The sequence below is a fragment of the Phoenix dactylifera genome, unplaced genomic scaffold (assembly GCF_009389715.1).
Source record: "Phoenix dactylifera cultivar Barhee BC4 unplaced genomic scaffold, palm_55x_up_171113_PBpolish2nd_filt_p 001043F, whole genome shotgun sequence".
NCBI lineage: Eukaryota > Viridiplantae > Streptophyta > Magnoliopsida > Arecales > Arecaceae > Phoenix > Phoenix dactylifera.
In genome coordinates, this window is record NW_024068395.1 from 97,967 (window position 1) to 160,361 (window position 62,395).

Here is a 62,395-nt window from a genome sequence, read left to right on the forward strand (position 1 = left end):
TTCATTGCACAGAGAAGACACACACATGCTTCAAGTTCCTCTTCATCTTCTTCATCTTTAAGTAGTGAACTAGAATTTTATTTACGAAATGATCTTCATTCTGCATATGATGAAAATCAAATAGAGAATCTAGATGTATTATCTTGGTGGAAGAGTGTTAGAAATCAATATCCTGTTATGTCTGCAATTGCACGCGATATTTTAGCTGTGCCGACGTCCACGGTAGCATCGGAATCCGCTTTTAGTGCAGGTCGGCGTGTTCTTGACGAAAAGAGAAGTAGGATGACGGGCGAAACGGTGGAGATGCTTCTCTGCTTCAAGGATTGGCTGGATGCTGAGGCAAGACTTCAAGATAAAGGTGGACATAATACAACATCCTCTGATGATGATGATACAAACACTACTGAAAACTGAAGACTGAAGACTGAAGAGTGAATACTGATTTACTGAATCACTGATGATTAGTAAGATTTCTTAATTTTTTATAATTGTACATTTTTATTGTATTCTGGAGGTCAGACCAAGGTCCAAACCTCGGCCCTTTCTTAGTTTCTTATTGTATTCTAGAGGTCAGACCAAGGTCCAAACCTCCCTTCATGTACCATTTTGATTTAAATTAATAAACTGGTAGGGGTCTATGCCAAACCTCCCACCATTAAGGTGGCTTTATATTCATAAATCATAAATTCTTAGTGTTCAATATTTATTAATTTATTAAAAAAATTTATGAAGCATTAATTTTTATCGGGCCGAGCCGGGCCCAGGCCCGGACCGTGCCAGGCCCGCGTGCCAGCCCGGCCCAGGCCCTTATGGGCTGTGCCGTGCTGGCCCGCGGGCCGTGCCGTGCTTGGCCCGCAGGCCTAGACCGGGCCGTGCCGGCCCAGGCCCAGGCACGGCCCGCTAGCCAGGACCCTCTAGCCCAGCACGGCCCTCTCAAAGGGGCCGTGCCAGGCACGGCCCGGCACTGTAGCTGGCGGGCCGTGCCAGGCACGGCCCGCTTCGTGCCGTGCCGTGCCGGGCCGTGGGCGGCCCGGCCCAGTGCCCATCTCTACAGTTGCAAGCATGAAGGATGGTGTGAGACCCTGGAACTGGGCCTGGTCCATTTGACCGGCCCAGCCCAAGCTTTCGGCCTCACGTGCGATGCACGTGAGGGCGCGGGATGAAGGGAGAAATTCATCCTGAAAGCCAGGGATGCCTGTTTTTTTTAGGGCTCCTTCCTCCTCCTTGAAGCCATCCAAAGCAGAGTAGCCACACCCAATTCCCCTCCTGGTTGGGGGTTCTTCTTCCTTGGGCTGTCGGGCAAGAGAGAGGAGGGAGAGAGAGAGAGAGAGAGTTGAGAAGCCACGGCATGGGTCTTCCTCTTTCTCCATTGCCACCGGAAAGAAGCCGCTGGATCTTCGCCGAGGCTGAGGTAAGGGTTTCTACCCTTCATTTCTTTGTTATACCATTTGAAAAAAAAAAGAGAAAGAAAGAAAGAAAGAAGAAGAGAGGGAAGAAGGAGTAAGCCGACCGTTGCAGGCTCTTCTTCTTCTCCCGTCCGCATGCCTTCTCTGCGGGAAGAAGGAGAGAGCCGACCGTTGCGGGCGCCGTCGGCCTCAACTTGGCCTCTTCCGAGCTCGCCGACCTTCCTTCGCGGGAGAAGAAAGAAGAAAGAAAGTGGGGGGGGGAGGAGAAGAAGTCGGGAGAAGAGGAGGAGGAGAAAGAAAAAGAAAGAAGAAAGAAAGGGGGGAAGAAAGAAAGAAGCCGGGAGAAGATTTTAGAGAAGAAGAGAAGAAAAGAAAAGAAAAGAAAAAAAAAAAAAGGGAAGGGAAGGAAAGAAAAGAAAAGAAAAAAAAAGAAAGAAAGAAAATAATAATAATAATAATAATAATAATAATAATAATAAAATAAAGGGAGGAGGGTGGTTTACGGGTATGAACCCGAATCCGAACCCCAACCCGAGGTGCTAGACACTTCTGCAGGATCGGTCATGGAAGGATGTTAAGATTTAAGTTTTATATATATATATATATATATATATATATATATTGTGATGAATTTTTAAAAAAAAATATGATTTTTGATATTAGGTTCTGCGAGGAATTTGTGAGATTAATTGGATTTGTTGTGGATCGTGTTCGAAGTAAGTAATGAACTACCTTCTCTAGACTCTTCATTTATATAATATTATTTTTGCATCGAATAAATTGTTAATGAATTTATATGTGATTTATGAATTTTACGAGATGATGATTTGAATGAAAAATAGATATGTGAATTAGAATAATATTTTTGGATATATTTATTGTTTTTACATCGTATATGCATATTTAGATCGGAATATGATATATCTATTATGTTACAAAAGAATTTTGATGTGCATCAAATTTGGAACTCTCAGCCTGACTATATTTTGGACCCTACCAATTGGGGGTTATGCATTGGCAATTCTGGCCTCACCACAGGGTATAAGTATGGTATCTGGCCCACTCTGCAGGGTATAAGTGCAGTATTCTTGCTCACTCCGCAGGGTATAAGTGTGGTTCTGTTTCTGGCCTAGCCACAGGGTATAAGTGTAGTCGTAGTTAAATACTTTTGAGTTGAATGTGATTTGTTTTGAATCAGATTTATAATTATGTATATGGATATTTGAAAGATACGGATTTCAATAAATTTGTGTTTGAAAAGAAATTGATTATGTTATTATGTTGACACATCGTAATTTGTATTTATATTTTATGTTATTATATGAATTGTCTAGTTAAGGTATGTAGTGCGTACTGGGTTGTCTAGCTCATTATATAATTTCTTGTTATTTTACAGCTTTCGAGAACTAACCTATCAGGGTTGCAAAATGGGAGAGTAAATAGAAAACTGTGGTACAAGTTATCTTAGATTAGGATTTATTTAAATTGATGTTTTATCTTTATTGTTCCGCTGCGTATTTAGAACTGTGAGACTTTATGACTCGAGTTAGTTAATGAAATAAGATTGCATTTATTTAGTTGAATTATTTGATATATTGAGAATTTGGTTAAGATGCCTTGCATACTTGTGGGAAGAGTTTCCTACGGATGTGCGGCGGTTGGCGCGGACCCCCGGCTCACGATCTCGAGTCGGAGCCGTGACAGATGGCATCAAAGCTAGGTCTAACATACGTCACAATCCTTATCATTCATGCAGTCCCTTTTCTAAGAGATTCCAAGATCGAGGAGAACCTGATGAGGTTGTATAGGACGCAGGCCATCGATGGACTCCCCTCTCAAGTACGAGCTGATTCATAACAAAGGGGTCACGATGTTGCATAAGGGAGATTGTAATAGTTCCACATCAACTAATAAAAAAAGTGGTGTAGCGGTCTATGCATCCCACATTTATCCAGAGGGTAATGAGGTGGCCGATCTGCTGGCCAACTTGGTATCTAACATCTCCCTAATTGGACTGATGCCTTCCAACCACAAGTTTTTAAGTCTGCTTCATGTTTTTGGTGTTCTTTTTATGAGATTGTAATGGTGACTTTGCCCTCCTTACTACAATATGTATTATATATAGACCTTCAGATAAGTGTAATCAAGTGTTCTCTAGTGTATTGTTCAAAGTCCGCCATGTACAGCAAGATGTCACACGCATAGCTCATAAATTTTAAGCTGTTGGATGGAGAACTAGCAAGATGTCACACGGCATCCCCTTATCAATCGATGTGTGAATACAATCTTTTACACTAACTCGAGACGGGAGGCCCACCAATGACCCGGTCCTTAGTATTTGGATTGAGAAACTGGACTTGGTTCTAGTATCCCTTGTTGTGGATTCACGACCCCAAAAGCTTAAGGTATTTGTGGAGAACTGGCCCGGGCTTGTAATTTGATATTGTGCTCTTTCGTCAATTAATGCGAGACTATGACAAGGTGCTCCCTATGGTGGCAATGAGTTAGTCGGATAACATTTGAGTCTGGTAAAGGAAGGACAATAACATACAAAACATTGATGCCTACCTAATCTGATTTGACATCAGATTCGGACCTTTTGACTTATACCCATCCACGGATCATTTCAAGTCACATTTTTTTGACCTCAATCCTAAATTAACTTAAATTAGCCTGTCAAATCCAATATTAACAGTTTTTACGGGCTAGATTTCAAAATGATTTAAATAATCAGCATCGAGGAAAAGAACAATCATCAAAAAATTCTTATCTAAGATTATAACTCAATTCTACGTAAATTATTTTGATCTGAACAGAGCTCTATCGGTCCAAACACATGCCCAACTGATTTAAAATTTTGGATCTATAAGTCTAACCCTTTGCGATCCTAACTAAAAGTTTCTTAATCAAAATCTGATCCAAATAGGATAAGATAGCAAGCTTTCTAGATTGGGTGAATTTGTGCTACCTTGGCTGCCCAAAAGAACAAACCTCATTTCCATTCTGTACAAGACTTAAACACCATCCAAACTTTTGAACAGAGGCTCACCGAAGAATTTGGCCTCCCCTTTTCATGGCACACTAAACTGCTCTCCATCAATAATTTTATTTATTTTATTTATTTTTATGCTTATATTTTTATTTTTACTAAAAATTAATTTAGAAACATTGGATAAGTTTGGCAGCATGAATTGTGCTACAAAGGCGGGAAGCAAACCAAGGTACCGTACGCCACTGCGAGTGATTCAAACTACTGATTGGTACGAACCAGTTGGCGGCCTCAGCTGCACCAACCGTTTTTCCTTACCGTCGCCAGCTTTTGGGTGCAACTTTTAACGGGGACTGACTTTTTTCAGTTTACATGAGTAAACGCCGCAACTTTATTATTATTATTATTATTTATTTTTATTTTTTAACAACTGCAGCTTACAACGTGAATGGGGTTAATAAAATTAGAAAAAAAAAAAAAAAAAAAAAAAGGCTAAAGCCTATCCATTCAGACAAATTCTTTCGCATGATGAGCCGTAAAAAAAGCAACCCAATAGACAGCATGATTTGCTTTTCTGTAAACATAGCCTGATGAAAGCTGCACCAGTATCAGCTTTTCAGTTTACATGGGTAACACAGCTTCGGTACCCATGTAAACTGAAAAGGGAAAAAGTTGGATATAGATCAATTTGGTGGCGTTGAGGGCATCGAATTGCCATCTAGGAAATAAATTAATAGATAACAGACACTTCGGTACCGTGATAAGGTGGTAATATATGCTGCAGCTTCAATTTATCATGGAGATGCCGTAATTAGATGGTACCTGCAGAAGAAGTAGCGTAGAACTCACTGATAAGTGGAATAGGAAGGCCTGCAAGAGAGAACCGCTACTCCGGCAACCAAACCGATCATTACTAAATAATCATGGTTGGTCTGAAGGATTTTTTTAAGCAAAAAAAAAAAAAAAAAAACTAGGTCAACCAACATCCCGATAATTGGGCCAAAATCTAAAGAGAACTCCACGATATTCAGAAAGTAGACATACCAAGGGTAAAAGAAGGGCGAAATTCCCTACAGCACAGATGTTGATGAAGGGAAAAACCCACATACATTAACATAGCACACACAAAACAGGGAAACGACCTGACACTCACAATTTACTACAGCACAAACTGAGAGACTATCCACACCCGAACATGCCTTCAGCTACACCAGGATTTTATTCTCATTCAAAGGAGACGACACGAGCAAGCTCCTCAAGCTTCCAGCCCTAGCAGTGCAAGAAGCATTGCCTCGTAATCTCCAGAAGTGTCGCCTTTAATTGCACGCTCAAGTGGCATGCTGTTTCTCTTCTGGTAAACCTCGGCGATCACTTTCAAGTCCACCTCAGCACGAATAGTTATGACTCGAGTAAGAGCATTCTCATCTGTTCCCAGCCCATTTATGGCCAACCTAATGACCTTCTCAAAGTATCTTTCAGGACAGCAAATGCAACGAATGGTGGCCCGCAGAGCAGCCAGGAAGTCATCCTTGGGATCAGATTTTAAATCCTGTGAAAACCAAGCTAAAACCCAGTTAGAAAGTTCAACAAAAAAAGTTGGGATGTAGATTTTTGGTCATTAAATGCGCTGGGAGCAACAGTTTAGATTTCATTTGTTTATTTTTCAGGCTTGTTATGGGGATATAAACAATACAAAGCCGACCGGCAGACGAGTTACATGTGTACAGTGTGCTCAACTCCAGTGTTAAGCGGAAAATTTTCCATAACTAGTAAAATATGAATTCATCAGATGACGTGGAGATATGCTGTCAGACTAATAAAAAATGACATTTTAATGTATTTCATTGAGCGAGGAACGCAACAAAAGATAGGTAATTCAATCACATACACATTAAAGAACCTGAATCAAGAGTACATTCCAGCAGACTCAGGTGCAGGAGTGGGGAAGTGGAGAACTCAAGGAGAGAGAAAAAAAAAAGGGAAAAAAAGAGGCTACAGCATCTAGGTAGAAGATTTTGTCCACTAACTGGGAAGGTAAAGATTTAAAGTTGGATATTTTTTTGTCAAATTTGAAGAATATCATCCAATAAGGAGTTACACAGATTGACGTGAAAGTGACAAACAAGACAATTAAGATGTGATGACTATTAGCAAGAAGAGCATAATAGTGTCTCAAATTATTTTACTGAAATTTAAAGCAAGGGAGGATCTGATATGCCTAGGTGAAAGTCATTAGTAGCAAAGCATATGGCACTAGGTAGGAATGAATGAATAATTATGAGACATATATCAAACCAGAATAATATATGCAAGAAAATTTTAAAGAATAAGAGTGTAGGCATTTATTGCAAAAAAAGGGCACTAATGATTAGCATAATTTTTTAAAGGGGAAAATCAGGTGCAATTTAGAAATAAAACAGCCCCCCCCCCCCCCAAAAAAAAAAAAAAAAACAGAGGAACACCAAATAAATTCCGGCACAAATATAAGCACCAACACTGGTTGTGAAGGGAAGAGCTTAATTAAAAGAAGCGGGTATACCTTGTTCACTGGCTTACCAAACTCATCATTGTAGTGGTTAAATGTTTTAATCAGTTGTGCTTTGCTCCTTGTAGTAAGGATCCTGATAAGCTCTTCATGGTTGTAGGCCTTATCAGAGATCTTCTCATGCAGCATCCTAGCCTCTGATTTCGCCAATGTTAAGTTGATCTCTTCTCCTTCATAGCGATAGGCACTTACAAGTGGCACCAAAAGCTGAAACACAGAACAACCATTCGTGAATAACGCACAAAAGAAAAACTCTTTGCTCTTTGTAGTTGCTCTATATTTTGTCTTTCTTTTGTTTAATTACACAGCACTAGTTTACCGCCTCCCAAATGTGTTGTGAGATTGGGAGACACAGGACGACCCTAATGTTTTGAGCAGACGATTAACTAAGTTCTGAAATTGAATACCTCATTCTGACCCTAAACTTAAGCTTCTCAACAGAAACATCTTCCAATGCAGGCTAGGTACTCCATGTAATGCTGCTATAAGCACCTTCATAACACCCCACTCCCAAAGTCACCACTGCAGCTCTATCTATTCTTATTCTGTGGATCATTCTATATAGGCATGACTTTGGTACTTCTCATACCATTAATCATTGATCAAAAGTCTAATCCCCAGGACCTAGAGTACAACTACCATGGTCCAAGGCCAGCGTTTTGAAATTCAAGCGACCAAGCAGCACCTCAGTATAACAGACTAACATACCTACACTTTTAGTGGAAGCACCTACAAATTAACAGCGAAGAATAAGAAAGAGGTGGAAGGTAGTTATGGACAATCCCACTCTCCCGGTTTAGTTTTCAAGAATAGTTCTACTAAACAAATTCTCCACACTTCAACCAAAAAAGAGGGGAAGAAATTTATACACTACACTCAATTCCAGAAGGCCAAAGTCCAATGACATTGCATTTGATGACCACCTAGCCTTAACGCAGAGATAAAATCCAAAGACTAAAACAAGCATCAAGGCAAAAATCAATTGAATAATCTTGCACTGAATCCCTGATACCAAAACCTGATTACCTCGAAGGCACATTAAACAGTAACCGAAGTTCAAGTTTGATGAATACCAAGCAAAAAAAACCTTCAAGCAGAGCAGCAACATTGAAACCACATACTAAACAATCTTTTTATACAAAACAAACAAACAAAAATAAATAATATTCTCTCAAAGTCCTATGGCGTTGAAGGCACCCTAAATAGCAATCAGATTTCAAATTTGACAACCATCACGTGAAAAATCTTCATTCAGAGATCAAACACAAGTCAGAAAAGAAGCATAAAAAATGCAGATCAAATAAATAAAACAAAAATATGACTTATAAACTACTGCCCAAAAATGCCAACTTAATCGTTTTAAACAGAAAGTTATATCAAAAAAAAAAGGTCAAGATCAAAATTTAACTATTATTAAACAAAAATCTCCATCCAGAGACCAAACCCAGATCACAGATCAAGCATCAAAACCGAAGATCAAAACAGATCCACTACTAACCCTTTGCGATTACCTTACGGAAATCCCCAGTGGTGTGGGCCGCCACATCCTCCTCAAGTGATCTCTTAAATCGCGCATGGTACGCCTGCCTCACTGCAAACAGCTCTCCGGAACTCCTCGCACAGGCTATCTCGATCAACACCCGGTTCTCGGGGCGCCACTTCCTCACCGCCTCGTTCGCCAGCCACGCGTCCCTCTCCGCCGGATCCAGCGTCCACAGAAGCACTGCCCTCTGCCCTCAAATCCTTCAAATCTCAGCCCAAACCAACACCCGGAAAACAGCAAACAATGAAGAAAGTTTAGGGACCGAAGAGGAGGATCAAACCTCGAAGTCGCCGGAGATCTCGCCGTCGAGGGCCTTGAGGAGTTCCTCATTGTAGGACTGGCGGTACGCCTGCCGGATGGCGCGGCGCTGGGCGGCGCTGCGGTGGCCGAGGATGGAGATGATGAGCCCCTCATTGGTGCCCCAACCTACCATAAAAACGAAAAATCGATCAAAATGGAGCAACCCGAGTGAGACTAAGCTTTCTAGGGTTTCTGAGACGAGATCGGAAGTCCTAACCCGAGGATCCCGAGTGAAGACGAAGGGACAAAGGAAATAGGAGGCAATAGTACCTTCAAAGGCCTTGCGGAGCTGCTCAGCGTCCTCCGATGGAGAAGGGACGGTAGCCGGAACCTTGAGAGATGCCATCGCTAGCTCGAGAGACGAAGCGATCCCGAGAGAGGAAGAGACGAAGGGAGTGGAGAGGAGGAGACGAGGCTTTGAAGAGGGAAGAAGAACTGTTTAGGGTATCCTTCTCCCCGGAATAAGATAACTAATCCTGATTCTCCTACGTAGAACCTGCTGTCGGGTAGTTTGCTAAATTATATGTCTAATGACGGTGAATTGAATAATAGGCGGGTCACCTCCGCGGCTCCGCCGCGTAGCAAACTGGGTAGTTCTAAATACACCCCCCCCGATTGCTCAGGACACCCCCCAAAAACCAAAAAAAAAATACCCAAACTAACCTTTAGTGTAATTACCATATTGCCCTTGAAATTTTCTCAGTACACCCCCCTTCCTCCTCCGTTTCGTTTTGAAAAGGAAAAAAAAAACCACCCCTCAAACCCCCCTTAAACCCCTCGATCCATTTACATCGTTTAGGCGATCTTTGAAGGAGATTTAAGCCCCATTCGAAGCATGGACAAGCAACTAGTGATTTGGGACGAAGAATCGGCCGCAAAGGTACGTGTTCCACCTTGTTTCGAAAGTTTTTTTTTTTCACGGTTCGTGCTCCGTTCGGCACTGGATCGCCGAACAAAAGGCTTCTGTTCGGCTGCATAGTGCCGAACAGAAGCCTTCTGTTCGGCAACGCTCTACCGAACAGAAGGCTTCTGTTCGGCTGCACAGTGCCGAACATAAGGCTTCTGTCCGGCACACTGAAGCCGAACAGAAGGCTTCTGTTCAGCACTCTGCAGCCGAACAGAAGCCTTCTCGTGCCAAATCGCGTGCCGTGCTGAATTTTGTGCCGAACAGATCCTCTGATTCATTAATTCTTGGTGATAAATTATTTTATATGTAGGGCTATGCTACAACCGAATCGAGTATAATTGGATCAGAATTTGTACTGGATTACACAAGCGAATTTACAACTTACGAGGTATTATAATATATTGTGCAATTTTGTATTAGTTTAGCGAGCTATTTTTACAACTGTGTACTTACATAAATTGTTTAATGTATAGATCTTCAAGAGTAGAGAGGACTTGTGTAATTGGTGTCGTGAAGCTGGGAGGCGAAATGGTTTTGTTGTTGTAATCAAATCATCCGATGCAGGTACCATTTCTAAGAAACCCAGAATTACGTTAGGTTGTGAGAGGGGTGGGACGTACCGAACCACAAAAGAAAAGCGAATAAAGACTGCCTGTGGGACAAAGAAGTGTGGATGCCCTTTTGCATTAAGAGGAAAGAAATTGGATACTGCGGATGATTGGATATTACTGGTCGTATGTGGAGTGCACAATCATCCCGCTGCAGAGAATCTGGAGGGGCACTCATATGCAGGGAGATTATCTGAGCAGGAGACGGAATTGTTAGTGGATATGTCGAAGAGTTTGGTTCGTCCAAAGGACATATTATCCACATTGAAGGAAAGAGATGCCCTCAATGTTACGACTATCAAGACTATCTACAATGTACGTCAACGGTTTAAGGTTGCAGAGAAAGCCGGGAGATCTGAAATGCAACATCTATTAGGTAAATTATCAGAGGCTAAATATATTGAGTGGCATAGGAATTGTACTAATACGGATGTTGTGCATGACTTATTTTGGGCACACCCTGGCAGCATTGATTTGTTCCGTGCATTTCCCCGTGTGTTGATAATGGATTGCACGTACAAGACGAATAGGTATCGTCTTCCGCTCTTAGAGATTGTGGGGGTGACATCTACTGACATGACATTTTCAGTTGCTTTTGTATACTTAAATTCTGAGGGGGAAGAAAGCTATACTTGGGCATTAGAGAGATTGCGCAGTGTCATAGCTGATGATGTTTTGCCTGAGTTGATTGTTACAGATAGAGACTTGGCTTTGATGAATGCAATTCATAGAGTATTTCCTACTGCTAGACATTTATTATGTAGATGGCATATTAGTAGGAATGTTTTGGCCAAGTGCAAAAAATTTTTCGAATTGAAGGAGAAATGGGATAAATTTATTATGAGTTGGAATGTACTAGTGCTGTCCTCCACGGAAGACGAGTATAATGATCGCTGGAGTGCACTGCAGAGAGAGTTCGGTACCTATCCAGATGCACTACAGTATGTGTCAGATACTTGGCTGAGCAAATACAAGGAAAGATTTGTTGCGGCGTGGACTGATACATGCAGGCACTACGGAAATGTGACGACAAATAGGTATCACAAATAAAGACTCATTTAATTTTAATTTGCCTCAATTCTTATATCTAACTTTCATTTGTTTACTAGGGTCGAGAGTGCACATGCAAAGCTCAAAAAGCAGCTTGGATCAAGCCAAGGAAGTTTCGAGTCATCTTGGACTAGAATACATGGATTGATTGAGTTGCAGCACAGCTCCGTTAAAGCCTCATTGGAGAAGAGTTTATTGGTAGTGCAGCACAACTTCAAGCCAGCTGAATTCAAAGAGTTGCGAGGTTTCATATCTATAAGTGCGTTAAATCATGTCCTCGCCCAATCGAAACGAGCCAATTCAGTTGGATTTGATGATTCAAATTGTGGGTGCGCTATTCGACGCACACATGGTATACCATGTGCTCACCAGATTGCGCGGTACAGGGTGGAAGGTCGGCCCATTCCTCTCGACTGCATAGATCCTCATTGGAGGAAACTTGATATTCTGCCTACCCCCCCCGTGCAGCCAATTCAGTTGAGTTGTGATGCAGAGTTAGATTTGATTGCGCTACGATTCAAGAAGTTAGATGGGGCTTCTCAATTGCAGATGATCAAGAAGTTACGAGAGATTGCAAGTCCAGATAGTACACCTCTTTTAGAGCCTGCAAAACGGAAGACCGGTTCACGTGGGCGCGCTTCACTGAAGGTTGATACGTCTACTCGACGTGACCCGTCTGCGTTTGAGTTGGTTCTATCTGGACAGGATAGTTATTCACCTGGTGTTGAGAAAGTTACCATCCGCAATCCATCTACTCAGATTCAAAAGAGACGGCCCAAGCAAAAGGTAAGTACCAAATATTTATTTCCTTACAATAGGTATCACAACGTCTACGGGACGGTCCGTGCCGTGCCGGTATGTCATGTGCCGATACGGGACATGTCGGGACGTGCCGTGCCGAGATGTGCCGATACGGGACATGTCGGGACGTGCCGTGCCGAGATGTGCCGATACGGGATGTGCCGTGCCGAGATGTGCCGATACGGGATGTGCCGTGCCGAGATGTGCCGATACGGGACATGTTCTGCCATTGTTACATATTTTCTATCATTTGATATTATTTGCAGGTTTTTCGTACTAGAGCCCAGTCACATACGCCCATTATCTATATTGATGCTATTCCTTCTGCCTTGAGACCATACATCCAGCATATCAAGGATGTAAAAGCTGATGGGAATTGCGGATTTAGGGCAATAGCTGACTTACTGGGATTTGGAGAAGATGACTGGGTGCGTGTTAGGAAGGATTTATTGCAAGAGTTGCAATGTCATTCGGACCACTATCGCACATTATATGGTGTGGAAGGGACGATTGCTGAGATCACTCATGCATTATCATATTATGATGATTGTCCACCATATGACAGATGGATGACTATGCCGGACATGGGTCATCTTATAGCATCCTGCTATAATGTTGTCCTATACCATCTCTCGTTGCAACAATGTCTGACCTTCCTACCTCTCCGTTCTGTGCCAGTACCTCTTCTATCCCGCAAAGATATCGCTATCGGATTCGTAAATGGAAATCATTTTGTTGAGGTACTACGTTCACAACACTTGCGAATATTTAATTTTGCTTATTTAATTTTGCTTATTTATAATTTTGTAGCTATTAATATTTTCTTATTTCTAATTTTGAAGGTGTTCTTGTTGCCGGGACATCCCGTTCCGCCAGTAGCGACCAACTGGCGAAAATATCATCTTCCTTGTGCTACCGGATGGGAAAATTCATATGAAGCACGGATTCAACAGTTCAAAGAGAGCATCTCACCTAATGTTATAATTAGCGAGACAGTAGAGTTAGATTGATTATTTATATATGTACAATTTTTGAAAGTTGTAAATTTTTTTGGCCTCTTAGAGTCATGTACTGTGAAACTCCATCATCAATATAAATCAAAAAATATCTGTCTTCGCATTGTTAGATTGATTGTTATGTGCACTGTTATATTTGTGTAAAATAGAACGGGCCAGGCTTTACAAAGATTACACGTAAATGTACCAAAAATATATATTTTTCATTAATATCAAAGGCTTTACAAAGATTACAAAGGCTCCATCATCAATCCCTATGACGCCATCGTCGACGCGTGTACTGCTGTACGTCCGAATGAGAGGGTCCTGGATCCGAATGAGAGGGTGCTGTACTCGGGCCAGGCTCATCACCCAGAAGTACCTGATGCATCTGAGAAATAGCATCATATAGGTGCCCGGCACCTAGTGACGTAGCCTCTGAGGGACCCATCCGTACAATGTCGGTACTGATACCGAGTGCAGCTGCATTACGCCGCCGGTGCATGTCAGCATCATCATGACCTCCCCTAGCTCCAGAATGAGTACTCGAGCGCAGATGAGGAGGCTGAACTGCAACGTGCGTGATACGGAGATACCACTCCATGTATCCCGGTACGCTGTCTGATGGCCGGGTAACTGGGTGGCTCCTGCTCGCCTGGCTCAGCACGTGGTCCTCCCACCGCTCCCAAAGCTGATCCATATAGGAGTAATGTATCCGGTACGAGCCTGCTGTGGAACCTCTGTTGGCTCGCGTAGGGGCTAGTGGCGCTCGAGGGATGGTCTGAATACGACCAAACTGTCTAAGAACCCTTTCTGGATGATAGGGTTCTACGATATCAAGGCACTTGATGGAGCCACTAAAAAATGCGACGGGTATATATGGGCGATCTCCCCGAAGCCGATGATGGGGATCCCAAATAACCTGTAAAACAAAAGGTCCATTTCAGTTTAATACTATATCGCATATTAAAAGTACTGACAAACACAAGCAAATGGTAATATGATACGTACCTCATCGATGCTCAAAAGGTCCAATGACTCACGTAGAACCACTAAATGGTCCATCGTGGTACGGGATGGAGTACCGGGCATCCAGCGGTGCACGCGGGGACTGGCATCAGTATACTCGAGCGACGGGTGAGGACTGAGTGCTGGAAAATGCTCATAAATCCATGCCTGCAGAAGCGTCATATAACCACTGATCTGTCTCACTGATGACCTCGACGCAATCCCCAACTGCCGATACAAATATGCTAAGGCAGCTGTACCCCAGGCATATGTGCTCACCCTATCCAGATCCCGCAGTAAACACAGATACGCTATAGGCACCCTGGTCCCACTCTTATCAGCAAAGAGTGTGCAGCCTAACAAAAATAACAAATAGGCTCGTGCTGCACACTCTATCCTCTGCTGCCTGTCTCTATCAGATACAGAGTGAAACTGAGTCCTCAGCCACTCCATCCTCACAGACTGACCGCGCGATGACAGTACCTCCTGACGCGCGTCTCCAGCTGACACCCCCAACAACTCCACAAGTAGCTCCTCAGCATCCCGATCACTCATCCTCTCAGGAGAAACTGATACTGAGGAACCTGCGACAGGAATCCCTAAAATGGCGGATACATCATCCAACGTGATAGTGATCTCGCCAAATGGTATATGGAAGGTGTTCGTCTCGGGCTGCCATCTCTCTACGAAGCCCGAAATCAGAATCTTATCGATGAATCGATAAGAGCACTGTACTAACTCTACGAGGCCCGACTGCCTCAATAGTGCTCTGAACCTGGTATTTGGTTGGTTTGAAGACCACCACTTCCATTCACCAACCTTGGCAGTATGGTTCATGCACTTTAGTGGAGCTCGTTCCTGTAATATAAATGTATAATTACTACTACTTTATAAAACATCAATAAACAAAATATAATGCTATAACAAATAAACAATACCTGTTGCCTCCAGATGGAAGCTGCTATATGTGTCCTGAAACTGATCAGGACGGACTCATCCTCTGGACCTCCTGGACATGGTCCAACGGACTCATCGTCTTCGCCCCTAGCGGGCATATCATCATGCTCTGACTCAGGAGAGTCCGATGGCATATGAGCAGGCTCGGGAGAAGCAATCCTAGCACGACGTCTCCTAGCTGACGCCGTAGGTCTAACTCTGGCGGGACGGGGATCCATGTCTGAAAATATAGAAATTCAATGTTAGGCTATATCATAGAAAATAATTCAATTGCATACATAAATGTTCGGCACAAAATTCAGCACGGCACGCGATTTGGCACCAGAAGCCTTCTGTTCGGCTGCACAGTGCCGAACAGAAGGCTTCTGTTCGGCTGCACAGAGCCGAACAGAAGGCTTCTGTTCGGCTGCTCAGAGCCGGACAGAACCATTCTGTTCGGCACTGTGCAGCCGAACAGAAGGCTTCTGTTCGGCACCGTGCAGCCGAACAGAAGGCTTCTGTTCGGTTGAGTGTTGCCGAACAGAGGGCTTCTGTTCGGCACTGTTCAGCCGAACAGAAGGGTTCTGTTCGGCGATCCAGTGCCGAACGGAGCACTGGAGGCGGGGGGGCGGGGAGCTACCTCGACGTGGTCGTGGAGGCGCCGGCGAGGTGCTCGTTGCTCGGGAGATGGCCGGGGAGGTGGTTCCGGGAGAATGCCGGCGACGAGAGGGAGAAGGGGAGAATGCCGGCGACGAGAGGGAGAAGGGGGAACGGGGGGGTTTTGGGCGAGGGAGAAGGGGGAGACGGAGGGGGTTTGGCCGCCGGCGAGGTGCTTGAGGTGCTTGAGGCGAAGTTTTTTGGGCGGAAGGGAGAAGCCGGCTGGAGTGGAGTTTTGGAGGGGAAGAGCGGGGTTTTGGGGGGGGGGTTTGGGGGTGTAGAGAGCAATTTAGGTGAGGGGGTGGGGAGGGTGAAGGGTAATTTAGGATTTTTTAATTTTTTAGGGGTGTCCTTAGCAAATGGGGGGGTGTAGGGAGTATTTAATTTTTTTTTAATTTTTGGGGGGTGTCCTGAGCAATCGGGGGGGGGGTGTATTTAGAACTACCCAAACTGATATCATGCTGTGGGAGCCAACTATGAGCACTCGTACTTTAAGAGTCGTGTTAGACTTTATATTGTAAATTAATTTATAGTCGATATGAACGAAGGCATACTTTTTGTCGTGCTTGCTTGGCCTGTTCTTTTGCGGCCGTTGGATGGGTAAAAGGCAGCACCATCCGACGGTAATGGGAGATTAGGAGCGACATGGTGTTGTGCAGCACGTGGAGGGGTGGATTACAGCGTGAACGCGTGTGCGGCGACCCGGTGAGGTGGCGCGGATGGCGGGGCGCCGAGAAGTGACAAAAACGTTCGTAAAATAATGCACTTAATAGGTTAATATAATCCGCCGGCGACTCCACTGGGGATCGAACCCAGAATCTCTGGTTCCGTAGACCAGCGCCTTATCCATTGGGCCATGGAGTCCTTTCTTTCGCTGGCTGGAAGTCTAGTAATATTACTTAATATTCTTCTATGGTCCACAACCATTCCCCTACGCCCGTTCAGTTTGCCAGTGCCAACGATGACAGGATCAGGACTACTGTGAAATGGTCCCTGTGATTGGGGGAGAGAGAATCCTATCCTAGTTATATTTGGGAACAAATGAATGCTAGAATTGCTTGTTCTTTCTTTCTTTCTTTTTGGTACAATAATTGTTTGTTCTTTATTTATTTTTTCTCTTTTGATGATAAAGGGAGGCTAAAAGGACCCACCCAACTTTTATTACTAAAGATAAAAAAATTTACAACTTGGAAGAGAGAACAAGATCAATTAGAGAGGTAAGGGATAAATAACCAACTCAACAAAAACCAAGCAGTAGAAAGAGAGTAAGAAATATTCTTGATTTTGTTACAAATTCTCCTGAAAGCTGGTAGCTTTTTTGATTGCATAGAATAGACCACTGATTAAAATTTTGAAGGCCAGCACGAGCAATAGAAATGATGGAGGATTGCTTGTTAAGACAAATCTGAGTATTTCTCTTATTTCAAATAGCTCAGATTATCGCCACGAACAACATAAGAATGATAGGCTGAAATTGTTTTGAGAAATTTCTGTCTCCATTCTATACAAAGGTTTTGAGAGGAGGTTTGAGGCTGAAGAACTCCAAGAGAGAAACATATCCCTTTCCAAATGGTAGAGAAAAGAGGGCAATAAGAGAACAATTAATTCACTGATTCCTGTGTTTGATGACATAAAACACACCCTCCTATGCTCCTACCTTTCTTTTTTCCAAGGATATCGCTTTCTTCCAACAGAGCCAGAGAAAATATTTGCATTTTAGAGGTCCATCAAGACTCCAGATAGAAGAAGCAAACTGACATCTAATTCCTCCGAAATTGAAGAATTGATAAATAGATGCAGTGGAGAAGTTAACTTTTCTATCAAGTTTCCCCACTGCCTTATCATTATGAGAGAGCTGAATGAATTGCATTCCAACATCCTGGGATGGTTGAGTAGGCAGTCTGACCGTCCAAGAAGAATTTCTAATATTAAGAAAATCAGCCACCAACCCATTTTTTTTTTCTATTAAATTTGAAAAGGTCTGGAAACAGAACTTGAAGAGGGGTGTCACCCTTTGCACCATCTCGAGGTTTTGTTCGGGAGAACCACACGTTTGTCCTTTCCTATTGCCCTATTTCCTTTATCTATGATTTTGTGGGCTGCACCCACACCCATTGTGTGTAAGTTGCCGTTGTACCAAAAAAAAAAAAACTTGGCATCGCAAATCTATCCTTCCATAAGAGAATATTTATTTCCATTTCCAATCTTGAAATGAAGTATATTCCAAAAGGCTGGAAGGGCAGTGATTATATTCCTCCATAAAATAGGGCATCATCTGATGGGCTTCCAAGTCATGTAAAGTTTTACTCTTTTACGATAAGCAAACATCACTTGTTTTTTTGCCACAGCCCCTAACCATTTGATAAATATTTCCAACCCTATTTTGCAAGAAGAGAGTCATTGAATTGTGTAAGATCTTTAATCCCAAGGCCACCTTTCTCTTTTTGCAGAAAAATGATTTTTCAATTGACTTGGATTGTTTACCACAACACAAAAGCAACCCAAGGTATTTAAGAGGAAGAGGGACAAGAGGGCAGTTAAGCCAATTAGCACAATCAACTCCAAAATCCGGTCTTCTTCCAACCGATGAAACCGTGCTCTTTTGATAATTGATTGACAGTCCAGAAATCAATTCAAAACAATATAGAATAATTTTTAGTACTGCCAAATTACCTCTCTTTGCTTAAGCAAATGCCAAGGTATCATCAGCATATTGAAGAACTTTTGTCCCACCAAAAATCCAAGGACTCCCAAGTCCTTTACAGATATTGGCCGATGCTGCACATTAAGCATTGTGCAAAGAGGATCTACTGCAAGAATGAACAAAAAAGGGTGAGAGAGGATCAGCTTGTCTAAGCCCTCGCCTACAAGGAATCCAATTACCAATTTCTCCATTGATATTCACTGCAATTTTTCCAGAAAGAAGATAATTTTTGATCCAAAAGATCCATTTAGAAGGGAAGTTCCTATCAGAGAGAAGTTCAAGAAGGCATTTAGGGCTCGTTTGGTTCGCGGGAAGCATTTTCCTTCCTAGGAATATGATTCCTGGGAAACAAATTTCTAGGAAGAGGATGCCTAGGAAAGTACTTTTGGCATGTTTGGTTGACCATGGGAAAGTGACAAATTTCCAAGGTGCTTATGTTTGGTTGGCCATCCGCTTTCCTAGGAAAGTTATATATAATTCCTATTATGCCCTTAATAAAAATTAGGTTTTTAATGCCTCTTTAATGCTTCTTTAATGCTGAAAGGACTTTTTGGGAAAAAGTAAAAATAGAGTGATTTCCGCCTCATGGGAAAGTAATTTTCCCATGTTTCTCATGGGAAAGACTTTCCCATAAAATGTGGGAATCACATTCCCATGAGAATATAACTTTTCCTTCTCTCTCCTTTGAAAACTCCAACCAAACAAGAGGCATCTCATTACTTTCCTGTTGACCACACTTTCCCTCCTTCTTTTTCCGCGAACCAAACGAGCCCTTAGGGATACTCTATCAAAGGCCTTTGTGAAGTCTAGCCTACAACTCACCACATCTACATCAGATTTCCTAGAATGATGAAGTATTTCATTTGCACAGAGACTATTGTCCATAATGGATCTACTTTTAATGAATGCAGTTTGGGCTGGGTCAATAAGCTCCTTCAAAAAAGGCTGCAATATATTAGCCAAAACTTCAGTCATAATCTTGATAAACCTGTGGATGAGATTAATAGACCGAAAATCTAAAGATGCTTTAGCAGCTTCCTTCCTGGTAATTGAAGAAAATGGTTGCCTAATTAAGTCAAGCAAGATCAATGTAACTCTCATGTAATTGCTTGAAGAGAGAGATAAGATCATCTTTGACAATCTCTCAAAAGTGTTGATAGAAGTGCATAGAAAAGCTATCAGGTTCTAGACTCTTGTCCCCTCTGAAACTGAAGATAGCCACTTTTATTTCCTCCAATGTAAAGGGATCATCTAAACAACCCATGCATGGGCTAGACAAAGGATAAAGCCGATTCCAATCTAATTGCAATGGAGCAAGCAACCCCTGGTTCATCAAAAATGCCCTTGAAATAATCTGAGAAAAACTCTTTTATTTCCTCTGTGTCTGAAGTTTGTGATCCATTCCATTCAATGCATGATATCTAGTTATACTTTTTGTGAAGGATGGCAGTTTTGTGAAAGAACGCAGTATTATTATCTCCTTCAGTTAGCCATTTAACTTTAGATCTCTGCTTCCAATAAATTTCTTCTCTTTTAAAAATTAATATAAGGTCTCGCCGGCATTAATGTTCTCTAAACTCCTCTCCAGAGGAAAGAATACATTGTTCCTCCTTCCGATCGAAAAATTGATTTCGATTAAGAAGCCTCTCTGTAAGACCCCGGAACTGGGCCCGGTCCAAATGACCGGCCCAGTGCCAAAACCCCGGCCTCACGTGCAACGCACGTGAGGCGACGGGATGGACTGGTTCCATCCCGAAGAAGAAGGAAGCCCTGTTTTTAGGGCTTCCTCTCCTCCTTAAGACCACTGAGAAGAGCCGCCAGGGAGAAGGGGGAGAGATTTTCTTCGCATTGCCGGAGAGAGAGAGAGGAAGAGGGAGAGCCAAATAGCACGGGTGACCCTTTTCCTTCATCGCCGCCGGAGAGGAAGGAAGGCGCCGGATCTTCGTCGGGGCTAAGGTAAGCTTTTTCCTTCTCCTTGCTTGGTGATTAGCCATGGTGGGTGGTGATTTTGAGCCGGCCGATCGCCGGATTTTGGCCCAAAAAGAGATGCTTCGCTTCGGCTAGAGGCGTTAGCGCCGGCGTGCTCGCCGCCGCCAGCCGCAGGGGGTGGTCGGGCTTGCTCCGCCGCCTCCTGCCGCCGTCGGGGCCGGCCACCATGGCCGCCCCGGAGTCCGACCGAGAGGGAAGAAGAAGAAGAAGGGGGGGTCACGGGACCCCCTGTTTCACCGAAGGAGAAGAGGGGGAGTCGGGAGAGAAAAGAGAAGAAAAGAAGAAGGAAAAAAAAAAAAGGGAAGGAAAGAAAAGAAAAGATAATAATAATAATAGTAAAATAAAGGGAAGAGGGTAGTCTACGGGTATGAACCCGAACCCGAACCCGAACTCAGGGTGCTAGGCACTCCTGCAGGGTCGGCCATGGGGAAATATTAAATTTAAGTTTTTATATATATTGTGATTAATTTTAAAAGAAAATATGATTTTTGGATATTAGGTTCTGCGAGAAATTTGTGAGATTAATTGGATTTACTGTGGATCGCGTTCAAGGTAAGTAATGAACTGCCCTCTCTAGACTCTTCATTTATATAATATTATTTTTGCATCGAATAAATTGTTAATGAATTTATATGTGATTTATGAATTTTACGAGATAATGCTTTGAATGAAAAATGGATATGTGAATTGGAATAATAATTTTTCGGACTATTGTTATATTACTGTTCTTGCATCGTATATGCATACTTAGATCGGATTATGATATATCTATTATGTTACAAAAGAATTTTGATGTGCAATCAGATTTAGAAACTCTCAGCCTGGCTATGTTTCTGGACCCTGCCAATAGGGGGTTTATGTATTGGCAATTCTGGCCCCCACCCCAGGGTATAAGTGTGGTATTCTGGCCACTCCGCAGGGTATAAGTACGGTTTCTGGCCCACTCCACAGGGTATAAGTGCGGTTCTGTTTCTGGCGCTAGCCACAGGGTATAAGTGTGATCGTAGCTAAAGGCTGATGAGATGAATATGATTTGCTTCGAATCAGATTTATGATTATGTATATAGATATTTGAAAAATAACGAATTTTAATGAATTGTGCTTGAAAAGGAATTGATTATGTTATTATGTTTGATTCATCGTAATTTGTATTTATATTTTATGTTATTATATGAATTGACTAGTTAAGGTGTTTATTACTTACTGGGTTGTCTAGCTCATTATACAATTTCTTGTTGTTTTACAGATTCTGAGAACTAACCTATCGGGGGATTTAAAATGGGAGAGCGACTAGAAGAACTGAAGCACAAGTTATCCTAGATTAGGCTTTATTTAAATTGATGTTTTATCTTTATTGTTCCGTTGCGTATTTAGAACTGTGAGATTATATAATTTGGGTCAGTCAATGGAGTAAGATTGCATTTATTTCAGTTGAATTATTTTAGATGTATATATATAATTGAGATTGTTTGGTTAAGATGCCTTGCATGCTCGTGGGGAGAGTTTCCTACGGGTGTGCGGCGGTTGGCGCGACTCCCGGCTCGCGATCTCGGGCCGGGGGCGTGACACTCTCCTTCTCAGCTCTTGCAATTAATCTGATCTTGGCTAACCATTCTTTCAAAGCCCTTCTAGATGCTCTAAGTTTAAGAACAAGATAACATTCTTGTTCTTTCTTGAAAGTATAAACAGGCCGTTGTGTCTACCATCTCATGCAGTCGCTGTTTCTGTCCTCACGAGCCACTCTATCAGAAAGAAAAGGCTGAGCTCCAGTATTTAAGGTTGAATTACCAGATAATGTGGTGAAGATGACGCTTTTCTTTTACTTGGGTGCACAATTTTGATCTGATAACCACACAGAAAATCTGTGCATCTTTTTGAAAGTAAGTACAAGAAAAACTAAAAAAATAACCTTGCTATCATGTAACCTTTTTTACTGGACTTTCCATGGACAACCATTATATGACATGGTGCAGGCTGGTCAGCCGAGAGGGTGAGCAGTAAAATTACAAAATAAGCTATGCAATTTTCAGTACGAGATTGTTGGAATTTTAATTAAAAAAATATATTTTTTTATTTTTTAATTTTGGTTGTTTTAAATGTTTTAAAATACCTGAGATGCCTTTTAGAAGAGCTGTAACTGGTCGAAAAGATTTGCAAAAAAGATATGGTATTTTTGAACATTACTTATCTTCGAAATCATCGCATCTCTTTGCTCTTCCAGAAAGAGTTTATAAATAGACTCCTTTGAGATTAATTCAAAAAAATAATCTAATATCTTTTTTTCTTACTGGTACTTTTATCTTTCGAGAGTTTCTTCCATAGATAGAGAGTTCTTTCACTCTTTAATTTTCTGCTTTCTATCTTTTCTTCTTTTCTAGGCATCTGAAGGCATCGGTCAGGTCAAGCCTCCCCAGCGATTATGCTTATTAGAGGAGGATCGGGTGAGCCAGATTGTTGTATTTTGGGGACGAAATTGCTACAAACCTGCATGTGGAGGGCAAATCATATTCTTAGAGCAGTGTATACCACACGTTTCGATTCAGATAAACTCTTTTCAATATTCTGATTTTATTCTAGTAAATAATTTCTTTATAATACTTCTATAAAATAAAAATATAACAGTAGTTTTTAGGCAAAATACTTCTATAACAAAGATTACCATGTTATTTTAGCACATTTCTCTAAAAATTGGTGAACATGATTATATCTTGCAGTTCCATGAAAATTGCACCTCCAACTATTCAATGAAGGAATCCAATAATCGCTATGACTTATGCCCACATCTCCTTGATGCCCTTGCGCGACTTCGTTCGGAGGCCCTTCTCGCCGGTGCAGGAGATCACACAGAACAGTTAGATCCCTTTCTCTTCATTTCTTTCACCACACTACCTTCTCCTCTACTTTTCTGTCGGAACTTGGCGAAAGGATTGAAGGAGTTGCGAGATCATCTGTGAGACTAGTTGGTGCCCATGAATACTTACGTCTATAGAATTAATTAATGATCCAAGAAGCTGGTCTGCCTGTTGGAAACAGCTGGTTCTTTTGATCAAGAAGATGGCTTTGGCTTTGGACCTTGGCGGGGTCAGACAGCTATTTATTATAGAGATCAGAGCAGGTGACCACCTTTACGGATGGAGTTGCGATGATACTGTTGCTTCATTCCATTTTTTCGGGTTTGTCAAGTTTCTAGTTCTTGCTAAGTTTACAGTTCTTCGCTTTAGGTGTTGATTTGGATCTGGTTTCCTTCTGTGTATCAATCAGATTGTTCACCTGCTTGTTCATTTTTTTTTTCATGAAAGAGGGAGATTGTGATCAGATTTTTTAAAGAAAACATTTTTTATGATAATAAAAACCTGCAAGAGTTTATTGTGTGATATGTGAAATAATTATGGAGAGAGGTTCTCAGGATTCTTTTTGGACAAGCGAAGCAGGACTCCAAAGCCTGTCGAGGGAGATTCTTCGGTGTGTGGTCGATTGGATTCAGGGGTGGACAGGTACGGTGATGGTCATCCACTCATTCTTGAAACCAGAAGACTGGCTCAGGAGATGGGTGATTTTCATGCTATACATGTGTATCAGGAGGCGAACAGAGCAGCTGACTGGGTCGCCTCCTATGTCGCCCGGCACTCGGGGAGAGTTTTCTTTGGACATCAGTAGCTGATAGGCCCCACTCCATTGTTTTCTTTACTTTCTTTTGATATGGCTGGATGTACTCAAGCAGTGCCGGCTCGAGCCTTAGGCGACTGAGGAGGTCGCCTAAGGCCCCCGGCCCAGGAAAGCCCCCAACCGGGAAGATGCTGGCAGCTATACAAATACTCATTCCTTCCATTCTCGTCTTCCCCCCTTCGTCTTCCACTCTATCTTTCATCCCTTCTCTTTTTTGGTTTTGGTCTTGGTTTTCCTTCCCTCACATTACTCCTGATCCAGCTGGGCCATCGGGAAGAAAGAATAGGGGGATCGGAGATGGACTTCTTGGAGGGTGGAGATTCTTTTAATTTTCTCCTCTCGTTTCTTCTCCCCTCTTGGGTGGTAGAGAGAGAAAAGGAGCTAGAGGGAGTTGAATGGTTGCTTGTGCTGTGATGTTGCAGTTGCTGCTTGGGTACTCACTTGAAGGGGAGACGGTGGGATGGGACTTTTATTTATTGGATGGAGTGAATTTCCCATAATGCCCCTACTTTCCTCTTATAGGAGGTGCATTTTTTTATTACCTTGACAATGAAGTGGCATGAGATAACCATTTCCTATTCGGGCTTTTGCTTTGACATGGTAAACACTATTGTCAAGCATTATCTTAGTTAATTAATCAGTTTCATGGCCCTTCTTTTCGAGCAATTACTTTTATTTACTTTCAATTTAAAAATTATATTAAATTAAAAAAGTTTTTTACCTATTTTTATTAAATTTAATATATCTTTATTGAAATAGTATACTTGATAGCTATCTATTTCTATATCATTTTTTTAAATATTTTATATTTATTAAAAAAATATTATTAAAAAAAAGAGGCCTCATTCATTGGATTTGCCTTAGGCCCCCAAATGTATTGGGCCGCCCCTGTACTCAAGTTAGAGTTATATGAAATGCTGTTTTCACCACGGAAAAAAGAAGAAAAAGAAGAAAAAGAAGAAGAAGAAGAAAGAAAGAAAGAAGCAAGCCTGTTGAAGAGGCTTTAATTACTTTGTAGCTCAAGCTTAAACCTGTATAGACCAATAGGCTCATCACCGCAAGTGATCTGAAATAAAACTGAAACATTGGAAGCAATCATCCTGTGCATGATTGCTAGAACCACTGAAGTCATTGGATGTCGATGACCAGTTGATAGCTATGTGATTCGTACAATTCATAAGAACCTGCAAGACAAATTGCATGTGAAATGCTTGTTAAAGTTATAACACCGCATATTAGCTAGTCAAAAAAGGAGGTGGAGGGAAGATCCTAATGTGGCCCAGATTTGTCGTTCGTGTCCGTTACCGACCAGATCAATGTACCTGTGAGGCACACCGGACGGTTATGTTTAGACAATAACAACACGCTTGTTTGTTTAACTCCTCTGCTTTTTTGGGACAAAGACTTCATGCCTTCACCCCTCTGTTTGTTAAGTCGGGTTTTGGTGTTTTATCATATTAAATTTTGGCGGCAACATATCTATGCAATGTCCCATTCCCCATTGATTTTCCATCCAAAGAACATATTTAGCATTGCATACAAATGTCCTTATTTTCAAATTTTATTTTGGAAGATATAAAATATATCATTTTATCTATACTATTTAAAAGATAGAGTTTCTTATAATTAATATCCCACGGTCTTACACTATGTAGTCAAAGTTCCTTTAAAGTAAAGAAGAAAAAAAGTATCTATTATGATTTATTATATACACCAGTATATAGGGTTGAAAGTTGTTAGCATAATTTAGAGATCACGTAACAACCTATATGACCCATAATATTTTTTTTATTAGCATGATCCTTTATCAACCTATATTATTTTTTTTTATTAGTATGATATTGTTAGAGTGATTTTGGGAGTCACATGATAATCTGTATCATCTATAATATTTTTCTTTGTTAGCATGATCATATATCAGCGTATATTATTTTTCTTATATAGAGTCTATACACGAGAATATATAACTCTTGAGATATACCGAATGTGATAGAACGTAGATATAAAATCTTTTCTCTCTATCTCTCTCTTTTTTCTCTTCTCCTGCAAATATTTTAACATAGTATCAGAGCCACTGATTACCTAATCTGCTGTCACCATCTTTTTCGCTTTTGCTGTGGTCGTTGCCATGTCTAGAAGTTTGAAGACCTCCATTGCCGATCTATCGATTTCTATTCCCAGGTGAATCAACACCCGAAGATCCTCTATTTTTCGGTAGATCTGCAGATCCTTTATTTTTTCACAGATCTCCTATTTTCTAGTGAATCAACATTCGACGATCTAATATTCCTTAGTAAACTTACATATCCTCTATTTTCAGTGGATTAATACTTGAAGATCCTCTATTTTCTAATAAATCTGCAACTCCTCTCCATTGCTTGTCTTCTCATCTTTAGATCTTTGATCGTCTCTCCTCACTGTTGTTCGGCCCCTTTCTCTCTATCTCTAGTATTATTTATTGCCTTCGGCTCCTTCACCATCCAGTTCGAGGTCTCTTCCTCTTCTTCCATGGTGCATCCATCTATGAGGATTATCGACCTTTGGTTTTCTCTCTGAGCTCTATCCTCGCTGCAACTGTTATCTCTTATGTGTCTTCTCACTGTCGCATTATCAGACAAGTCAATCAGCCAATTGCTCCTCTTTCATGGTACCTCTGTCTATGAGGATCGTCGATCTTCGGTTGCCTTTTCTCCGAATTCTGTTTTTGCTGCAACTGTCATTTTCTATGTATCTTTTTGTTGCCACATCATCAGATAAGTCAATCAGCCAAATCAGCAGACACATCAGTCGGACATATCGATAGACATAGTTTGCTATGTTAGTCAGTTATGTCGGTGGATACATTAGCCTATTGCATCAGTTAGCTATATCGGCATTGCTAAATATATCAGTTTGTTGCATTAGCTTCTTGATCCGTGGCATCAGTTTCTAAGCTGCTATATCAGCTTCTACTCTACCATATTAAATTATGTATTGTCACATTAGCTTGACACATCAATTTGTCATATCATCTTTTAAGTTATTATGTCAACTTCTAATCAGCTACATCATCTTTTGAGCTGCTATAACAACTTGCGTTCTACCACATTAGGCTCTGTGCTGCCTCATCAGCTCTTAATCTACCACCTCGTCAGCTTTTGAGATCTCACATCAGCTTTTAATCTACCACCACGTCAGCTTTTGAGCTGCTACTTCAGCTCTTGATCTAGTACATCAATTTTTGGAGATATTCGTGATCTAGTTTCCAAACTTAAGTCGGCAACTGTAGTACCATCTTGAGTTTGAGGAAGAATATTAGCATAATTTTAAGAATCATGTAACAACCAGTATTACCCATAATATTTTTTTATTAGCGTGATATCGTATCAACCTATATTATTTTTCTTTGTTAGCATGATATTGTTAGAGTAATTTTAGGGATCACATGTCAATCTGTATCACCTATAACATTTTTCTTTGTTAGCGTGATCATATATCAACCTATATTATTTTTCTTATATGGAGTCTGTACATAACTATATATAACTCTTAAGATATACCAAATGTGATGGAACATAGATATAAAATCTTTTTTCTCTCTCTCTCTCCCTCTTCCTCTTCTCCTACAAATATTTTAACAAAAACGGGCTCGATTAGATCGAGGATAGGCACAATTCAAATTCCAATTTATTGCCGCCAAAATCAGACTTGGAAGATGGAAGAGAGCTAACGGATCCACATAGGAGGAAGAAGTGATGATCTGCACATAGAAAGAAGATAGAAAGGAGGATGTCCCAACTGGTCCAACTGTGGACTCTCTGATACTTAAGTTAGAGATAGAGCTCTAGGAAACAATACAGAAGGAGGAGGAAACTTGAAATAAAGTATACAGTATTGTGTTTGCATATAGTGGTCATGCGAATCTGGTACCTTAAGCCTCCTTTTATAGATGCAGAGTATTTGTTCCATCAAGGTTGGACTCTTAAGTCCTAATTCAAGTAGAGAATTAACTCTTAACTTTTCATATCCGGATCAGCTCAAGAATACAAGTCTAACTGAAACATATTTCGGTGAACTACTTAGGCAGATATTTTTATAATCCAAAAGGCCAACGATTTGAGATATGTGGGCATCTCATTAGGTCAAGAATGTGATCGGGTGTGTAGATCTTCAGTTGATATGAGCCATTGCCTTTGAGGTCTTCTTGTTTTGAGAGCCATTGAGGTCGGCTTCTTATATTGACAGCCGTTGAGATCGGCTTCTTATGTTGAGAGATGTTGAGGTTGACTTCTTGACCTAAGAGTTGTTAAGCTCGGCTCTTTGACCTGAGAGCCACTGAAGTTGGCTTATTGATCCTTGTCTCTTATTCCTAGCCTTAAGGGGCGAGTTTTTGGAGTTCGGCTTTGCATGTCATATTGTTTGGGTCGGCTTTAGGAACCATTATTGTGCAAGGTTGGCTTTTCTTTGCCTTTGCCCTCGCGTTGAGCTTGGACAAGTTATCTAATAGTGTGCACTCAATTGATCAAGTCGGGCTTTGCCATCTCCCATTTGAGCCTAGCCTGATGTAGGACTTTTCACCTTGGCAAGCTTTGCACTCGCCTGGCCAGGTCGGACTTTGCTACTTCCACTCCGAGCTTAGTTTGAGCTAGAATTTTCCACCTTAGTAGGCTTTGGACTCGATCGATAGGTTGAGCTTTGCCACTTTCGATCCAAGCCTAGCCTAAGCTAGGATCTTTCACCTTGGCAATCCTGGGATAAGTCCTGTAGTAGTCACTTTGGTGTTTAGGTTAGTGGTCATAGGATGAGTTCCATGATTCCCATACATCAGAAGGCAACTTTGTAAGTCAGGCCTTAAAGATTTGAACCATGTGGGGATGCTTTCATGACGTTTAAGAAGAGCTAAAATATAGCTTTATTGATGGTTAATAGCAAAAGTACAAAATTTCTGTATCTTAGGTCTTATTGATAGTTCCTAAGATTGTCAGAATTTTAGGTCTCTCCTCGTTTTCCATAGATGATGCTAATTTATTGCATGTGGAAAGTGCAAAAGCTTCGATGAATCTATACAAGAGGAGGAAGCACTCATCTGCATATAGAAAGACTCAAAGAAGATAGAAAGAAGGCTACTGGAGCTGATCCATCAAAAATAGATGGAAAGAAACCCTTCCATGGACCCAATCTATTAGAATCTTAATAACTATGAAATTTTATTGATTTTTTTTTTAACATCTTGATCTTAATTTTGATATTGTGGCAACTGATGTTACACATTAGTGTGAATCCATTGCTCAGTAGTAGTCTATTATTGTTTTTATCCTTGAAAGAGAAATAGAAGCGGAGGCAATACCATTCCACATGATTTACTTTCATTTTTCTTTTTGTTTTTTTTATGTTTTTAAAAGCTTTCTTTCCTCAGTTTCCCTCATTCTTTCCATCTTCCCTCGGATTGAGAAAATAAAATTAATATATATATATATATATATATATATATATATATATATATATATATATATATAAAGAAAAAACAAGTTTGTTTCTAGTCGATTTAGTTCTGTTCCTCATTAATAATGTACTAGTCCAATATAACATTTTGAGTATTTATTTCCTAGTTAATCACATTTCAATCAGATTTCATTTGATCATCTGATCAACAGCATCTGTCAAACACTTATTCTTTGCATGTGTCAAAAACTAGCTGAAAATGAATGCGGCCCAGTCCAACCGATTTAGATTCCAACATGGACCGTTGATATCACTATTCCAGATTTTTTTTTTTCCAACTGGAAACCAGTCCATTTTTTTGCATGAAAAATTCCTTGCATGCAAACCAACTCTCCAGTTTTTGTTAGGGTACCTCCTGGCTATGTGGTGTCTTTTGTGGCTAAGGTTTTTAGCACCCAAGTTTGCCCAAGGTCCATGTAATTGGGTTAGGGGAAAGGTAGTTTAGAATTTGTGTTGAAAATAAATTTTCAGAAAATCTCTTAATCTTGTCTGAGCATGGCCAGCCTTGGCACAAATTAAGGGCATTGCTTTTATAAGTACATTTAATTTTTCTTAAAGAGGACATGTATGTTCATTTAGAAGTCCACTATATTCATGTACAATAGCATTTCATATCTTTTGCGCAAAAAAAATAAAAAATGATCGATCTTCTTTCACAGCATCGATCATTAGATCATACCCTACACAATTCTTCAAGCAATCCGAACTTCTTCATTCATCCATCTGCATAATCTCAAAGTGACCATCGTGCAATCCAATAGTGGATTCATGTGAAAAAAATTGATTTTTTTTTTCGTGCGAAAAATACAACCCGAACCCTTCATACAAAAATGGTATAGGATGAATTTACAACAATAAATATAAATGGTTTTCTTTCGTATCAAAACATGAAAGCTTTTGCATGTTGTTTTATAGCCACGGTGCTTGCAAATGCTATCTAGTAAATAATCTTGTATGCCGAAAAAATCTTGTACGGTTTGCTCTAGTTATGCTCTAATCTTTTCTATGTGAACTATCAAAATGCACATCCATTTGTGCATAAGCATGGCCTTCTACAATCCTAACATGTCATTTCAATGGGATCCCCTATGATATACACTTGAGTTTAGGCATGATTCCTTACATCCATCTACATCCATCTTGACATGTTTAGAATTTTGACTTTTATCTCTTCAGCTGACCTACCATCACCTCATCGCCCTTTCATCCATCATAAGTTGTCTTAGACACAATAACTCACATTCTTATTCTACCACAAGACGAGGCCCAAGTTCCTCCAAGGGAATAGGGCCAAGTAAGAACATATACGTTCAATTCTAGCATTCTAGGTTCATAGCAGGGTTTTGATAATGACCGTCCTAAGATTACAAAAACCATTACTGACAACATTATACAATGGTTATAATCAACCAAATATACTCGTAACTCTATTATTTAGTTGTGATAGGTAGTTACATGCAAAATTTGTTGTTTCAATACTGGATCATGTACCGGTGTCATACTAGCACATTATCGATATGGGTTTGGCATACCGAGTATCGATACGTCATCCATACCGTATACTGGTACCGAATCGGTATGGTACAGTATGCCTAGTATTGTTTGGTTTATAATGGTAGGGTATACTATGGTTATATATAATATTTTCAATAGCAAACATCAATGAATGTGTTAGTTATAATTGCTATAAGGGTGGTAACAATTTTTGGCTGTAGCGGTTGGCCCCAACGGAGTTACATGACCAAGTGCGAGATCTGGGGGACCCTGGCCCAAACCCTTATCCAGAATCAGGTCCAAATCGGTTCAATTCGCCTAAATGTTAGGCCTACCGAACCAATTGTCCCATATCTCTACCATCCAGTCCCAAGATGTACCGCCGCAACATTTATTCCCTACGTATCCCCCCGCGCAAACCCCCAGAACGGCAACCTCGAAAGCCAGACAAAGACTAGCAGTCAACACTACACTCCACCGCCGCCTCACCAGAACAGGCCGGCCCCACCCACTTCTCCGCCAAACTTTCCACCTCCACGTGCCGGTTAATTAGCGGCCCCCGTGCTCCGAGCCAATCGGCAACTGGGAATAGATCGGATCCCGTACTTCTCTCGGCCACGAGTTAAGGGTAGGTGGGTCCCACCGCCATGGGTCCGCCTCGGCCCTCCGAGCTCCGCCTCGCATTTAAAATAAAAAAATTCAGGGAAAAGCGTTTTATTTTTCTAAAAAAATTTGGTCTGGGAGACGACGGCAGTGGGAGGAGAAGGCTCTGGAGAGAGCGGGGCGGACAGCGATTCCCTTCGCCATTGAGATCTAGGGTCAGGGTTTCTGGCTTCTCGGATCGATCGGTTCTGGTCCGAGGTGATTTTGTGGGAGGATCCGGTGAAGTCTGGAGCTCCGAGGTTTTGAGGAGCTTGGAAGGTTTATGGTTGGCTTCTTTTCGTTCTTTCTTAGTGCTTTTTTTTTTAATATCTGTTTTTAGCTGAAATTGTAGTAATTTGGCAGTATTTTTGCCATCGCAGTAAATATGAGGCTGGATTCGACGGTATTTTATAGCTTTGGTCCGGGATAAAGTATCTGGAGGGATGTCAGATCATGAGGTATATTTGCTTTAGATTTTGATAATTCTCGAAAAAAGTCAAATTTTGGACGTTTGGAGCTTTCCTGTTTATTTTGGATTTTTAATTTTACATGTGAAGTTTAATTGTTATTGTTTCTAGAAGTAAAGAAGTTCACACTACATCTAGTTGGCATTTTCTTTTATGGATAGCGTCATGAAAATTTTTATTTAGCGAACTTTGAAAAAAATTCATTAGGCTGTGTCAATTTATTTGTGGATTTCTTTGTGCTTTTGATCCCCTAATCATGAGGTTATACATATGTATGCTACTGAGCTTCCTCTATCACAGTTACGGTACTGTGGTTTAGCAATTAGATATATTTTATGATATTTGACATGGTTTCCCCTAATGCTCCCCCGCAATCTGGTGTTTGATGTGGAACATACATCTCGTCATTTAAATGATGAAGTTGCTTCTTGCACTTTGGTCTGGTGAAAGCATCTATAAGCTGATGTTGGATCAAACATTAGATATGCTTAGTGGCAGGACATATATTTTCGCACTATTGATATGGTCATCAACATGGCCTATTGTTCCGGTACTGGGCACAAAACTGGGTGCCTAGTGGCACAGGTTGGTACGGGCCTGCGTCGTGTCGTGCCGAGTCTGTACCGACATAGTAGAGGAGGCAGGGGAAGAGTGCAAACTGGAGAAAGGAAGAAAGAGAAAGAGAAGGAGGAGAGGGAGAGGAAGGCTTGCGAAGGGCCGGCGGAGGCCGGCGGAGCGCTGTTGGAGGCCGGCACCCGGGAAGGAGGCAGAGGCCACGGTCGGGTCCAGGATTCGCCGGCCTCCACCACCCTCCGCTGGCCTCCCCCCTCTCCCTCTCCCTCCCTCGCCCGCTTGCTCTCTCTTTTCCTCTCTTTCTTTTTCCTTCTCTCCCTCCAACAACTGATTTCGTTTTGTTGCCGGAACCGTTCCGGTACGCCGCCGGGACGGCTCGGTATGGCCGAAACTGTTCAGGTCCGCTGCCGGGATGGCTCGATATGACCGGAACTGCCCGATTTGAGCGATGTCCGCCAACCCTAGCATCAAAGTTCTATAGGTTTCGAGAGCTTATGAAATACATGTTGGCAGCATTTTGTAATGTTAGCACGATTTTATCATAGAAGAAGTTGGGCTGGTTTGACCGAATACCTATAACATCTAAATATACGAAATAAATAGTGAGGTGATCTCATGGCTTAGGAAGGCCCATAACCCACAAATCCACCTTGTCTAAGGAGCGAGAGCTAGTTTGTTATTCTTTCTGAGAAAACTGGGAGTACGTTCATAAGCATGACTGCATTATTCAATGGTGAATTTTTCTGTTAGGATACATGGACCAATAGAATCAATGGAAGGCTTGCAGCTTTGGTCAAGGTTTTTTGTGAGCATGAACCTTTATTGAGTGTAATGTAACATCCCAGGACCTCACCCCAAAAATGGCTAGCCGGAAGTTTATTGTTTTTGGGTTCATTGATCATGGTATAAGTACCCGTAGATCTACCCAGCAAATATAAACCAATATGGAACTAAACACACGCCCGCACGGATCCTCACATAATACCAAATGTCACGCCCCCGCTGCGCGAGGGCACGTGAGGCACCCAGTGCCCCACGTGGGGGCCACATGAGGGGGAAACCACGGGGCACCCGCTCGCCCAGATATTGTCCCGGTTCTGGAGCTTCACGCAAGCGTCCTTCACCCTCCCCGGTTTCTTGTTTTCCACCCAAAACCGCAGTCTGGCAGGGATTTGCGAGACACCCGCTCATATGCCCAGGCTCTAAAACCGAGTCTATTCCGATGTGGGACTATTGGGGCCTCACCAACCCTTCCCACCATCGGACAAGAGTCGTCCTCGTTGGTCTCTGATACCAAATGTCACGGCCCCGCCTCTGCGAGGCACGTGAGGCACCTAGTGCCCACATCGGGGGCCACATGAGGGGGGAACACAGGCTCCCCTGCCAGATAATTGTCCGGTTCTGGGGCTTCACGCAAGGCTCCTTTCACCCCTCCCCGGTTTGTTTTCCACCCAAAACGCGTCCTGCAGGGATTTGGAGGACACCCGCCTCATATGCCCCAGGCTCGTGGAACGGAGTCTTCCGATGGTTGGGACTATTGGGCCTCACACCAATGTCACGCCCCCAGCCTTTTGCGAGAGCACGTGAGGCACCTAGTGCCCACATGGGCGGCCCAACATGAGGAGGGGAACACAGGGCTCCCCTTGCCAGATATTGTTCGGGGTTTCGGGGCTTCACGCAAGCGTCCTTGCACCCCTCCCCGGTTTTTGTTTTGTCCACGCCAACAGCGCTCTGGGCCAGATTTGGAGACACCCGCCTCATATGCCCCAGGCTTCTGGAGACGAGTTCCTTTCCGATGTGGGACTATTGGGCCTCACACCCTTCCACCATCGGACAAGAGCCGTCCTCGGCTCTATACCAAATGTCACAAGCCCAGGACCTCACCCAAAAATGGCTAGCCGGAAGTTATTATTTTTGGGTTCCTTGATCCTGTATAAGCTACCATAAGAATCTACCCAGCAAATAACCAATGTGGAACTAAACACACGCCCGCACGGATCCTCACATGTTATCATGTGATAGACTGTAGGCACTCGAGCAACTTTATGATGTTTCTTTCTTGATTTTCTTATAAATTGACTGAAGATTTAGTGTGGCCTGACTGAGGTTACCTTTCATCAAACTCAATAGTGTTGTTTTGTTGCAATAAATCATGGTGTATGATCCAGGTAATCTCATGTCAACATAATATCTGTTGTTCATTGGCACTATTAGAGGCGAATATCTGAGCAATCTTGATTAATATATCAGTGTGTCAAAACCTTTCATGCAGAACTGATGATGAAGTTCTTGAAGGGATTGATAATATGAATGTTGTTGCTGGTGATACAACCTAGTCAACATAACCAGTAACATAATAAACTTTGAATGAGCTTGGTGTGTGCTGTCATATCTGTCTTCAATTTTGTATGTTTGCATAATAATGTCTCAAATCCAGAGTCAAGAAATCTCTTTCAGAGTATAATGATATCTGTCTGGGACTCTGGGTAATGGATACTTATCCACCGGAGAAACCTGGGCTGGTGGGGAGGGGTGAAATTCCTCATATAATTGCCATAAGAGGCACTATTTATATTTAGATGATGCATATGCCAATAGTATCCGAGGGTGGACCTTGGCGCAATAGTTAGATTGCTCCACTATAACCTAGGTGCCATGGGTTTGAAACATGGAAGCAACCTTTCCATACGCAGAGTAAGTCTGCATACACCCGACCCTCCCTAGACCCTACAATGGCGGGAGCCTCGTACACTGTGACACCCTTTATATGCCAATGGTATCCCTATGTTATTAACAAGAAACATCTCAGAATAGAAAGTCCAGTTAGTAGCATCCGAGCTTTACCACAATTAATAGTGCCATTAAAATACCCATTTACATCCATGGGATTATCGTGCATCAGCATGGAGGTGAGAATCCAAGTTGACCATTGACTGAAGGGTGAGAACATAGAGCTTGTTCTGTCTGATTGCAAGGAGAGGTCGAGTCAATCTTCCAAGGGTGCTTATGGCTCCTTTATTGAAAGATCGACATCACAACTTTGCCAATCCTCATTCTTGCAACTTCTCATTTTATTTGTGATTCGCATCACATCATTTAGGGTCTTGCACAACTTAAGAAAAAAGGTGGGTTCAAATCAAGTGGAGAAAATTAGAATGAATATGCCGTCAATAGTTGACGACCAGTCGTAGGAAACAAGATTCATATCTACCTTTTATGATCTCAATCACGGAATGTAGGTATAACATAGGGAAGTATTTTGGGTGTGGTGGTAATTGCAACAAGAAGCAAAAATGGGGGCATTTGTCTGTATAACTAATAGTTGCTGGTTGTGGTACAACCGTGCTAAGGTAGCTTGAATCTTGGACACTCCAAATTTTGTGTTTCTTGAGATATCAGATTCTTGGACACATTGGAAACTTCAAGACATTTTTTGACACTTATAAACTTGCCAAGTCAATATGTCACCTCCTAAATGCATCTGTATGCAAAACTTCTACAGAAAATTGTCAAGCCTACCATAATATTTAGTAACGGATATCATATTTATAAAATTGTGCAAGTGGTCTGGTTATACATTTGATGCAATCCATTCATAACTTCATATTTACATGCACAATTATAAGATATAGATATTCATATATGTCAGGTTCTTAAAGGATTCTGTGCTGTACTCTTATTGACCCTTGACTATTTGCATACAGAGACCCCATTAAGTGTGAAATGATGATTTATCAAAAGGACTTCCCTTTCTTGTATAATAGTAGTTTCTATGCGCAATTAGTAAGGTAGGTTGTCATCAGATTGAGTTAACAGCAAAAAATAGATCATAAATTTGCTTGAAATCTCAACAGATGAGTAACTTTAAGAACCTGGTGGTATTCACAGTTTCTAAATGTGTACATGCTATTATATACAGTTCTTTACATGTGTGATGGAAAATACTACATCCAGAGATATAGTCCATTAAATTGGCATAAATTAGTGTTCTAGCCTCCTTTAAAGGTTTGCTGAACTTCAATGGTCCATTCAGCCTTGCTCCTCAAGTTTCATCGTATTAGAGCACCAAAATCATCTCCCTGTGACATATTACTGTCATGATTGTTGTTAATGCTTTGAGTATCATGGTAATTTAACTGATACTGCTGTTGATCTCCACTGATTGGATGTGATAGTAGTACGGAATCTTACTATAATATGTTCACTAGTATTAAATAATCTAGTACTTATTGGTCACAAAACAAATCACTAGATTTAGAAATTCTCAGGTTCTTAATATCAAATATTGGATATCTAGTTGCTTGTAAGAATGAAGAGCATTTCACCACATTGACACATATCATTTATAAGTTATGCACTATTGTCCAGCATTGGTATGAGATTGGATCACTTTAGTAAGCACCATATTGTCCCTTTATACCTTTCCTAATAGCAATTCCATTCTTCAATACAAAAGAAGCAAATTATCCTTTCTTCCAATTACATCGCTGCTAATCTGGCTAGAACAAGCTAAATTCCCCTATTCTTATCAGTTTTTGCCTCTTGCCCTCATATTTCATCACATGACATCTTAACCGTCTCATGCCAACCTAATTTATGAGATTGCAAGGCTTCCTTCCCTTTTTTGCTTTTTTCTTTTGTATTATATGTATTTCTGAATGCCTTCTTGATTTGTTGGGCGGGTGGATGTCTGGGTACACATGAGACCAGGCCCTAAAACCCCCTCTAACATAATTCTCAAATTTGAGTGGCGATGAGGTGGTGGACATCTGACAAGTGGGACTTTCTTAGGGAAAGAAAAGAACTTGAGGTAATTTTCATCTTCTCCATTAGTCATTATTTTGCCCTATGAAACAGATATTTGGATTTTGGTAATGTTGAGTGAAGTTGGTGACAAATGATGTCAATTGATCTAGAACAATATCACTTCGTACCAACTCAACTCAGCTCAACTAAGCCTTAATGAAGTTTTCTGTCGGCTTCAGTCATTTGGATCGCCCTTGACTTGGTTGGTATCTTGCTTTAAAAAAACCTGGGACGATAGGGAAGCTCAAGACTCCATTTATGCCTAGACCAAAACTGGTTTGGAACCAACGAAAAAAAAAACGGTCTTGTCTCGAACTTCTTTGATCCTTGCTTGGATTTCGGCTCGATCGACAAAAAAAAGGAGTAGAGTAGCCCCCCTAGAACTGACAAAAGTCGCTATCAATGAATTTCCGAGCAATTCTAAACCAACATATGCGATTCATTCCCGTTTTATTTCTCTATTTTCTTCTCTACCTGAACTCTGGTTCTTTATCATAAGGTCATCCCCCACCAATGCCAATGAATGATAAGTACTTTTTTTTTTTAGTATTTTTATTTTTTATTTATTATCGCAAACTAGTTAGGTCAGCTACACGAGTCCATATAAGAAAACAATAACAATACCAATTTAGTTTTATTTTTTCTTATATTTTGATAGAAATCTAGTAATGGTGGCCACTGTAATGCAACCACACTTCCGGAGGAGCTCTGCCAGTTGATGCTTTCAATCACTTATTTCCGAGCAAAGGTGCTATTGATTACATATTGAAATGGTATTCAACCAATATTCTTTCTACCTTTACAATGAAGATAAAGGGCATGAGGTCATCTTTTGTGACATATGAATTAATTACTAAAATAATTTTGTTTTTTGTTATATCTTTGGAAAATTCAATACAGTGAAAGAAATATATTGCTGCACTTGCTTCCGCTCAGCAGAAAAGTTAGATCATTTCAGACTATCTTCTGTTCGATAATGGTAAAAAAATTGGCCAAAGATGTTCATCGATTTTGATGCTTTCTGATCATTTCAAATTCAAAATACATGTTCAATCCAGTCCTTTCAGAGTTTATATAAGCATTGGGTTATTAATATTGCATACTATCAGATTTAGATCTTTCTTATATATAAATAATTATAATTTCATTGCTTCTAGGCAATGTTGAGGAACTTAGTTGTTAACTGGTTTGTCCAGACGGAAAATGTTACTTGGTTTGAATTTGATGAGAGTGGTCACCAAATGCATCATCAAGGTGGTGAAAGGGTTAAAGAACCTGTAGCATTAGGTGATTTTCTTAAAACGCCACAGTATGAAGTAGGAAATGATGATGGAAAGAGCACAAGCAGCAGAGGATCTAAGAATAAAAAAGTTCTTCAGGAAAAATATGAAAGAGCTTTTCGTCCTTCTCCAAAGGTTGGAAGCTCCACTGTACCAGAGGGCTCATGGTCTCATGAATCAAGAAAAGTAGTTCCAGCAATTTATAATCCTAATTCCTTCGGAGACTTCACTTCTTTGGCTTCCCAAGATGGTAAATTCCTAAACTACTGTTTCAAATAATGCAATATGTATACAGAAAACAAGATATTTTGCATCAGAATCCTATTGTTAAATCTAGGATTGCTTCCAGGTAGAGTAAAGGCTTTCATTTCTCACTTCTTTATAATTCCATTGCAGATGCTGGACTTGTTTATGTGGAAAATCAACACATGGACAGAGAAAATGATATCCTATATCATGATTTGCCTGACACTGGCAGTTTCGAGGATATTGATAGAATGCTTAGGTAGCTCATATGGCTGTTAGTCTAGATCTGTTTTCTTATTTCTACCGTAATTTCAACTTTTTCTGCCATGATAATTGTTTTCATTTGTATTTTTCTTATTCTTTTTCTTTTTTGGAGGATTTGTGAATCCACATTTGGGCAAGGAAGCAGCTCTGCAGATGAGCTATCATGGTTTTCATCTTCTTCACAAAGCACCTATGGGATAGGAGATGCTTTCAAATCATACTCACAATCTTCAATTTTAGACCCAACAGCTTTATATGGTACATTAGCACATCACAGAGCAATAACCAATGTTTTTCCTGAAAGCAATCCGTTTGCTGATGATAGTGATAAGATCTTGGGTCATTGTTATCGATCTTTTGTACCAGTCAGCAGTGGTGAAAATAAGAGTGACTGTACACCGCAAGAAAAGGTTGGTAAACGTTCACATCATGGACACTCATTTTTATGTGTGGTTGATAGGAATGAAAGTAGAACATTTACATAAAGTTAGTTCTTAGAGTGCTTGCTTCTATATCTGCTGGCATATGATGGGGATGGAAGTACTGAAATTAAATCAACTCTTATACAAGTCGGCGATGAAAATAGCTTGAATGAATGTGAGAATTTTAATATGGTAATCAGCATACCTTCATATTTTTTCCTTTTTTCCATTTTTTAAAGCGAGAATGACTTCAATGAATGCGAGGCCCTGGATACAATAATTACCATATTCTCAATTTTAAGTTTTTATTGAATTGCCACAAATCTCTCGCATTGACATTCAATTAAAAAATGTTTCAGCATTTGCTGGCCCACTGGTTAAATTGATCTCAACACTTTGTTTCAGAATCATGCATGCGGTGGAAGTTGGATCTATATTAAATTGTCTGATAAAACAAGTTAATTAGATAGCATGAAACTTATGAAGTGAATTTGTGCACATTATTTGGGTACTCTTTGTTGATCACCAATTTGGAGCAAGGAAGTAGGTGTTTAAGGCTAAGGATGACCAATGAAATCTACGAAAAAATAGTTGACCTGGACCAAGACGAGGAGAGTTAAGAGCATATGCTGATGATTATCCAACCAAAGCCCTTTTCAGGTCCTCCAGATTGGCCTGACATGACCTTACCTTAACTATTGATCATGCTGAGTCTACTTCAGGTTCACCCAAAAACCATCCAGAAGTTGAGTTTCGCTAAAGGTGAAAAGAGGAGATCCAAGCAATCTGACAATCTGCAACCTGTATAATCTCAAGAAAAAGATCCAGCACTCAAAATTCCAAAACCCTTACTGAATTGAAATTTATAATTGAGAACTAGAAAATATGATCTAATTTATGACAACTTAATGCGAAAAAACAAGATAGTAACATTGTAATCTGTAAATAACAAGCTAGAAAAGGAAACATATTTTGAAGATGCTTCTTATGATAATTCTCCTGTACTTTACTACCTCTCTTATTATTGATGCTGTATTTTTCAGTACACTTGAAACTGAGTGCATGGAGACGGGTTGGAAGTGAGATTTGGAAGAGAATCTGGTGAACGTAGAGGAGTTCCTACCTACTAGCACCAGCAGCAAAATCCTATCTTGTGTTCGAAGAAGGCCATCTAGTTAGAAGACTGGCTTTTAAAGTGGGGTCAAAGTTCTAGTCTTATTTGTAGTCAAGTAATAGGCATAATTGGTGAAGGACCAGTAGAATCTTAAAGAAATTTCACCAGTATTTTTGATATGAAATTAGAAAATTAAACTAGTTCAATCAGATCCAGTATCAAATCAGCTTTCCTAGCACGCTCTGAATTGCGTCATTTGGAGGTCAGGCAAAGAAGTTATGGCCTTTCATGCGTAGTACTGTTTTGCTCAAAGATATGCTGATATTCACAATTTTTTCATCGTGTAGCTTCTCAAAACTAAACCTGATTTTTTAACTAATTTCTAGAATTGTGCCCATACTTTTCTTCATTTGGAAAGGTTGTTGCTCAAAATAGGAGTTCTATTAAGTTTACTTAAAGGGATATATTATTTATTTTCCTTTCATTTTCTAATTATAATTCAAGTTCTGAGCAGTCATGGAACTCCAAAACCATCAACTTAGTCCTCTTTTCTCATATAGTTGAGAAAATTGCTTGGTTTGATTGCTATCTTGAGTGTTTTTCAGGTCCTTTTCTAATCTCTGTTATTGGCATGGCATGGAAAACTTGCCATGCCAGCATCACTTAAATCCTTGATTTTTGTTACTTCTATATTTATTCTACAAAAGCTTAGCCTTCATCTTTTGCTTTGTTCTATCGAGATCTTGCTTTTACTGAGGTTAGTTTTGCTTTTTTCTTTTAACCTAGATTTTATGCTTTGAAGCCTGCACTGCTCATGAGTGCATTAATTGTTCTAGTTCCAATGATGAAGCGGATATGGAACCTTTGATGAATGGTTCTGGCCACTAAGCAATCATACATGGATAGAACAAAATTAAGTTTTTTGTTATGTTCCCACATGGACACAATATGACATATCTGACACGTGTCATATGCTGTAGAGATGGTTTGTTTGAGTGGTTCTACGTTCACAGCACCTCTCTCTCTCTTGCGGAAGCCAGCAAAGGAATGAAAGAAAAAGAAAAAGCAAGATGTGTAGTTGTGAGAGAGAGGGCTAGAGAGAGAGCTTGGGCATGAATCCCATGCTTTTAAATTTCCGATCCCTTTTTGATGGTGAAGGGAATGCACAATCAAGTGGGCAAACAGGCCATCCTCCTCTTTGGCTGGCCTAGGGTTTGTGGTGAATTGGGACTAGCACGAGAAAAAGAAAGAGAGAAGGTGGCGGGTTTCCAATTGAATGGGTGGATGGGCAAAGAGCTTACAAGGTGCACCCAAATCTTTCCCTGTATTAGGCCTACCACCATGTCAGGTCCAAACTAAAATGGAGTCAAACAATACTATATTCCCAAAATAGTTGCTTAGAGCAATTACAACTTAAAACTGTTGCTTATCAATAGTCTAAATATTTTGAAGCCCACATAAGTGACTTAATAACCACGATAATTTTGAATAAAACCCAAGATCATATTTTATGTATGAATAATTAAATTATATAGCCATGTTCTTGTGTCGAAGTCTTTTAAGCTTGCTGTGTCTGATTCTTCAGCACACTTGGACACTTGACACCTGCATCCTGTGTCCAGGTAACACCACTAATAAGATGCATGGTAGCAATTAAAACAGCTGAGAAAGTTGTGAATTATAGAGGTTTGGTTGGTGGGAAAGTCTCTTGTAATCAAGTGAGTTTGAATTATAATATTTAAAATGCTTTTGAAATATCAAAGAGTTTCATACATCATGCAAGGGGCAAATATGTTAGGTTTTGCAATTGATAACTTGAGCTTTAGTTTTAGTGTGTAATGAGATTATTCAACTAGAAGGATATGCTGAAATAATACAGCTAACTCGATCTGTTGCTATACCTACAAAATAGTTAAGCAATGAAAGCAAAGAAGCTATTGACTATGAGGTGATGCAGGGATAACACATCAAGGAAAAGTGCAATCTGATGAAATTTTGAAAAGTTTAGTTTGTTCTTCTGATCAAGTCGATTGAATAATGATTTTAGTCTTGACGGTCATTCTTCTGGGTTTTCTGCATGTTTTTAGCTACCTTTTTTACTTTTTCTTTCAAAGTACCGACTCCTACCCTTTGCACCTCCACGTGATATCCGTAGAAAGGTTCAAATAGCACAGAATATAAGCTAATAAAGCATATATTAACAGTTCATTAAGCAATACATAAATGTGTCACTAAATCATAAAGAGCATCTAGGAAATTCAGATAATAGTAAACTTTAGTTCACTGCAGTCCAAATCTTGATATGTTACACGGGGTTTCACTGGTGCTTGAAGACTTAGTGAACAGAAAGTTACTGCATAAGGCTTATTCATATTTTTTCTTTCTCACTGGATAGGAATATGGTTTTAATAAAACCAAATGTATAAACAAAAAGAAGGAATCAAGGACAATGCAGCTATTTCTTATGTAGTTATCCCTCCATGTCATCATGTGGGAATTAGAGACATATGCCGGCTTTAGATGGCTTGCATTGTTGCGAGGTGAAGAATATTCAACAATAACTAGGCCTGAAACTTCCCCTCTTAATCGCCTAGCAATGCCTTGTTGCACACAAATCTCAGGGAGGAGCTAACTAAATATTTCAAAATTAACACTACAACCAAGATAGAAAGATAGAGTTAATTTCTCATGATACAGAGGCTCCCAGTGTAAAATAAAAGTCTCTAGATAAAAACAAATTTTTCTGCTAACAATGCATTTGGAGAAGAAATGCAGAGATTTGTTCATACTTAATCATCTTCAGCTAGCGGACTACTAGTTTGGCTCTCCTTGCAGACATGAAATCTTGCCAAACTAAATACATCCTTTTATGCTATTTATCATTGCACATAACCTTACATTGAATCTTTTTAACCCTACTAAGAGCATTGCATCAACAGAGCCATGTAAGATGGACATATTGGCGTAAGAGAGCATGCCGATATATGTTATATACAGAAGCAGTCTTAATTAAGCAATGCGCTTTACTTTGTGGACCAAAATGGGAGAAATAAGGTGGGTGAGTGGAGGAGTGATAATATTACAGGCTGACCACCGGCCTCTCTTAAGTAACTACTTCTATCTCCCAAAAGTGATGGGGCTTCACTAGTTTATTTAGCAGAAAATATTTTTCTATATTTTCATGCATATTAGTACTCCTCATTTAAAACTACAGGGCTTCTTTAACGTGAAGGGAGAATGTTTCTGACATTTCCATGTAGCAAAACGATCAAAAGAAGAGGGGGACTTGCATTGCATTAGGAGAGTGAAATTTCATAGCTACTATTTACAGTTGTTCATTTCACATTTTACTTTATGTTGACTGTGTTGTGGAGCCATTTCATGTTAGGGTGAAATAACAGCTATGAGATTTATAATCCACATAAAAATTAATGTTATGTATTCAAAAATGAACTTGAAATGGCATGCCTGCTAAAAATATATTTTATTATGTTATTATTGTTGTATACCTTCGCATGCTTTACTTTCTTGAAGCATTGGGTATAATGGACCAAAGCAAGTTATAGGCAGTCTTGTGTTTTGGATCCTTAAAGAAAGTGACATTTATCGATCACACAACTAGCATTCAGACTATGGTATGGACATTATTTTCTAGAAAAAATCATGTTTAAGTGTATAAGTTATGCAGTCAGTGTCTATATCATGTTGGTTAGACTTCCAAGCATTTGATTTACAGATGACATATTACTGTCACTATATGTGACCCTTTAATGTCAGTTCAGACCTATGATTGCAATTTTCTTTCAATGATTTATGATTTGAACAGGCAATCTTGGAGTTTTTTCTCACTGGATTGCCTAAGATTGCCTAGTCCACACTGTATTTTATATCCTTCAGTTTCTTCATTTGAGTTTCTACAGATTAATATGCACTTAAAGAAGCTGCGAAGACCATACTTATTTGAAGGAAATGAAAAAGATCAACTTTCAGAATCTACAAGTAACATGTCTTTCTGTGGCCCTGGCCAAATGCAGCAAATTGCTGATCAGGATAATGTCTCTTCAGTTTTCTCAGCTCAACCTTATTCCTCTCAACTTTTTCCGAAGCAAAATCATGTTTGGGGATCTAGTTCTTCAAGCAACATGCACACCTTCAGGCTTCGTGCACAACTTGAAGGAATCCTTCCTCTTCATCAGGATCTGTTTGCACAGAAAACATTAAGCATTTTATCTGCAAGTGATTATAATCCTTCCTCCTCTTATGAAGTCTCTGCACATGCTAGCAATTATTTTCCACAGTGCATGGAGAACTTGCCTGTTCCTTTGTCTGAGCCTCCAGCTATGATGCCTGAGGAAATCAATGAGAAACCATGCCTTGAACAGATTTTATGTGGTGCATCGTCTGCTAAGCATCCATCTCACCTGTCTTCATCAACAAGTATAACATCACGTCAGGAACAGCACCATACATTTCAGCATGAAATTAGAGGTGACAGTGTACAAAAGGACATAAGCTTTAAACTTCCAGCAATTGAGACAGATTCTTCAACCATACAAGAAAGCCCTTGCATGACGTCTGGCTTTTCTGATGATATCTCACTGAAAGCAATTAGCTTTCAACAGCTTCAGGATGTCATGCTTCAGGTATATCTCAACTCATTTGATCTGTTTTCCATCATTTGTACGCACTGTACATGTACATTCAGATGGAATGATTGTTCATACATGTAAATGGATATATGTGTATATCAGCATTTGCATACTTTCTTGTGTAGCTATGTGTTCCCATGGCATATAGAAGCTTACAATCTGAATCCACGATTTCATATGATCATATTTGTTCACTGTTACTACCAGATATGCTTCAGTGCAATTCTATGCTTGTGTAGATGCTCGAATCCAGAATGCATGATTTCATATCAGTTCTGGTTCCCTATGTTTGATCTGCTGCCAGCATGCTATGCACCATGAACAATCCAAATACATATTCCTTGGTGGATATTTCTGTAAAATGCTCTCCATTGTACACTCAGAATTCACTTCCTTATATTGAATTAGATTTTTTCTACATTAATGTACAGGCATAGGACTATTCAGTGCATCCAATTTTTATGTTATTGCACCAGATTGGTACCTTTTTATTTATTCTTTCATGGATAGGTCAGTCGAGAATTTACTAGGAAGTACAAGGACCGTTTTGGCAGTGACTGAGAAGTACTCACTTTTTTCTTTTCACTTTCTAAATTCAGTTGGATAGTGGAACAAGACTCTGCATAAGAGATAGTTTGTACCGTTTGGCACAGAGTGCTGAAAGAAGACATAATTTCATTTCTGCAAACAATTCCAGCAAAGAGAGAGGAGGAGGAATTTTGGATACAGAGGAACCAAACAGGTTTTCCTTATCCCACTAAAGCTTCTGGATATATATTTCTTACATCCAATGGATTTTTTTACTATTTGGCACTGTCACAAAAAGCATCCAAAAGTTACTATAACACATTGGTTAAATCACTTGTTGGCTAAAATAAATTAATTTCTTAAATAAAGAAGAAGCCCATTCAGTTATATCAGTTAAAGGGCAGGCTTGGATGTGTTTTCATGAGGGAAACCCACAAAAGAAACACGCCAATAATTGCATGGGAGCATTATCCCAAGCTGCATAGGCCTGCCTTATTGGAGGGCTCACTTGGTATATCTATTAGTTGTTCTAGTAGGTTCTTCTATATCTATTATAATCATCAAATCCCTCTTTAATACATCATTCTGAAAGGTAACAAAATGACCTCCAATGATGCTCCATCATGAATTTCATTCTAGTAATTTAAGATTAACATTGATTCTTGTTCTTCTATCCATATTTCTCCATCTCTTATTACTTGTTAAGGCGAGAAACTGGCCAGATTATTCCCTTGGGATTGTTGCTACTTTTTCTAGTTTTTATTCACACCTCATACTTACTTCTACAGATCCTTAGTTATTTTCATCATCTTCGTTCTAACAGATAGGAGCAAAAGTAGTTATTTTGTTGTTGTTCTTAGCATTTTATGTTTTTAAAGCTTCTTTGGTTTCTTGTTCGGCCTTGAGATCTTGTCCCTTGACTTTTCAAGTTTTTCTCTAGATGTTTGAATTGAATGCAGCAAGGGGCTTTGGATACCATTACCAGGCCTGGAGTTTTCTTTGTCTTGAAATGATACAGTACTGGTAAGGTACCAGTATGTTCAGGACAGACCAAGACAATTAGTATCAACAAGAATAAAAAGCAACTGTTATGCAGCCAGTATGGTTGGCATGGTCTATTGATACACAACCAGCATGGACCAGTTCAAGAGACAATTGATGTACTGCATCCATACTGGTACTATTTTTCTGTTAGAATTGTACCGGTACCATTCAAACTGGTGGAATTTAAATCATTGGAATGTGGGCACATGTGCATTATTAAAATAATTTTGAGCATATGTTTTCCATTTTCCCTTAATCTTACCATTCACTAATGTTATATTGTTGTTAATTCATCTATATGGCATATATCTTATAGTTTCTTTGAATTCATCTTTGGTAATTTACAAACTCGCCTTTATTAATCAAACTATCATACAGATAGAAATGAACCCAGATTTTTTATAACCAGGGGCACTGTTTACTTGATGCATGATAACTGAACCTGAATCATAATAATATTCTATTAAACATATAAAAGTTATACTAATGAATTAAAATTATTTGGTATAAACTAAAATATTGAAAGATGGAAGAGTTCTTAAGCTACTATTTATCATATTTTTTGATCTTTTTTCCCTTTTTTCAGCTAATTTCTTTAATCTATTTTAAGTATCTAGAGGAAAATACATTGCATGCTGCTTCCTTTTTTTTCATCTCAAGAATTATCGACAGGCTACTTCTATTCTGAACTCTTTCATTAAGAGGCATCTGATGTAGTGGACAGAAAAACAGTTTGCTATGTCCCAATTATCAAGAAAAAACTAACTTTGGTTAGATATAATCACAATATGGCTAGGCCAAGAAATATTGCGAGTACTGAGTAGTAAAGACGGAAAAAAATATTCATGAGATAGACAATGAAGGAGCTTGGTAAGTGGTCGTTAGCTATTGTCAGGAGTGGGTGGAGGAAGAGAGGTGGCCGGTGATCATGTTAGAGAGGGAGAGACGGACAGAGACAGAGACAGAGAAAGAGAGAGAGGTAGAAAGAGACTTGGTCCACCTTTAAATTCTATAAAAACTTTTAAGTCATCCACCTGTTGGATATCCTTATGGTCCCACTCATATTTGGCACATGTTAACTTCCACTTTCCCACATTCAGCAATATTTTCCTCATGAATGTTTCATGCAACTCATTCTTATAGCTCTGTTTGGCTCTTTGCTCATCTTTTGGTCCCAATCCTTAGTTTTTGCTCATATTCATGACAACCAGTGAAAATAGTGTTTGCTCCAGAACAGGAAAGTAAAGAGAGTTTTGTTTTATGCAATCTGTTCACAATGGAGACAATTATTGAAACCATCTAGATAAAGTAGTCAAAAACTATGATTTTGCCCTTTCAGTAACCTTGGTAAGGAATATATGTGAATGATTAGGAATGACATTATGCCTTTGTTACTTTACCATGTGTGTGTGTGTGTGTGAAAATTTAATTAAATAATTTGTCTTTTTTGTATCTGTATGTTTTTTTTTCTTTGGGGTGGGAGGAGGGAGATATCTTGGCTTTATAGAGATTTTTCCAAAAGAGGCTTCAAGAATGCTTATTAAAAATCTTGGGCAAAATGGGTCGCACTTTGTTTTATTAGTGTCTGCATATGGCACATGTGCTGTTGTCTTTCTCTTTTATCAAATGCTATTTATTATCATAAATTTTTTGATTAAGAATGTGAAAGGAGGGATTTTTTTTTGTTTAATGGATTCTATCCTAGAGTATAATATATGATGTGTTAGACATTATGTGCTGGGTCATTATTGACTTTAATTTAATACAATATGCTTGTGACAAGAATCTGAGTGCAAAGAATATCGTCCTTTAGAGAAAGATTTGAAAATGCATGAAGCTTTTTTTCCCTTGTGGATAGTTAACAATTCTTCATGTTTACCATCAAATTTATTCTGCATGTTGGTCTTTGTCAGGTCTGCGGGGTATATAACTACTGAAACTGAAACAAATTCAATAGATCGCTCAATTGCACATCTACTTTTCCACAGACCCTCAGAGACTGTGACAAGGTCCAGTGAATGTGCAACGTCCCTTGAATCGCATATGATTGTAAGTTTCTTATTGCAAATGTTGTCCTAGCCATGTTTTTTGTACTATTCAAATCTTCTGCTCATCTTTCTTACTCTATCATGTAGCAGGATGAACAGATACATGGTCATGTACAGCTTCCAGGAAGTAATTTCTGATGAATTTGGTCCAGCAATGAGTATTCAGTGGTTGTACTGAAGTTCCACAAAAGGAACTGATTCAGCAATATGACATTTGGTGCTTCAGCCACAGCTTCCACATAATGGACTGCTGCCCTTGCTCAGAAGTGTCATTTGAGTGGTATCGTAGTGATGGGCAGGTTTTTATGGTGTAATTTTGAGTATAATTAGCTCTTTCTAACATGGTTATATATTATATCCGAGCTACTATAACATGTATACCTTAGTTCTCACATGGCACCATTGAAACTAACTAAAAGGATAAAATAAGGTGATATGTAAACTCATTGGTTCTTTAAATATGTGGATATTTAAGTCAGCGCTTTCAAGCCATGTGGAAGAACATGATCCTTTTAGTTTATTTATTTTATGTATCTCTTAAAAAGCAGTACAAGCGTGCACTGTATGTGGTTCTTCTTCATTAGATATCATTATTTATTTCTTGCTCCTATGCTCGCATTGTTTATGCTTCGTTATAGTTTTTTTCGCAAGAATTTTCAGATGTGTCTCCATGGATAACATTCTTTTGTCATCTGTGTTGTTTGAATAGTTCGTTGTTTGATCTACCGAGAAAAGGTTATTGCGTTAAGATTTTGAAACGCTATATTATATATTTAGTGTTTCTTTTGGCTTAGTAGCTGGAGCCTTATTATTTCTCTGATGTACTTTTGGGTTATCCAGGAGGACAGGGAGCTTATGTGAAAATAATTCTATTGTTCTGTCATTCCTATTGAAACCCAATGTCAAATATGTATGTCTGTATTTGTTAAAGAAAAATCAGAAACACACCATATTATAGATTAGTTTCTCCTTGCAACCAGTCCATTCATGATGCGACCATAGTGATCTGCCATTAAATCAAGGCGTGAGACTTTTCTAGTGATTAACTCTCCAGCTGGAGTTATTATTAAATGATACCATTTGACATCTGGTGTGGGGTTTTCTCGAGCTTTTATAGGCTTAATTTAATTACTTGGTAGTCAAGGATCAAGCAGCATTGAGCAAAGAATTGCAGAAGGATTTACGACTTACAGATCCAGAATGTCAAAATTGTATGAAAATAAGACTTACATTTGGTTAGGATATAAGTAAGATGCAATTGTTCATCATAATAAGATGTTTAGTTGCACTTATTTGTGGGGATTAGATGCTTTACGAGCAAATTTTTGGTAGAAAAATGCGAAAATAGCTCAGTAGTCAAAATGCTCTTCGTCCTTGATTATTTACAGTCTAAAATAGCACAATTACTGAAAAAGTAAAGATAAGCTATATTTTTTTGTGCTGGCCTAAAGAAAAGAAGTGCCAAAATGTATGAATTACCTCTGGACTGATTATATTTGTAACACGTGATGAGTGACATTTTATATGAATATTAGAATTTCATGACAAATGTAGGGGTGATTGTACTTTTTTGATAAGGTTATGGACTTAATTTTTTAAAAAATAGGGTTTCCTTGGAGTTGAACAAGAACCCTCTAAAGAGCTCTTATTAAAGCCATGATCCTCTCCAATTCAGTGTTGAAGTAGGGAGGGCTTGTCTCAAGCCTTTATAGGTTTTAAGGATCATTTACAGCGTCTATCGCATCCCAAACCCAACACTTGGTCAGCCATGTGATATGATCGTATACCTTCTAGAGCATAATTTTAGAGAATATGCAAAGCTCAATAATTTGATCTGTGAGGATCTACAAAGCGTAGCTTTAGTTCTACATCAATTATGCACTAGGTAGATCTTGGATAATTATACAGAGCTATAGAACCTAAATAACATCTTTTGGCGAGCATTTTTGGGTGAGGTTTTTGATAATTATAAATAGTATTAGAGCGACCCAGTCTATGGCCTATGTGGACTAGAAGACAACGTCACATACCTATTTGGTTGACTTCGAGCTGATCATAAAGTTTGTAATTAGATTTTTGATACTTGTAATTGGATTTGGGTCTATAAACTAGCGAGGATGCAAGCCTTGAATAGAGGGAGCATGTGAGGACTCTGCAAGCATGTTTTTAGTCCCATATCAACTATGCACTTAGTAGATCTTGGATACTTATGCAGAGCCAAGAAATTTAGATAATAGCTAGCATTTTTGGATCGGGTCTTTCATTGTTACATAAATCAAAATGCTTAATAATAGGAGATAAGAAAATAAGATGCATCAAAATATTTCATTCATTGCTGATAATTAGACTTATCTAAAATACATGGCTCAAATACATTCGATATCAAATATAAAAATCTAACTATCATCCTCACCAAGAGTGCTAGATCAAGATCAAACCACCGAAGCAGCTCTAGAAAGGAATACGATAATAATGTGAGCTAAGAGCTTCGTAAGAATTCCACAAACACATCAGCAAAAATATAAATAACTGCTAAAATAATACTAAAATGTTTCCATTATGCCCCAATCAAATGCTTATTAACAGATCAGTATATGCCTCATGTATATACTAAATAGCAACTCAGTACATATATCATATATCACCAGATTAGCAATTCCAATATAGTTTCCAATTAATAGTTTCGTACAACAGCGAGTGCAAATATATGATCTATCATTATTATTAACATAGGTCGAAGCTAACAATTTTATTTTCCGACATTGGTTTGGCCATAACCATGCCTCAAGTCTGCAGCAGATGAATCTCATATCACTCGTGCCATACTTCAAATTATGGGCAGCAAACAAAATATCATACGCTTCAGCCCTTGATTGGCAAACCACACGCCAGGCTCTAGCTGATAGATCAAGGTTTCACACTCGTGCACTGCTCGTGTCAGATATTGACCTCAGTAAATATGACATGACTTGATTAATTGTGGTTTACTCAACCAAATCTGGGCTTTTAAAGCTTGGCCGAACCTCAGTTTGACTCGATCCAACTTGCCAAGTGATTAGGTAAAATATGGATCTAAACCTTACACTCGAAGTTGGCCGAGACTAGATCTTGGTAAAAGTGATCCCATATTTGATTTGACTCGCTTGCTTCCCTTTTTCAAATGGTGCAAGCACATAACAATCAATAGTTGACAAATTGAAGTATCTAATACTTTGGCAGGTTTGTTGACTATTATAAATGGCAATTAATGTATTAATTTTGTCACTCAAAGTGTTAAATAATTGTCATTTATATGATCCATAAAAGAATATTGGAATTTGATTATTTTGGCTGATATAAACTAATATTTTCTGAGTTATTTGTTTGCAACAAACCGATACATTGTCCTTTTTTTTTTCTTTTTATTTATTTAAATAAGTTATTAGAATCCATGACTGAAGTAGTACTTAACCTCAACTTTGTTATATTGGCTATTATCTCAATATTTATTATCTCAGGATAGACACCTAAATCTTGGATTTCCTAAAAACCAATCAGCCATCAAGCACTCCAAGGGCGTCAAGCTTTGAAATCTTGCTTCTATTTATTTTTTTTTAGTAGAGGAAATGTTCTTTGCAAGTTAAATTGAACATCTCACTGTTAGAGCCTCAAATTATGACCTCCGGCTTGACCAGCTAACTTGGGTTAGATAGTGCCCTTACTCGATTTCGGTGGGCTTCTTCCTACTTCTAGAGACAAAAACTGCTTTATTAACCCAAACGATGGTAAAAGATACTGAGTTATGGTTGATGCAAAATTATAGTATTCTTCTACAATAAGTTCTTCTTTTTGTTGTTATTAAAATTATTATTTTATCATCATCATCACCATTATTGTTCGATCAAGTTATGTGAGTGCACCACCTACAATAAATATTTTACTATTTTTGTGAGGACTTGTGCAGGCGTGTGTTTAGTCTCACATCGGTTATTTGTGGAGAAGATCTTGAGTACTTATATAGGACTAAGAAACCTAAAAGATATCTTCCAACTAAATTTTTTGGATGAGGCTCTAGGTTGTGACAATCCCTATTGTAGAAGTGCTTCCATTTTATACTTGTATCCATAAAACAAGCTATATTCTTTTAATGAGATAAATTTTGTTGATGTTCCTATGTTTATAGTAAATGCACGCACAACAGAGGTGATGCCCATTCAAAAATGTCTCAAGCCTGGGATGCAGTGGTCCACTATGATTCAAAAATAGACCATCTTTGTAAAAACAAAAAAGAGTCTATATTTGCAATTATGAAAATAAAATGGATTTTATAGCAATTTTATCGAAAATAATTAAATATCACATGTATGATGTATCCACTACCATTGAGATACAATCAAACCCTTAATAACCATTTGGAAGATGCTCTAAACTACTTGCATTGGAGTTGCAGGTTGTTTCTACCTGCCAATTCTAGACTTGCAAATCGAATGGTCCAAATGGGACTACTCATTGTCATTTGTAAAGGCTTGCATTAGTTTATTTGCTATGTGTTTTAAATGTATAAGATCATAGACTTGCATTTGAAATAGTCAAATGAGACCGCCCGTCCTTATTTGTGCAGATTCGGTTGTATTAATTTTGGGTCTGGCTTAGGATTAGCCAATGTTGGTGGTGTCTAAAATTTTTTCTTTTTATTTGATCTTAGAATTCATTTGGTTCACGGAAAGAGAAGGTGAAAAAATATAGCCAACAAAAAATAGAAAAATATCTTATATTGAGTTGGAGTGTTAATAATAATAATAATAATAATATTTTCATAAAAATAAAATTTTGATATTTTATATAAAAATATGCAGCATATAAGAATATTCGATTTCTACTTACTGAGAATTGGGATTTTTTTTTAAAAAAATAAATACTCTCAATCCTTTCGATAGAATGTGGTAAATTTTTTTCTTTTATTTAGAGCATAACGAGTATTTATATTTTTTTTCAAAAAAAGGTGCTCAATCAAACCTTAAATATATTATTTTACTATAATCAATAAAAAATAAAAAATACTTTTTAGATATATATAAGTATTAATTTTTTAAAAAATATTTTAATAACGAAAAATTCTTTTAGCGAACGAAATCAGTTTTTGCTGGAAGGTCGTGGCGGAAAGGAAAAAAAAACACAAAACAAAAGGTATGAAAGATGGACCTTGATTTTTTACAGCGGGAAGTGAAAGTAAAATCTGGTCCCAGCGGCCAGGTAAGTATGTTGAGCATCGAAGCATGCTCCTTTTATCCTCTTGAAGGCAATAACCACAAACACCCCCACCGCCAGTCTTTCTACTTTTTCTTTCCTTCCCTTGTCCTCCACGGAGGCCCAAATAAGCGAATGTTAAAGAAAGAACAACCCCTTTCCCTCTCTCTCTAAAGAGGAATTTTTTGGTGGGAGATTCTTGGATGGGCTAAATGCCCTCACTAAGGAGCAAAGCAGTGCACCTCGTCTCGGATCTGACCACCGTCATCCTCAATCCCATCTCCGATGAGCCCTCCAAGCCTCCCGTATGCTCCTCCCTTTTTTTCTCCTTTGCTTAGGTTTGTAGAAATCATGTCAATCTTAGGTTATGGCTCCACAATTGGCTTTTTCTTGAAAGATGTTTTGATGTTTCCTCTGCTGGGTTTTGGGAAATTTGTGATTTGGTTTCGTTCTTTAGGGTTAAACTTACTGTCTGTACGGGGGTTTAAGCATTGCAGAAAATTAGTTGGTTCTGGTAGTCTAACACATTATGAGGAATCCTTCTTTCCGGGATTTTATGCTCCGTTAGGAATCCTAGCTGAGGAATGGAGTATCGGATGATACCAATGTTACCGACCGTGATAGCAAGGTGGCAATTTTGGAAAACCTAAAATATCTGGAGTTTAAGAAACGGACTTTCTTGAGCTGTATAATATGCTAAGTGGCACTTGGCTTTTTTTCTTTTTTTTTGACCTTGGCTTGATTTGTGTTAGAATGGATATGAATTTGAACTTGGTGAATGGTAATTAGAGGAATGATGGTCGATGGAAAATGTGTAGAATATAGTTTCGTAAGCTGATTATTATTATTTTTTTATTTTTTGCGTTACAATTTTTTTTTTTAGTTTGATCTTTTGTTGCAGACACTGGTCTGAATCTGAACTAGGTGAATGGTAATTAAATGAAAGATGGCAAGTGGAAAATGTAGAGAAGGTAGCAGGTGCTTTTTTCTTTTTAGCTTCTAAATAATGTAGTGTTAGTTTAGCATGACATGTGAAAGACTAGAACCAAAGAATCAGTTGAACATCTGCTACTACCTTATTCTCATGAGATCGACCATGAAAATTTACAAAATACGGACCTAGTAACACTAGGTGATTATTTTTCTAAATTAAGGCTCTCTTTTTGGTTGCTAAGGAAGCGAGGGAAATGAAAGACCGAGCATGCATTTTGAATGTTTCCTCTCATAATATCATTGCTGCCCTTGCTTTTGCAGTGGCCATATGGAACAGTAATGTCTGTTGCTCAGATGTAAGGGTGAGAGTTGAAGTCAATCATCAATAAGTGGAATTTCATTAGGCTTTTGTTTCCCAAAACATATAATTCAGGAGTCAAGATTGAGGAAAGTATAAACTGGGAATGATATGTCGAAAGCATAATAATCTTTATAAATTTCACTTATTGAATTAGGAAGATTACAATGGCATATGATGGTAATAAATAGATATCGTGTTAAGAGATAGTGGTCTCATTTTAAGGTGAAGCACCATAGCAACCTAGCGCGCGCTTATTCACAGCCAAAAGTTTTGGTGTTGAGTCTAGTGAAGTGTATATGGATAAATCAGGGTTCTATATACTAGACTTCCAACACATATTTAATAGATCCCAGCCAACACCATAATGTGGTAATGATGCTTCTTTGACTGTCATATTGGCTCGTCATGCTGGCAGTGGAAGAATCTGGGTTCAGTCCTATAAGTTGGTGGAAATTTAAGGACTTGATATAAGATGCATCTTCCTAATTAAAAAGACAGACTTGGATTCTCATTAGATACTTCAAATTTTCCTTGTCCAAAGATTGCAAAGAACCACTGTTATGATGCTAAAGGCTTCTTCTATATGTTAAAGTTCGGTGTTATGCTTGTTTGATTATCATACAAAATGTTACCTTTCATTCACATTTCTTAACTTTCGCGTGTTATATGTTATATTATTCGTATATTGTTGATGTCCTATAATCGATTTACTGAAGGTTTGCAGAATCTGTCCTTGGAACAATGTACATATTTACCAATGAAAGCTTTATTTTACAAGCAAGAATGGTTAAATGTTGAATTTTATCCCAGCTAATGACTAATTTTTGTAGGAGGTACTGTTGGTGAATCATGTTTTTGTGGGTTTTGTATAAAACTAAGTCAGAAGCAATGAAGCTATTAAAGAATAGGTGCTTAGAAGAGTGAAATAGATGCTGGTCTAGAAAGTTCCGGTCTATCATTTTAATGGTCCTCAGAGCAGAATAGTTGTTTTCAATACCCGATGCATTTACCTCCTTATTTACACGTTATTAGTTCTGATGGATAGGTTCTTCTGTTATATTGGCTTCTTCTTGACTGGTTAAATGTGAACAGGATTGGGGAATCTTGTCCTTTTCTTGTATCTGCACATTAAATTAAACTATATTAAGGTCATGATTCATGCTCAGGATGGAATTTGCAGCATCGAGTTACTTCTCGACTCATCAGGAAATTAGGCTAAAACATTCATGAATAGCAAGGCAACCTTTCTATGTTTGATTAAAGCTCAATTGGTAAGATAGAATATGCATATATATCAAAATAGCAGCTGAGATTAAAATTGTAACTCCAAATTTTAGCCTTGTGTCGGCAGATTATGACTATGATTCGAACTCTTCATTATTGATCAAGCTTTGTTATAATCCCATTATAAAAGGCCCCTTCTAAACTGTTGTTGTAACAGTTTCAAGTTACAACAAACCTTATTTGACCAGATCTGCTTGGGTAAGGTTATTCGGGAACAAAATAATGACTCTTATAAGGGATGTTATTTTCCCTACATTGGGAAATAATAGTCAATGGAAAAATATCAGTGTTATTTGCCAATACCACTATTCACCAAATAAAATTTATTTTTCCTAGTTGATGCAAAGTTTTGAATTTAAATAATATTCTTGATAGGTTAGCAGGGAAAATGCTAACTACTTTGTAACAAAATAACAGCTGGACGATGGAAATTTTAAAGGAGTAATGACCATCATATGTTAAAATCCTTTCATATCTAGGGCTCATGTGAAGCTTTGAAATTTTAATTACCCTTTTTCTTTTGAAAGATAATATCTCATTTATGGGTGCATAGATGAGTTGGTCAAATGAAAGGTATTCTTCAGCATTGTTGAAGCTTGGCATAAGATACCCTAGCCTATGCTTGGCCCAAGTATCATTAGCTTGAGCTAGAGCAACTAATGGGCTGCCCTCAGTTCCAAATTGGTCAAGCTCAGGTTGTCATGCTAAACTAGTCTAAATTTAACTTGATTTTAGCATGGCCATTTGATTAGCTTAGTGATCTTTCCAATGATTGCGATAAAAAGCAAGAAATTAACATAGTATATGAGATCACCTCTATCTGCTAGTTAAGGAGTTAAGGGTAACTTAAACACAGCTTTGTTTATGTCATGTTATACTTCATGTGTTTGACATATTAATAACGAATAAAATACATATGAAGTATAGAGTGAGTGAGGACAGGTTATAAACTGAATAAGCTAGGCCAAGCCTTGCACAAATTCAGTCTAAGATGTTGTTTTAGCCATGAGTTGTTGAGCTTTGTTCAATTTAGCGTTCCTACAAAGCAGGGTGGGTTGAGGACTTGATGGGCTTGACCGCATCAATGTGTGCCCTATTTGTCAGTAGGGAATTTTATGACGAGTGAAATAGAAAACATCCCTACAGAATCCCTTTTATGCTTCCCTTCACCCTTAGACAATTGCTTCACCTTGTTATATGGTTAAAACAAGTACAGCTTCTTCAAGGATTCTGGTTTCCCATGATCCCTCCTTAGAACTAGATTGAATGTGGTATTGCTTTCTTTTTATTCAACCTGACCCATAGTCATATGTAAGAGTTCTACTTACAGGCAAAGATTTAAGTGCTGGTGGTGCAGTTTGTGTTGGCCAAGGGTTGGCAAGTCCCATGCTGTGCAGTGCCAAAATGACAAAAAAGACTTAAATAGCTTTTTGATTAGACAATATTATATAAGGACATGATAAATGCTTGCAACTACAGTTAGAGGACAAGTGAAAAATTCTAGAAAACAGTTGCTATAATGAATTCTTATCACACCACTGGTCTAACTCTCACAAAAATGGATCCCTTTTTCACTCTAAAATGTTTCCATACTTTAAACGCTGCAAATGCTTTCCAGACATAAGACAGAAGAAGAATAGGATGAAGGGTTTCCAAAAATGTCTCCCTATTTTATAAGTGGAACCGTCACCCTTGCCAACTACGAATAAACTCATTTTTTTTTCCTGAGATTTCACGATTTTTCTTAATAATATAATTGCGAGTTTCTTTAATGATGACATAAACATCAGTTTTATTTAATGAAGGTATAATTGTCAGACTTTTTTAAATCTTTTATTCTATCTTCTACATCCTTTTTGTTTTTTCATCTCTGTGTATCACAAAGCCAATATTTTGGATATTTCTACTGTCATTGTAGGAATAAAAAAAAACAACATGTTTTCTTTTTCCCTGAAGAAACTCTGGAGATGTTTCAAGATCTGTAATATATAAATCAATTTTGTCTGTTTAGGTGGACGGACAAGGGGTGAAAAATACAGAGAAGGAAGCTTCAGAAGAAGATTCTGGGGATCCAGATGGACCTGATACATCCTCTTTTACTGCCTTCCTCATCTCCCTTTTATCATCATCAGACACTGGTAGTCATCCTGTAGAGGATTTAAATGAGCGCCATGCTGAGATGGGAGATGCAGCTTCAGCATCAGAGATCAGGGAAAATAGTGGAAAGAAAAGTCTACTTTCCAGAGGCAAGCAATCACTGGGCAGAGCTATAAACAAAGCAGCTAAACTAAGTGGTTTTAGACAAAGCTCAGAGCCAAAAACTAAGGCGGTAAATGAATCAAAACTGGTTGAACATGAGAGGAGGCCTGTAAAGGTTCCACAAGAGATTGCATCACATTTTGTCTACCAGACATGTCTGAACCATCATTGCTTCTTTCAGAAGATTTGCGAAATGCTCTTTATGCAGCACTGCCATCTCTGGTCCAGGGGAGGAATTGGCTTCTGCTTTATAGGTGCTGAAACATATCCTTATATGTTACTATATCGTGTAGATAAACACAAGCACCTCATATCTGTATTTTTGTGAGAATAAATTGCGGTGCTTATGTAATCTCTTCTCGTCTGATGCAGTACTTGGAGGCATGGGATATCCCTATCAACTTTGTACAGAAGAAGCATGCTTTGCCCTGGCTACTCTCTGTTGGTACACTCCCATATTACCTCTTCAGAATTTGGTTAATTTGGTTGCTAATGGTTGCATTTTCCACCCCTGAGATTTGTTCCTTTTGCAGTCAGAAATATTTAGAAGAAACAGAAAAAAGGGTTTTCATAATATTTCATTCATCAATTTGTGAAGAATGTTAATGATATCAGAATAGTATTGATTTGTGAAGAATGTAACTGCTACAAAGTTTTGATAGGTGCGATGGCTTCATATTCTAACTCTTAAGTAGATGGAATTCAGTTGACAATCTGTAAAAGTACTTAAATTTGAGTATGCTTTTGATTGTAAGCTTAAAAGGCTATTGTAGTATGAGCCAGGATTCCAATCATGCGGTTGCAGGATTTATTGAATGTGGCTAATTTTAGTAATGTGTGTTCACTTAAATTTGTATGACCTAAGCTGTATGCCTATTCTCCATTTGCTCTTATTTCCAGCATAAAATTTATTGTAGTATGATCTTATCAAATTCGAAATATTTTAATATTCTGCAGGTTCTTTATTATATATCATGATTGCGAAAGATGCTTTTTCATATTCTGTCCTGCACCATAAAATTTCAAGCCTCTTTCTATGATCACTTTGTATATATTTATTTTCCTTCTCAGGTTGTTGGGGATCAAAAAGGTGCAGTTTTTGGTGGCTTAGTGGAGGCACCATTGTGCCCTACCAATAGGAAAAAGTATCAGGTGCTTGGAGGCTGGAAATTTATGTTGTTCCTTGATTATCTATTATTGACATTTATTGAACAGTTTCTGGTTTACTTCTACTTTTTTATGTTGCACTTATTTGGGTTCTTGCAGGGTACAAATAGAAGCTTTGTTTTCACCAATCTGTCAAGCCATCCTGTCATATATCGTCCTACAGGTAGTCCACATCAGTCCACATCCATTTGGTCACTACTACTGTCCTTTTTGTCTACTAAATGATTACCTAAAATGTAGGAGATATTTCTTAGGCTGCAGGTTCTCTGGTTAAATCTTCATACCTCCGTTGAGGTGGTCTCGACAAGGTTTGAGACTTTGAATATTTGGTTTTAGTTTCACTTTTTGGTTTTGGATTCTGTGGGGTTGCGCTTTTGGAATCTTGGAGTTTCAGTCTAAGATAAAGGAGTTTCAGTCACGAAAATCTTTAAAAAGTTCAAGAAGTTGAGAAACTAGAAGAAAGAAAAAAGAAATTAAGAAAAGATATTAGAGGACATTTAGAAATTTTCATGATAACACTGGTTCAGTGTATGCATATTTTCAAAAATAATTTTTATGTGGAAGTTAATGTTGTGTGTCAATAAAATTCATGAAACTATACTAGTACTTTATGTTGTGGACATATTACTTGTTGAACTAAAGTTGTTCGAAAATTCACTTTATGTAGCAGCTGTGAAGCTTTTTATGCCCGGTGCATTTCAAATTTTTCTTCCCACCATTTTTAATATAATTTTAAATAGATAAACTGAATTTGGGCACTTCTTTCTTTTTTTTATGGTCATCTCACTATTTAATTAAATGTGTGCAGTTATTATGTTATATTTGATTTTATATGAAAAAAGGATATCATTACTATGAGTAGTAGCATCTTCTATTTGGTTGTTTGCTTTGGCCTTTGTAAAGTACTACAATATGGGTCTTGTATGAGGCCTTGGCCAATGAAAGTAAAAATCAAGAAATAAAAAAAATCAAACTGTTAGAAATTGATACTATAAGTATGTAGTCAAAGTAATAGAAAATAACCTCAATATGACGGTAAGCACCAAAATAAAATTTAAAGAACCATTCATAGCTAATTTTGATAAATTTCAACTAAAGCTGGCTTAGATAACTGAATGGCCCAAAACCAGCCAATCTTGGTGGGAACTGGCTGAAACGCAAAATTAGGTTTCAGTTACAATTGTAGTTGCCGCCAAGGGAAATGAATATAGAAAGTGTTATGTTAGTGGGAATCGGTAAATAATAGTCAAAAGGATATCCAAAAGCGTGAAACTTGGAAACAAACTTATAGGCTTATAACAAATATATGGGATGCTAGAGAAAAAGGGGAAACCACAAAGAACCTACTTGATTTTATACATCTGGTAATTCAGTAAATAATGGCTGTTTAGAACCCATATGATGTACTTGTACAAATAAACTCTTATCTCTTATATGGACGATACTCTTACTTTCTCTTTCATTATGCTTGCATGAAACAAGGGTTGCAATACAAAAGTAGATGGTTATTTATCAAAAAATTTTAAGTGGAGAAAGAAAAGCAATCCCTTTTGTCTTTACCTCCTGCTTTGACTCCATCTTCCCCCTTCTCAGTTTGTTCTTTGGGGTTTGGAGCATGGCAGTCAGAATAATGAAGAACTGTGCCAATGGTTGTGTCCCCCACACCACCCCCCAACTCTCTCTCTCTCTCTCGGTGAGATCATATGTCTCTTGTTGAGTGTCAATGAGTGATTTGAGGGGATGACGAGAGGTCATGCTACTGGGAGTTTTGTTTCTTTCTTCACTATCTTAATTTGGCTGACCTGTCATCCATGTGGTAGGCAAATCAAATATGCTTCCCAGATGCAGTTCCAAGGAGACTCCTGTTCCGAATTATGTTTTTTGGCAACTTTTTTTTTTTGTTCTGGCTTGATCTTGGCTGAAAATTAACTGATTTTGGCTGAAACATAAAATCTTGGGTCTCGACCACCTTTGGTTTCAACCTAAATCCAGAACCTGTCTCA

At 39.0% G+C, this 62,395-nt stretch overlaps 3 protein-coding genes and 1 non-coding gene across 16 annotated transcripts; 2 read left to right on the forward strand and 2 right to left on the reverse strand.

Moving 5' to 3' along the window:
- Positions 1 to 5,389: 5,389 nt before the first annotated feature.
- On the reverse strand, positions 5,390 to 9,207 carry LOC120107850 (annexin D1-like). The gene is made up of 5 exons (XM_039121348.1): positions 9,054 to 9,207; positions 8,764 to 8,909; positions 8,452 to 8,670; positions 6,935 to 7,147; positions 5,390 to 5,944 (listed from the first exon to the last, which is right to left on the reverse strand). Exons 1-5 carry the CDS (start codon positions 9,127 to 9,129, stop codon positions 5,651 to 5,653), a joined length of 948 nt encoding a protein of 315 aa, XP_038977276.1. The 5' UTR covers positions 9,130 to 9,207; the 3' UTR covers positions 5,390 to 5,650.
- A 7,329-nt stretch (positions 9,208 to 16,536) lies between these two features.
- TRNAR-ACG lies at positions 16,537 to 16,609 on the reverse strand. The gene has a single exon. It is a non-coding gene; the product is annotated as a tRNA-Arg (tRNA).
- Positions 16,610 to 31,797: 15,188 nt separating this feature from the next.
- LOC120107848 (protein LNK1-like) lies at positions 31,798 to 49,709 on the forward strand. Of its 12 annotated transcripts, none has more exons than XR_005509469.1 (10): positions 31,798 to 32,007; positions 32,102 to 32,179; positions 38,725 to 39,097; positions 39,244 to 39,352; positions 39,470 to 39,767; positions 39,879 to 39,971; positions 44,814 to 45,536; positions 46,142 to 46,284; positions 47,011 to 47,247; positions 49,028 to 49,163. XR_005509469.1 is itself a non-coding variant. In XM_039121338.1 (10 exons), exons 2-10 carry the CDS (start codon positions 32,165 to 32,167, stop codon positions 49,298 to 49,300), a joined length of 1,941 nt encoding a protein of 646 aa, XP_038977266.1. In that variant the 5' UTR covers positions 31,798 to 32,007; positions 32,102 to 32,164; the 3' UTR covers positions 49,301 to 49,709. The 12 variants fall into 12 exon arrangements, 9 of the variants coding, with proteins under 9 accessions (XP_038977266.1, XP_038977268.1, XP_038977271.1 ...); XM_039121338.1 differs by lacking the exon at positions 47,011 to 47,247 and adding an exon at positions 49,250 to 49,709; XM_039121340.1 differs by lacking the exon at positions 47,011 to 47,247 and adding an exon at positions 49,253 to 49,709.
- A 4,750-nt stretch (positions 49,710 to 54,459) lies between these two features.
- On the forward strand, positions 54,460 to 60,652 carry LOC120107847 (TLD domain-containing protein 2-like). Of its 2 annotated transcripts, XM_039121337.1 has the most exons (6): positions 54,460 to 54,693; positions 58,978 to 59,212; positions 59,407 to 59,479; positions 59,598 to 59,670; positions 60,297 to 60,377; positions 60,492 to 60,652. In XM_039121337.1, exons 1-6 carry the CDS (start codon positions 54,601 to 54,603, stop codon positions 60,615 to 60,617), a joined length of 681 nt encoding a protein of 226 aa, XP_038977265.1. In that variant the 5' UTR covers positions 54,460 to 54,600; the 3' UTR covers positions 60,618 to 60,652. The 2 variants fall into 2 exon arrangements, with proteins under 2 accessions (XP_038977265.1, XP_038977264.1); XM_039121336.1 differs by lacking the exon at positions 60,492 to 60,652 and having other exon boundaries at positions 58,978 to 59,479; positions 60,297 to 60,364.
- The last annotated feature ends 1,743 nt before the right edge of the window (positions 60,653 to 62,395 follow it).

Coding starts and splice junctions, on each gene's coding strand:
- LOC120107850 (XM_039121348.1), bottom strand. CDS start 9,129: ATGGCATCTCTCAAGGTTCCGGCTACCGTCCCTTCTCCATCGGAGGAC. Junction 7,148..8,451: donor CCACTGGGGATTTCCGTAAG/GTAATCGCAAAG, acceptor TCTGTGTTTCAG/CTTTTGGTGCCACTTGTAAG. Junction 5,945..6,934: donor TTGGTAAGCCAGTGAACAAG/GTATACCCGCTT, acceptor TGGTTTTCACAG/GATTTAAAATCTGATCCCAA.
- LOC120107848 (XM_039121338.1), top strand. Junction 39,353..39,469: donor GATATTGATAGAATGCTTAG/GTAGCTCATATG, acceptor TCTTTTTTGGAG/GATTTGTGAATCCACATTTG. Junction 39,768..39,878: donor ACTGTACACCGCAAGAAAAG/GTTGGTAAACGT, acceptor CTATATCTGCTG/GCATATGATGGGGATGGAAG.
- LOC120107847 (XM_039121336.1), top strand. CDS start 54,601: ATGCCCTCACTAAGGAGCAAAGCAGTGCACCTCGTCTCGGATCTGACC. Junction 54,694..58,977: donor ATGAGCCCTCCAAGCCTCCC/GTATGCTCCTCC, acceptor TTGTCTGTTTAG/GTGGACGGACAAGGGGTGAA. Junction 59,480..59,597: donor AATTGGCTTCTGCTTTATAG/GTGCTGAAACAT, acceptor CGTCTGATGCAG/TACTTGGAGGCATGGGATAT.